This window comes from Lissotriton vulgaris, unplaced genomic scaffold, assembly GCF_964263255.1.
Source record: "Lissotriton vulgaris unplaced genomic scaffold, aLisVul1.2 SCAFFOLD_275, whole genome shotgun sequence".
In the NCBI taxonomy this organism is placed as follows: domain Eukaryota; kingdom Metazoa; phylum Chordata; class Amphibia; order Caudata; family Salamandridae; genus Lissotriton; species Lissotriton vulgaris.
In genome coordinates, this window is record NW_028252092.1 from 235,952 (window position 1) to 308,040 (window position 72,089).

The 72,089-nt window shown below is 48.4% G+C and overlaps 1 protein-coding gene across 1 annotated transcript; it reads right to left on the reverse strand.

Annotated features, from left to right (window-relative positions):
* Nucleotides 1-9,054: 9,054 nt before the first annotated feature.
* On the reverse strand, nucleotides 9,055-53,321 carry LOC147662667 (pepsin A-like). Its single transcript, XM_086950988.1, has 9 exons — nucleotides 53,202-53,321; nucleotides 36,703-36,859; nucleotides 35,161-35,278; nucleotides 30,338-30,456; nucleotides 25,392-25,588; nucleotides 22,176-22,292; nucleotides 17,903-18,047; nucleotides 10,898-10,996; nucleotides 9,055-9,371 (listed from the first exon to the last, which is right to left on the reverse strand). The coding sequence occupies exons 1-9, from the start codon at nucleotides 53,252-53,254 to the stop codon at nucleotides 9,243-9,245; spliced, it is 1,134 nt and encodes a 377-aa protein (XP_086807114.1). The 5' UTR covers nucleotides 53,255-53,321; the 3' UTR covers nucleotides 9,055-9,242.
* Between the last annotated feature and the right edge of the window lie 18,768 nt (nucleotides 53,322-72,089).

The following is a 72,089-nucleotide window of genomic DNA, read 5'->3' on the forward strand; positions in this document are numbered from 1 at the left end:
GAACTTCGGTCTTTCTCCAAGTCCCTCCTCCAGATCCCTCGCTTCACTCGCAAAAAGTGGGGCGGGGCCAATTTCTCCACCCTGGCTCCAACCTTTTGGAACTCACTTCCTGACCACCTCCGCTCTGCCACTCAGTATCTCCCCTTTCGCAGAGACCTGAAAACGTTCCTCTTCAGCCAGGCCTTCCCCACTTAAACTCCTTAAATTCCCCTTCACCTCTCCCTGGTCCTCCCCCCCTCAGTTGCTGATCCCCCCAGCGCCAAGAAACCGCAAGGTGTACGCTGCGCTCTAGAAGTATTTTAAATTAGAAATTAGAAATTAGAAATTAGTAGTGACAAACAACTCAATTGTTTTCACTACTTTGAGGCCTATTTCTCTCATAGGGTAACATTGGGAATACCTTAATACACTTTAAAGCTGTAATTGCTGATCGGAAAGGAGTATCAGCTTTATGTTTTATATCTTTGGTATGGTAATGTTAAATCCTCTCTACTGGTAAGATTGGATTTTACATTATCATATTAGATATGTTACTTTTAGAAAGTGTGAACTGGTAACAGGTCTTCACATGCAACTCAATATGATTGAGAAACAAAATAATTACAACAGCGAAATCCTGTGCTGAATTAATCAATATTGGAGAATCCTTAGTCTTGAAAAAAATCATTCTACTGAGAGAATCACAGCATGAAATTACTGAAAAAGGCAACCAGGATGTTAATCAATCCATCCATATTGATTTTATTTTCAAAAGACAATTAGAAATATGTACAAGTAACACACAGCCAAGTGAGTAGTGATAGACAGTTTTCCAACAGAATCCCAAAGTGAGACAGACCATAACCGAACAAAGTAAAGGAAGTTACAATGTGTAAATAAAAAGGCATATTGGTATAAGTCAAAAGACAGCCAATCGTATTGCATACATATGAGAATACCAGGGGAGATATATTGTTTATTTGTGATATCTTAGGTCTGTCTTTAGATGGTGTCGACGGCGCTTCAACCTAGTGCTGGATAAAAAGGTCTCTTCGGGACTAGACATGACCTAGTGAGCTGGTTGAAATGTGAGAAGGACCTTGAAGCAGAATGAGGGAGGCCGATCGGGTGGCTACATTGGATATGGCAGAGGGATGCCGGTGAAAAATACTTGGTATATATGAGCTGCACATAGTGAAAATCCAGAGTGCAATAATATGCATGGGTTGTGACTCATAGAGATTAGAGGTTGCAGATGCTGTGAGTGAGCAAGGGTGATGTTCGAGGTGGAAAACTCTCCAATATCTGGTATCGGTGGGTGCACAGATAGGAGTGTGCTCTAAATAGAGTTGATGAATCTGTATGAGGCAGCCAGGGTGGTGTTTGCATTAGCATTCTCCCGAATCGAGAGAGTAATTTCTCATAGAGAAAAGCTACAGAACGCCGTGTACCATGCCCCTAATATAAACCATCTCTCAGACCGCATGCTACAGACAAGGACACTACGCAGTTGTTGCGCCGTAGTTATCTTGAGGAACATACTACAGCGTTCTGTGGGTCTACCCATCAGAGCAATTATGTATATAGATGACTCGTGAGGCACCACTTTTATAATTAACTACAGGACATGTACCCTCTGTTTTGCACCAGCCCCAACAGGCCAAATTTTCGTACGGGGCACACTCCACAAATATATACCGTCTTGCATACAAGATACAAGCAATTTCTTGCGGAATGTAAATTATATTCTCTGGCTGGGTAGCTATATTATGGTAACTACGGATGTCTGCTCTCTATATACTTCTATCTCCCATGAATATGGCAGTGAGGCTTCTTAAGGTAGAGACCTTTGAATTTTGAACAACATACATTGATGCTTCTCAAGATGCTTTTGTTTTGTCTCACATATAATGCCTTTCTCTTTGACAAAAACGTGTACCTACAAAAACAAGGTATGGTGATGGGGCCAACCTTTGCCCCCAAATCTGCCAACATTTACATGGGTTGGTGCGAGAAGGGAATAGCATGGGCCGCTTGCATTGCGCACCACACAGAGAAGATTGTGATGTGGGTTCCCTTCATAGATAGTATTTTCATCCTATCGGATGGAAATGAGACATCACTGAATAAAAATGTAACATCTTTAAAAAAAAAGAATTCAATATACAATTGGCAGCAAAGTAGAGTCCATGTGAGATAGATTTTCTTGATATGAAGCTACAAGTCAGAGATAGGTCGATATGAACCACTAAATTTCGCAAGAAGACGGCATGTAACTCAATATCGCATGGCAATAGTGGACATCCACGCTCTTTGAAATGGAGCCTACCATATAGCCAGCTTTTGAGAGAATGCAGGATATGTTCAACTAATGAATTGTTTGAGGCTGAAGCCAGGTCCATGGTGCAAAGATTTATGGAGAGAGAATATCCGGAACAAGCTCTTAGTGAAGCGAAATGAAGAGTTTTGACCAAAGACAGGGTGCAGTTACTGTTTAAGAACATGCAAACAGCTACCACGGCAGAGAATATGAGCAAACAGGACCATGCAAGTCGGTTTTATAATGGGTACAACATGGAACAGAACATAGTACTATATGTTCCCTCATTAAACTGAATTTGCACATATTGGTACTTGATGAACATCTCAAGGGGATAGTGAGCCAATATCCGAGTATAACACATCGTAAAGGTCCATCATTGGGTGATATGCTAACAAGGTCAACGTTCTATCAGGAACCAAACTGGATCATTAACAGGAGTTTTTGCTTTAAATAATGCGCCACTTCTAAATCTTCTAAGTTTGGATGGAACTTCCTATGCAACTTATGAGGGAAGAATGTGCAAAATCAAGGAAAAGATTACTTGTGAAACTGAGTTTGTGGTCTTTGTATTGGAATATGGCATGTGATATGTAGGGAGTACTGTCAATGAAGTCAAACTCAGGATCTTACAGCATATCAGGACCATAAAGCAGCAGGATAGAGAACACCCAATGGCTAAACATTTTTGGGAAGTGCATCAGGGCAATTAGGCATCCTTGAAATATTATGGTATAAAACATGTGAGCATTCACCCATGGAGAGGGAACATAGAATATAATACGTCATTGTGAGTCAATGATGACTGTCCTGTTTGGCACTGAGAGGCCATGGGGGTCATAATCTCGATGCGGAACTGTATGTTCATCTTTGGCATCACATAGTATTGATCACTGCTAAATGGCCCTATCTGGAAAAATCCATTTGAACTTGCTCTGGTTTTTAGTGGACCTTGATTGTAATATTATTTAAAAATCAAATAAGGATGTTGCTGCACCTTCAAAGTATGAATTTGATGACTGGACAGTTTTTTTATTGAATTGTCTTATGAGGGATTTTTGCAAATACATATTTGCACCAGCACTTTACAATACAAATCTCACAGTGATGAAGAATATGTATCTAGGACAAGCTAGTGATATACCTCACTAAGAGACATAACATCATCGCATTATGCACTTTTTCTCATTTCAATATGGTACCCTGTTAAGAAATAATAAAAACTATATATCATGCATTTGAACTTTAACACCACATATAGAGTAATTTTCAGTAAATCAAAGTTAGAGCAAAGAACATAAGACCATTTTGGCACGGTGAGTAATTAATTATTCATATTAATATTGCTATCCTGTGAAGTGAGAATATGAATTGTATATTATGCATTTCCACTTTAAATCTAAGTACGGAGTTTTAAATAGCTTATTGAAATTGGGGATATGGAGGCTTTGACATATACGTAATGAGTATGAATATTTATAACTAAGCGCTTGCACTTAAGATACCTTTGTGAACTTTATGAATGCATAGATATTCAGCAAATTAGAGTTACAGCATAAGATATAGGATCATCTTGGCATTGCATATATTTGATTACATTGCCGTCTGTTCCCCAGCATATGTAAGGAGTTCATGAACTGGTGGGTGGCAGGCTCAGAGTCCTCCACTTGCCCTAAATCTCGGAGGATGCAACGTATAAGGCCATATATGAGAAACTGGCCTCCGTTAAGTTCAAATTGCTTCATAAGACCAAGAGTTAACTGCCCTGAGTTTGGTTGCCCAAAGAGGAAAGTCCGGCCCAGTTTCAAGGTCATAGATAGCTCTCAGTGAGGCAACCCTGCCTTTCTGGAAGGCCTAGCAGAGATATACAAGGGGTCTGGGGAGGAAGATTCCTGGTCTAGGTAGTCATTTCGGAGTCACCTGAAGCAGGCTGGGATGCCTCTCATAGGGTGAACAACGGATGGCGTCAAGGCCAAGCCACAGTTCTATTGAAGGATGACGAAGAAAACATGTGTCTTCCAGGAGATGCCCAGAGAGCAATGGGACAGCTATTGCAGCTTCGTTGCTGAATAGTTGACCCTATGTTATAGAGGATTTGTATCGAGCACTAATACTCTAGAATGTCCTGGCGCGAAAGTGGGCTGGGGTAGAGGTAGGAGTCAGTTAGACGGTCAGACTAAACAGATGTGTTTTCAGGAGTTTTTTAAAAAGTTGAAAATCTTGGATAAATTGAAGGTCCGCAGGGAGCGAATTACAGGCCGCTACAGCTTTGACAGAAAGCGACTGTCCTCCCATACGAACTCTGCCGAAGCGCGGGATAATCATCTGGCCGAAGGAAGCAGACCGCAGAAGTCTATTCGGCACATAGAAGGCAAAACGCTTCCTAAGAGAGATGGGACCGTGTCCATGGAGGGCCTGGTGAGCCAGGGTAATGGCTTTAAAGTGTACTCGTTGCGCCACCGTAGATATTGCCGAGCACTAGATCTCCTCAGGGCATTAAACAGGAGTCTAGCCGTGGCATTCTGTATACTTTGTAGTTTTTGCAGCAGGTAGCCAGGCATGTCTATGAACAGAGCATTGGCATAGTCTAGCCGAGAAAGGATCAGAGCACGAGCAACTGTCTCTTCGGCCACTCTTGGGAGCAGAGGGAAGATCCTTCTGAGTGCTTTGAGGGTGCCAAAGCAGACCCCAGTCAGTTTTTTAACATGGTCTGTAAACTGAAGGTCCTCACTAAACCACACCCCCACATTTTTTACAGGTCCGCCCTCAGAACGGGGGCTGGGGAAGTTTGGCGGACATAAACATTGTCTGAAATCCAGGGGAAACTGACGGTACAGGAGATCCTCAGATTTGTCCTTGTTGCACTTCAGAGAGGCCTGGGGCAGCCAGCAGAATACCGATGCTAGGCACGACTGGGCGGTGTTAGTGTCCAGATCCGAGCCCCTTCAAGTAAATAGCAGCTGAGTATCGTCAGCATAAGCTATCACTGGGAGCTCCCAGGGTTCCCTGACCAGAAGGAAGTTGCAATTTAGGTAGCCTCACTCAACAGCAACATTTGCGCAAGATGAGGTTGCCAAGTAATGTAGCTATGTCCCAAAAAATTTTCAATGGGGTATCACCGGGAGATTTACACAATGGCATAAGAGCATCACCATCTTAGAGACAGCAGTTTGGCCCATTACTGTTAATGTAAAGGATCTCCAAGATGTTACCCGAGCCTGGAGGGGTGCACCACAGAGGTAAGCTTACAGTCTAGAAGGTAGTGTTCTGTGTGGAATATCCGAATTCCTAAGTTTTGGAATGAAATGGCCTTCCACCTCACTTGGCCCACCCCTAGACATAATTGTGCTGTGGCTCGGACCTATTCCAGGTAGTTTGCAGACCCAAGAATCCAAAATGTGGTTAAGAGATGGGCGATGCTGGAAAGGTTGGCACGCAGATCTGTAATGTAAAACAGCACATAGTCTGCAGAAAGATACGTTGCGTGAATCCTGTCCAAGTAAGGGGATTCCCTAATCTCTCCCACAGAGGTGAGCATGGGCTGCTAGTGGTTCCATCGCTAACTCAAAAAGAACAGATGATAGAGGGCCACAAGCATATCATAGCACCTTATTGGACCACCATCATCAACTCCTTCTTGGCCACTGGGTGTGTCCCTGTTTTCCTCCAACATGGCGAAATCACTCCTATCCTCAAAAATTCTACTGCCGACCCCACCGACCTTATCAATCTGTGCCCCATCTCTAATCTTCCTCTTCTATCCAAGGCTCTCAAAAACTGCGCCTTGCTCCAACTGGACAAGCCATTGACTCTTTCTGCCTTTTGGACACATTACAGTCAGGCTTTAGAAAGGGCTGCAGTACTGACACTGCGATGCTCAACATTGTTGATGACATCCCTCGCTCATTCTCATTCTTCTTGACCTCTCTGCTGCTTTCGATTCTGGTAACCACTTCGCCTTACTCAACACCCTCAAAGATTGTTTTGGCTTCAATAGTCTAGTCTTAAAATGGTTCCCCTCCTTCTTTCAGTACAGAACCCAACAAATTAAAATCATCAGTTGCCCTTCTAAACCTATTCCTGTCCCCCTGGGTGTTACCCAAGGTTCTATTCAATTCTCTTTCCCTCTCTATTTAACCTCTTCATGGAACCCATTGCCCTCATTCTCAAGCAAGCAGGTATCAACTACCACCTCTACACCCAGCTTTACTACAAGATCAATTCCCAAGCTGACATTCTGCACATCAATGATGCCCTGACTAAGATTCAACACTGGTTCCAGCATATTCACCTTAAACGCAACCCTAAAAAATGGAAGTCATTCTCTTCACTCCTAAAAACAAACAGAACCCCATCCAACTCTGGACCGCTGACCTTAAAGCTCTCAACTGCACTTTGTCCACTTCTGACTCAGTTAAATCCCTTGGAATAAGCATTGACCAAAACCTCAGCATTTCTCCCCACATAAAAAATACGGCAAAAGGCGCTCTCTTCACCCTTCTCCACCTCAAGCAAGAATATTAAACCGTTCATTCCTGCTGATGACTCCCCAAAGATCTACGCTGCAACCCTCCTACCTCAGCTTCAAAAACGATCTCAAGCGGCACCTTTTAAACAAATTCTGGGGTCCTTAACCTTGCCACCAATCTGGTTTTGCAACCTGTCCATGATGGTTCTATATTCCCGCCACTTTAGACTTGACTTACTAACCCCACTCTTCAGTTCCTTTCTTATACTTCCACCTGCACCCTACTAGTTCTCTTATAATCACTGCCTATGCCATCATGCTTTAACCTCTCCCATCACCCGCCTCACTTCCTCCATACCCCCACACTCCCCCCTCAAATGTATTCCTTATTTTCATGTTAATTTAATTATGGTTCTTGACATATTGTTATTATTATCATTGGCTTGCATCTTCCCTCCTCGTAATAATGTTATACTGCAATTTGTTTCTCCCCCAACCCTTGTACTGCGCTCTGATACTTTTGGGTCTAGCCAGCGCTATATAAAACTGTTTAAATAAATAAATAAATAATATTTTGTGTCACTCTCCAATATAATTGCTGCAGAGATCAATCCCCCAGAGCAATCTTTGACAGTGGGATTTGAGTACAACAATTGAATCAGCTGAACAGTGCGAGAACCAAAGCCAAATTGAGTCAGAACGATTACAGGCAATCCCAACCTAGGGCGTCAAAGGCCGTCACCAAATCTAAAATGAACACGGCCAGTGAGCCTGTGCAGCTTCCATAATTTTATAGAACCATTGAATATTTAAAGAGTTATTGCAGCCAGGGAGGGACCCTTATTGGTCAGTGTGTGGTTCAGTTGAGAAAGTACTTGCTGGTGCGACGAGCTGAAATCTTACTCAAAATGTATAGTTTATATTCAAACTAGCAGCAGGGAGTTGGATGCTGGGTTTGTAAGACCCCGTTCTGGTTTTCATGAAGGAGATCAATGAGGCCTCAAGGAGAGTGGTAGGTAGGCATCTAGCATCAAGCGTAGCCGCGTATATTCTGTCAGAAGCCATCAGTTTCAGTCGTAGTCCCAGCAACCAGCTCAGAAATGACTTCCTTGACATCTTGGACAGTGATAGGCGCATCGATTTTCCCATGTTCCTATGAGGTCAATTTAGGAAGAGGGATGATGTCCAAGAAATCCTGGATATCATCTTTTTGCTCCCCCGGTAGTGGAAGATACATGGTCTTCTTAAAGGACACAAAATATTTGTGGGTGTCACACTATGTGTGAAGCATCAAGGTGGTGAAATGATGGAACTGGGGGCTATTGAGACTCCTTGCCAACCAACCAGGCCAGTAGGTGGCCAGATTTATTATCCCCTGATTGCGTTCAGATAGCGTAGGCTGAGTAAACCAGCAATAGTGTGCCAGGGCCATTGCACCATGGCTGTGAGGGAGAGGAGAGCGGCTAAGTGATGATATCAGGGAGAAGGACCGCAGGCCAGCAGCAGGTCCCCCCGCTCACCTATCCCACTGCTGACGCATTCCTGGTCAGATCTCAGGCCCACACTAGCCTGGGAAGTGGCCGTGCACCCACCCACACGTCCTGGAGGCCCTGCTCCTAAGGGACCACAACACAAGCGGACAGCCAGCGTGGAGCAGCCTCCCTCTGCCTCACAACACTCCTATGCTCCCACTGAGTGACTGTTACTGTGACAAGTAGGCCTCGGTGGTAAATTCCGTTCCGCTTGTGGAAATTTGGGTAATTTCGCGTTCCGCGGAGAACACAGAATTACCCAACATTCTGCGTTCTGCGGCTTCAATGAATGTTTGCTTGTTTGCATTTTCAAAATGTGTTCGTGAGATATTTCCCGCCGAGCATGCAAACAGAGTTCGCGAACAGGAAAGAAACATCATGAACAAGCATTTCTGCGTGTTTGCTGAATTTCTGGGTGCTCGCAGAGATTTTTTACCGTTTTGCATAGCGCGACTACGCAAATTCCGCCCACCCCTAGACTGACAAGCCCCTGATGCAGGAGGGCGGAGACGGTTCTGAGAGCAGCGGGCCGGAAGAGCTCGGCTCACACGTTCGCTTGTGGATGTCCAAGCCACTCCCCCTGCACCAACTTTTCATTAAATGTCTTTCTAACATCAGTCTTACCCCTATCACACACATTGTGTTGTTCAGCTCTCTAGTACACATTCCAAAGACAGACAACAGAACGATCTTTTCCCATTTGTTGTCATTGGCGCAGATGCTTCTCCACTACAAATGAAGGGAAGGGACATGTCTGGTTTCACAAAGATTCTTTATTCGCTGGTCCTATGCTCATACAGTGTCACATTAATCAAGCGTACTAGGAATGCTGAGCACAGCCCTGGAAAGGTACACTCCACCATTGGCATATGTCATTTACATCTAAAAATGTTGGAACAAAATCATGTGTTGATTAGAGGTAAATATTGTATACTGGTCAACTTCAGGCGATAGGCGCCAGGCCGAGTTGGTTGTTAGCTCTGTCGAAGACGACGTAATATTCCCGGATGAAGACGTCCCCCAGGATCCAGAGACCAGGGTCGGACTCCTGTAGGTTGCTGGTGCAGGAGCTCTATTGAAAGGTAAAAATAAAAGAAAGACTCAGCTTGATTCTAGGTGTATATTTTATTGACCTTTTAATTAGCCAAAAATAATGACTTTCAAGGTGGATTGCCACAGAAATCCAATGTCAGGTTGAGCAAACGTCAGGGTGCAAGCCCTTACCCGCCCGTGCTGCTCTGGCATGTTTCCCTCATGTCTGTAGTTGAAGTGAAGGCTAGCATAAGGTCACTGAGCACTTCTTTTAGAGTTTTGCAGACTAGTTACTTCATCATAACCTGATGGATATCATGTCCACCTTATTGCAGAGGCATTCTAATCCATCCCCAGGAGCGTAGCTACCACTGGTGCAGGAGCTGCAGTGGCCTTGAGGCCCAGCGCTCTAAGGGCCCACTGAACCCTGACAATGCTACATTTTACTACCCTATCGGCAGTCAAAGGGTCCCTTTTCCTTGCTTGCTCTAGGGTCCATGGCATACTTGCTATACTACTGTCAAGCCCTTTGTGATGGAGTACCTGTCTGCCAAACTCTAATGTAGGCCCCAGATCCTGCTTCCCAAAGCCTCGGCTATGAATATTTGAGCCCTACTACTGCCTTAAGAGTGAAGTGGACCTGATCTGAAAGTGAGAAGTTGTGTCATACTACATGCTTATCCACTGCCTACACATACCTGTCCAGGACCAAGACATGCTCACAGATTCACAAAGAAGTGTTTTCCTTGGGTAAGCATGTCTCGCTGCTGAAAGCTTATGAGCATGACACGTGAAGCTCGGAGTAATGCTGAGCTAAATACAGAAAATGGTTCACAAGGCATAAGCATTGTTCTTGGAAAACCTTATCTAATGCACATTGGTCAAGATAAGCTGAATTATTATTTGTACAAGGAGGTTACAAATATCTATCTGTGAGCTGTATTTATGAACAAGTCATTCTGAATGTCCTCTACACTAGCGCGAAAGGTCACAACATGCTCTCTTTTGGATTCTGGACCTGTTTATGATCTTGGCGGATGGGATACTCCATCCCAAGTGTGACGGATGCTCTTTCAGCTGTATTTCAAGTTCCAAATTATATCATGGAAATGTAATTTGACAGACGGGATATTCGCCATGTTTGTGACGGAGTAGCCCTGTCTGCCAAGATCAGACCAGGCCCTCTATCTTCAGCCGTGCAAGACATGCATACTTCGAGGAGGGTTCAACCCTTCCAGTTGCAAGCTTGACACAAAGTGCATCATTCACTGAAGGGTTCTTTCGCAAAGTCAAACCCCAGAGGGTCTGCGAGAGGCAGAGAGGTGCCTGGGGTCACTGTAGAGCCTCAAGTGGTGCCAGTTGCTCCCTACACCGTTGACTGTACAGGAGTTCTCATACTTACTAGAGTGACTCTGATCGCTTGAGTACTGTGTCCCTCCTCCCAAGACCTATCCCAGGCAAAATGACCCGGCCCATCTCCTTTTCTGGTCGGCATTCTGGGTCCATCTGCATGGATTTTGTGTGTGACTCTCTACAAACTACTAATGTGGAGACGGTGAATCTCACCTGGGCAATATAGGCCTTCTCAGAAAGCGGGTACTGCACCCCGTTGATGGTGAAGATGATCGCTGGCAGGGAGCCCATCGTGTTACAGTTCACTGCGTACTAGAAGGACAACAAGAGAGGGTGGTCAGAGCTGGCAGTGACCTTTGGCAACCAAGAGGCCACCTCAAAGAGCAGCTTTCCAACACATCATCTATTATAATAAACATTGCAAAACATTGAATCCACTATATTGTAGATGGTGTCAACCAACAGCATTCTCATGCCCTGTGGGAATGGGAATTTTAAGATCAAGAAAGCTGAATTTCCATCAGGGTTTTCTAGATTCTGAATATAAAATCAGTGCAATGAGTCTGAAGAAGAGCAGTCTGTAGCACATCTGGAAATTAAGGGTGCTAGTGAACCTCCTTTTCCAAACCAGACTCAAGGATCTGCCATTCTGTAGTCAATCCTCCATCACCCAAAAACAATCAAAAACCAGATGGTGGGGGCCGCATCAACTCACTCTGCTGATGGTGACTTACCTCGCTTTCCCAGCTGTACACATGCCACGGCTCCTGTCCACGAAGGCAGACGCCGCTGTGGTCCACGGGGAGCTGAGACAATAGTCACCTTCTCCCTCTGATGGGGGACATGAGGCAAACATTCAAGTTCACCAAAAGTCTGGAGAGTGCTGATATCTGCTGCCTCACTGAAACCCCTTTTCAGCCTCCCCCTTACGGGAAAGGACCACTAGCCTGGGCAGGGAGTGTGAAGCATGTGTGACTCCTGCTTTGCGTAAATGTTACCAAATGATCCCTTGCTTTGGTCCTTAGTACCCCACCCACATCTTCCCACTGTTCCTGGGTGGGTGTTTTGTACCTAGGAATGCCTTTTTTGATCTCATGAGTCAACCTCCTGACCCTCACAGGCGCAAGACATAAGTAATCCATTTTGTTGGTCTTGCCCCAGGCACATTACCTGAGCTCTCTGGTGCCCTCTTATGGCAACACTGGGCTGATGTTTGTTTGCTATGATGCCTTTCCTATCCGCACTATTCTGGTAGCAGGGCTGTGTCCATTTGTGCCCATCAGTAGGCTTCCCAGTGCACCACTCCTACAGCCTCTGCCATTTCAAACTCTGCTTCCCAGTTCACCGCCAGACCAATGTTTTGATGCAGTTGCCATTGGTCATGCTGTTTCGGGTACCTGACCATGCCAGGTACTGCCACCACTTCCCGTCTGCTCCCCTGCAGCCACCTCTTTCATTTCATCCCTGTATCCTAGCCTGCGTTAGTCCTCAATATGACCATCAACCCAATGTCCATTAAAGTTCTTCTGGTGAGTGGGAATTTAAGATCCCAGGGCAAGATGTACTAAGCATTTTAATCATCACAAACACTCCGATTCCTCATTCGTGAAAACTAAAATAAATTTTCTTATGCACTAATTCCATTTTAGGAGACAAAATATTTTTGATGCCTCTCAAAATGGGAATCCCAATGGATAAAGAGACCTAGATGTGGTCACAAAGCATTGAAAATTTACCAACACCGCAAAGGAGGTGGTAATGCAATGTAAAACGGTGACCTGCTGACCTTTGCAGACCAACCATCTCTGTGATTGTTGCCAATTCAATTAAGTTGCAATTTGAAAACTACCTTATGAATATTAATGAGGTTGCTCGGATTACTACTCAATCTGATTCTATTTTTTATGAATCAACCTAATGTTAAGTAAGTCAGTTCATAAAAATACTGATGGTCGCAAAATACTCCACAAATTGTGACCAGTTTCTTATGACCAGTAAATAATACCTTTGGGCCCTATTCACAACTTTTTTGACAACTTAAGTGCTATAACTTTAACGTCATAAGGGGCATTCAGGGAGGTGCAAATTACAATAGTATGTGAGATTTGCAACATTTGAAAGTTTATTATTAAAAGTGGATGTTGAGGGTGATGTGAAAGCGGCAAGTGTGAATTTCCAAAAACTCAAAACATTTTGGGTTTCTCTCACTTCTTCCAAGAAGTTTCCTACCCTGGAGAATACATTCAAAAGTGATCTTGTGAGAGGCAAAGGCGAGCACTTCTGGAGGTGCTGCGAAGGAGAACAGTGCGAGAGCAGCCACGAAGACGGGCCGACCAGCGATGCACATTGGACACATAAAAGAGCAGGTTGTTCCGGTCTCCTCTCTGTTGTCAGAATAGTTTTTAGCCAAAGATTTTCTAAGTCCCACAGTTTAGATATGGCTATTTGGGCACATTCAGCACCACCACACATTCAGCACACATTCAGCGCTCCGGCCTGGACCACCAAGGGTCCAGGCCTGGAGGGGCCCGATTGGGGGTTAGGATCCAGGTGCTGGTTCAAGATGGTTGGATACTTTTCTGTCCCTGAGGTCCTGATCAGGGGGCTAGTCAACAAGCCCTTGGAGTCCCTCTGGTAGTCCTAGGTTCATCAGTGAAACAGGGTACTCAAGCAGCAGAGCAGACCTCTAAGGGTTTAAGGCAGGCTTCTGGCAACAGAGCAGTCCTTCCAGGTGTAGCAAATCAGTCCACTGAAGTGCACGGCAGGCCACAGCAGCAGGCTGTTCTCTGAGATTCCTTCTGCATGTCCAGAATGGGAACTGAAAAGTGGGCCAGAGGGTCCAACATTTATACCTGGTGCCTCCTTTGATGCAGGAGAAGTTTCTAGAGAATTCAGATTGAAGTGCATGATGTTTCCTGCTCCCCCTACACTGGCACCTTGCTGGCTGCATGAACAAATGTAGGGGTGAAAAGTCCTTTGAGAGCACAGCCTATTGAGTTGTAATTGGGCCTGTGCCCACCTTCACACCTAGGCCTCGTCCTTTCAGTGATGACCCATTCAGGCACACCTAATCTCTGTCTCTGTGTGTCTGTCTGGGAGGAATAAACTAAGTCCAGCTGACAACTACACTCCATCATGTACCATTGGAACAAGCTTCAGACAGAAAATATTCTGGGCACGAAAATTATAACTGTCTAAAAGTGGCATTTTCCAAATTGTAACTTACAATCCAACTTTACCACTAAAGAGGAGTTTTTATGACAACTTCTCAGACACCAAACATGAAGCATTTACCCTTTCCCCATGAAAGGTTAGCACATATTAAAAGTAATAATGTAGCCCAGCTGAATGTTTACATTGCCAATATGTAAAACTTAAAAGTAAGTCTAACCTTTCAATTACAATGTACCATTCCCACTGGGCTAAGCAGAGCTCACCTTAGAGGTGACTTATATGCAATAAAAGGAGAGTTTTAGGATTGGCAAAGGGGTCATATTACCAAGTCGAATTTTCAGTGTAAAACTGCATGCAGGCTACAATCGCAGGCCAGAGACATGTTTTAAGTGGCTAGCAAAATAACTAGTAGCATTTAATTAACAGGCCATGGAAATATGGTATACCATTCCACTAGGGACTTATACGTAAATTAAATATGCCAATCAGGTGTAAGCTAATTATACCATGTTTTAAGGAGAAGGCACAAGCACTTTAGCACTGGTTAGCAGTGGTAAAGTGCACAGAGTCCTAAAGCCAACAAAAACAAATTCAGCAAAATAGGAGGGTGAAGGCATAAGGTCTGAGAGAAGACCACCATAGGGCCGACAGGTCTAACACAGGGGTGTGCTCTTGTGTCAGGGTTTCTGGTGTGCACTTGTTTCTGGGTTGCCAGGGTGGGATCTTTGGCTCTGCCTCACCAGAGCCATCTCATTCCCTGACAGTGTATTGGTGCATATATGAGGCCTTCTTCAGGACTGTGGTCATTGTCATAGTAATGGTAGGAGAATGTCGTCTTCAACCAGTCAGAGCTGAAACTTGTCAGTGGGAATGAATCCAAATTTGCTATATTTGTTAAATCTCTTCCACAGCGCTCATGGTTTCTTGTTAAGCTATCCTAATAAACCTGTGTACTGTGATTACAGGTTCTTTTGGTTCATGTATGTCAGTCTGGGATAGCTCTTTTTATGTATGGTGAATGTTATCATATGATTTTGACTAACAAAGCAATAAAGAATTGTTTTACTTTCAAGAGGACATCTTGGATCAATCAAACAGAATACACTGAGCCTAATGTATCCTGGGGCAGATCCACAGCCAGGACATACAGACTGCACAACCTGGGCTTCCGCCTGCCAACATGTGCAGTGTGACCGATGTGCTAGCTTTTATCCACAGGAGGTCCCAGAAGCTGCTGCCTCAAGGATCATAATGAGGCAGGAGGTGTTTCAAGGGGGCAGATCTCCATCCTTACATGGGTGTTAAGAGGGGGCCACACAGGGGGACACCTCAGATGTTACTTATCAATGATTTTCACCAACAACTGCCATCAAGAACCATTCATAAATTGCAGATTACATTTTGCAAACTACAAACATGTGTTTGGAAGCCAAATGTCCTGCATTTTTCCAAAGTGCAGGCTTTCAGATAGCAAAATATGTTTCTACTTCAGCCCCACATTTACTAAGAGACAACACACTCAAACAGTAGTATCTTCAGGCATAGTTTGACCGTAGGGTCCTCCCTTGTCAGCCTTCCTGGGAGCAGAGGTTTATTTCAGAGTCCTGTTGACTTCATAGAAAAAGTTCATCCACCCAACTGTGCCTCCTCCCCCAGGGCGCGGACAGCACACCCGCGTCAGACGATGGATGGACTGGGTAGGGAGAAGAAGGTCTAACCCTCATAGGGTCTCAGCTCGACGCACTGACACCTCCTCATCCTCTGGCAGGCATGAAGATTCCGTGCCATGGTGGATCTGTTGGAGGCTAAAGATTGCCTACCAGAAAGATCAATACCAGGTGGGATAAAACACCCTCTTCTGTACATTATAAAGATATTTCACGTCACAGAGGAGGTACGTCTCTGTATAGGATTCTCTTTTTTGCGAATAAAATATCAGTACAAGAAGCCCAACATTTCTCAAAATTCTCAGATCATCCAAACTCCCCCACCCATCACCAGTCCTTGTTTGTTTGCTCCGCCTGAGGTAGTATGTATGCAGGGATGTCGATTGCACATGTATTACATGCAAACAACTATGTGCAGAGAAGCAACGTTACCCTATAGTTTAAACATTTTAATGTAATTTCTTTAAAAAAAATAAAAAACAGCTGCAAGTCAGGGTGAGTGGCTACCTGTAAATCGAAATTAAGCAGTAGAAATAAACACACTGCTGTAAATGTCTCAGTGTCTACTAAAGGCTACTCACTGTCATTGAAAAGACTTCACAAGAGTCAGAAAGCTAGTGTTCTCTTTCTTTGTATAAGCAGCAGTTTTGGCTCAGCTCTGTCCCCTACCTTAACACTGTCACACTAGGATGCCACAAATCAACAGTAATACATTATTACAATTAAGAAGCTACTTCATTTTTTATAACAAATGACTAGTGATGCCACTACTAGATGGTAATCAGCAAGCTAGAGATGGATTTATACATGCGTAGTGCAGATCTGTCTGAAACATATGAGGCACATTAACAACAGAATGGCGCAGCGCAATGGTCCACCACCATTGGTAATGCTTGTACACTCAACAGGAGTAAACCCTTCAACCGCGTTGGGATTGGGGTAGGACGGATTCATTCCATACGAGGCCCACGCGGAATGGGATTGACTCCCGTATATACCGATCACCGGTGGGATCGAAGATACCCTCCTCGCACCGGATCCACTAACCGGCACTTCACAGTGCCTCCCGGATGACCCACCGGACCTGGCCTCCTCCAGGATCAGTCGATCTGACTTACTCATGGACCTGGCTCCTGACTCACGCTGCCATTGCATTGCATCTAACCCAAGTCCTGATGATAATCCCGATTTAAATGGGATCGAAACGCCGCCGACCGTCAAGCGCGAACATAGGCGCTCCAGACCAAATGGTTCCAGCATAAATACCTGCATAATCTCATTCAAGTCAATCTCAAACAAACGTGGAACCATATTGTTTGTATTCACTGTATATATTGATCACTAGTCACCTTGCGCCGACGTCGCAGTTTATTGTCACTTGTTTTGCTACCGTGCCTTCACTCTCTTGCACTAAGCACCAAGTACAATTTGGGTTACCTAAAAGCTTTTTATTTTGCTCCTTGCAGTGCTGATATACCTGCTTGATTACTTTGTTTTGCCCCTTTTTCCTCTCCTTGTACCCAATGAATAAATATGATGTTACCGGCACATATGTGAAAAACTAAAAGAGAGTCTCCTTATCTCCTTGTGATAATATTTTATACATATCTGAACTAACTGTCTCCAAATTATACCAGTTGGGATATCATTTGTTTCTTATATACCATTCGTAATGCTGCGCTCTGACATTCTGAAAAACGCAGGGATGCGCCGTATTTCCAATAATACGGTGCACCCTGGCGTTTCACCTAGTGCTGGTGCTAAACTTAGCTGCCTATGCGAAGGGGTCAAAAAAAGTGACATTCTGGTGGCGATATCTGCTTGTAATATGCCCCATTGTGTCCTAAATATTGGGTGTAGGGTGGTATTTTCGGAAGCAATATTTAGCACGTGATATTTGTGTTAGGCGATGCCCTAACCACGATGTTCGTGTCCCATACCACTGTATTAATCTCAATGATGTTATGACCATCCTTTCGCCAGTGAATATTCATGGACTGACTAAAGTTAGGGTGAACGGGGGCGTCTTCTTGGATGACGACTGTCAATATACTGGAGAAGGTGTCGGCCATGTCGTATGGATGGGCCTCGATGACCCTCGAGGTGGTCATTAGATGAGGTTATATGTCAGAATATTGTGAACAAAAACATCACCTGACAGAAATATTGTGTCCTAAATATGGTATACAAAAATATGACCCCGTTGGCAGTACATTTTATATAATGAACGCCATGGGGTAATATTTTTGTAAACTATATTTGAGATGCAGTCAGTCATTGTTTGCGTCATTGAGGCATAGAATGTTATTCACAATGTACAGTCGTTCACTCACTACTGTAATTCATAGCATCACACGGGGACGCTTAGTGCACATACCTCTCCATCAGCATTCAGGGTCGCTCCAATGTCTTTCTGGATGTTTGCGATGTCCGTGGAGGGTCCAGCAATCAGAGACGTCCCTGTGTCCACTATGGCTTGGCAGCCCCCATTGCAGGCAACAGCATTTCCATTGATGGTGATACTAAGGAAGAGAGAGAAGGGGGAGATGTCAGCCTCTTCCAGTATCTTCCATGATACAAGCATCCTGCAGACATGCGATGCAAGCATCTCTCAGCTTCAGTGAGACAGAGATCATGGGGAACCCGAGAGGCAAACATCGCTTCAGCTTTAGAAGCATCCTATGAGACCTGAGAGACAAGTATCTCTCAGCTTCACTTATACAAGCATCCGGCAGGACCTGCGATGCAAGCCCTTCCCAGCTTCAGCGAGGCACCTCCTGCAGGACATGCGATGCAAGCCTCTCTCTGCGATACAATCATGCTGCAGGACCTGCAATGCAAGCATCTCCCAGCTTCACTTATAAAAGCATCCTGCAGGACATGCGATGCAAGCCCTTCCCAGCTTCAGCGAGGCACCTCCTGCGGGACATGCGATGCAAGCATCTCTCTGCGATGCAATCATGCTGCAGGACCTGCAATGCAAGCATCTCCCAGCTTCACTTATAAAAGCATCCTGCAGGACATGCGATGCAAGCCCTTCCCAGCTTCAGCGAGGCACCTCCTGCGGGACATGCGATGCAAGCATCTCTCTGCGATGCAATCATGCTGCAGGACCTGCAATGCAAGCATCTCCCAGCTTCACTTATAAAAGCATCCTGCAGGACATGCGATGCAAGCCCTTCCCAGCTTCAGCGAGGCACCTCCTGCGGGACATGCGATGCAAGCATCTCTCTGCGATGCAATCATGCTGCAGGACCTGCAATGCAAGCATCTCCCAGCTTCACTTATAAAAGCATCCTGCAGGACATGCGATGCAAGCCCTTCCCAGCTTCAGCGAGGCACCTCCTGCGGGACATGCGATGCAAGCATCTCTCTGCGATACAATCATGCTGCAGGACCTGCAATGCAAGCATCTCCCAGCTTCACTTATAAAAGCATCCTGCAGGACATGCGATGCAAGCCCTTCCCAGCTTCAGCGAGGCACCTCCTGCGGGACATGCGATGCAAGCATCTCTCTGCGATGCAATCATGCTGCAGGACCTGCAATGCAAGCATCTCCCAGCTTCACTTATAAAAGCATCCTGCAGGACATGCGATGCAAGCCCTTCCCAGCTTCAGCGAGGCACCTCCTGCGGGACATGCGATGCAAGCCTCTCTCTGCGATACAATCATGCTGCAGGACCAGCTTCAGTGATACAAGCATCCCTCAGCACCTGGTCTCTAGTGTTCCCTTGTCAGCCAATGATGAGAGTCTGTCTCCTCTAGGACACTCATATCTGTATTGCATCTCCTTCCAGTGAGATGTTAAGGAGCCAAACAATAAGGATGCCTCCTCCATATGCGCAATACAAACTTTCACAATATGAGAAACAAGACTGTCACACCCTGGCAGAGCCCTCTGTTACCTTGACCTTTTTGAGCACAAGAGCGTTTCTCATAGGTGATGAGACTTAGCGCTCTGTAATAGTAGGAAAGTGCCCCTTTTTGCATGGGCACCTGCCACTTTTTGCCTGACACATGATGCACTTTGACTTGGTGTACCATGGGTCCCTGCCAATCAGGTTCCCAGGGCAGGTGTTTTTTCCCAAAGATGTACCTTTGTACCCCCAACTGACACATCTCTGGCCACAGGTAAGCCAAGGATACCAAGGGCACTGGTGCCAGTGTGTAATTTAATGTAAAATGCACTCAGAGGACATCTCAGAGGTGCCAACTTAAAAACAAACAGCCTTGGTGTTGTTCCTGAATGAATACCTGCCATTTGCCACCACCGGACAGGATTCTGGACCCCTAGGTAGATGGACTCCACTTCCTGGTTCCGAAACAAAGCCCATCCTAGGTAGAGGCGTCATGTCTCCTCCGTCAGGAAGGGGAAGCTTAAAAGGCCTGTCGCCTTCTTAAGCTGTCCCTGAATTTTGATGCCCCCAGCATCTTGCTCCCACCGGTTCTGCCCCCCACTTTGGATGTGAGAATTGGCAGGAAAACCAAGCTGGGAGGAGAGGTGCGCCCACCTTTCCCAACCTCACCACTCAAGTGGGGGAGGAGAGGTGAAACACACATCTCCGTCCCCTCCATCGCGAATATGAAGGGACCCAGACAAAGAGGAAGAGGCTCCTGACCTCTCCCACTGGTGGGTGGCACATTTGGGGGTGTGCCCTTCCCAAGGAAGGGACCAATTGGGCCCGACCTGCACACCCCTTTAAGGCCCAAATTGTAGTATTTGGTAGCAACCCTAAACATTGCCTTCTCATATTCGAGGAAGAAAGAAGAAGGACTGAAGAGCAGTGCTGACCCAGGAAGAAAAGGACCTCAAATACTTTGGTCCCAACCCTACCAGCCTCTCCTGACTCTGACCTGACTACAGTGAAACCCCGTTATTTACCACCAACTTGTAGTTGGTGGTAAATACCGAATCCTAACATGGGATAAGCACTCATTTAAGTGCGCCCTACATTAGGAATTCGGTAATTTATCGAATCGTTATTTAAGAAATCGGTAATTTACTGATTCCTTAAATTACCGATTCGGTAAATTACCGAATCCTTAATTTCGGCCCCCTACATCAGAAAATCCTATTACCCGTCGGTAATGGCCGAAATTGGTTAATTTCGGCCGTTACGGACCGGTAAAAGCCTTCCTACATCTGGCCCTTAGCTCCTCTGCCAGTATTGACTTGGTGGAAACACAATATCTGTCCAGGTAGACTTGTCAATGTGGGTCGATAGAAACACAATACCTGCCTAGGTTGTTCTGTGAGTATTGCTAGATGCAAACGCAATACCTGTCCTGATAGATCAGTCACCAACACAACTGTCCAGGTATATTTGTCAATTTGGGGGTGCCCAGGAGTGGACGCCTCACAGGGAAAGCCAGGATGGGTTCCACAGAGGTATTCGTACAAGTGCCTTGAGACCCTTGCGGGTGAGTAGTGAGCTATACAAGTATCAATTTACATTTACATTTTACAATAGAAATACAATACCTTTCCTGTTCATCAGTCATTAGCAGCTGGATGGACACACAGCACCTTTCCAGGTAGATTTGACAGTATGGGATGCTAGAAACACATCACCCGCCCAGGTAGATTTGACAGTATGGGATGATAGAAACACAGTACCTGCCCAGGTAGGTTTGACACTATGAGATGATAGAAACACAACACCTGCCCTGGTAGATTTGACAGTCTGAGATGATAGAAACACATCACCCACCCAAGTAGATTTGACAGTATGGGATGATAGAAACAAAACACGTGCCCAGGTAGATTTGATAGTATGGGATGATAGAAACACAACACTTGCCCTGGTAGATTTGATAGTACAGGATGATAGAAGCACAACACGTGCCCAGGTAGAACTGACAGTCTGGGATGATAGAAACACATCACCCGCCCAGGTAGATTTGACAGTATGGGATGATAGAGACATAACACCTGCCCAGGTAGATTTGATAGTACGGGATGATAGAAACACAGTACCTGCCCAGGTAGATTTGATAGTACGGATGACAGAAACACAACACATGCCCAGGTAGATTTGATTGTATGGGATGATAGAAACACAACACCTGCCCTGGTAGATTTGATAGTACGGGATAATAGAAACACAACACGTTCCCAGGTAGATTTGATAGTATGGGATGACAGAAACACAACACCCGCCCAGGTAGATTTGATAGTATGGGATGATAGAAGCACAACACGTGCCCAGGTAGAACTGACAGTCTGGGATGATAGAAACACATCACCCGCCCAGGTAGATTTGACAGTATGGGATGATAGAGACATAACACCTGCCCAGGTAGATTTGATAGTACGGGATGATAGAAACACAGTACCTGCCCAGGTAGATTTGATAGTACGGATGACAGAAACACAACACATGCCCAGGTAGATTTGATTGTATGGGATGATAGAAACACAACACCTGCCCTGGTAGATTTGATAGTACGGGATAATAGAAACACAACACGTTCCCAGGTAGATTTGATAGTATGGGATGACAGAAACACAACACCCGCCCAGGTAGATTTGATAGTATGGGATGATAGAAACACGACACCTGCCCAGGTAGATTGGACAGTATGGAATGTTAGAAACACGACACCTGCCCAGGTAGATTTTATAGTATGGGAAGATAGAAACACAATACCTGTCCAGGTTGATCTGCCAGTATCCTTCTGCCGAGACCGGGACCCAGTTCAGGCTTCCAGTGTAGTACGAAGGTTCGTATCCCCCGAATGTCACCACACTTCCTACAGCTGAATTCCTGAGTGAAGGAAAGAGATAGCATTACCTAGGCATGTCATGGCCAGTGGAGAGCTCACGGGTAGACAGACGTGCAAAGGGGCAGAATACAACACTGGATATCAACGGAGCGCTAACTCCCGGCACAGGTCATTGACCGAGTTCTAGAAAGCAACAATTAAAACAAATATCATCTAACAGGATTTTGGCCATATTCTCTTAGTTTCTGACATATGACTGCAAGTTGATCTTTGAGGGTGGGTCAGACATATGACAGTGGTCCCCATTGTTTCTAATCATCCATCTTTAGAATAACACTGCTGAGTCTCACTTGGTCATCTACTGGGAAGCGCAAGTCACTGAGCCTCCGCCAATGTACCATCATGTGTTAACACATCCTATGGATACCCAGCACTGGCACTAGACACTGATTAATTTCAACTATCCTTTAGTCACAGAGATTGTTCAGACTGATGTGAGGTGTGTCAGCAAAAGGATAGTCAATATTAAGCTGACCCCTCACACAAAAGCAGGACTTGCTTTAACTTACAATCCTAAAATCAGTTTTGGGAAAACATTAGTTGAGGATTAAAGTAATGTAACTCTCGGTGGAAGACAAGGAAGAACTGAATATTTCTGTAAATGTTAATATGCAACAGTCGCTGGAGCCTTGCTTAGATCTAGCCTTTTGAAATTCATACTCTGGGGAGAGCGCTCAAGATGTTCGATGCTCGAGTATAGGAGGAAAGTGTCTTTACTTCATGCTTGAAACGGCGAAGGTCTGGCAGGAAGGCATGTGAGTGCGACCAGCCCTCCTGAACTATATGGGCTCTCTCGATCATCCCGCATTGGACATTGAACCAATCCCTTAAGATGTGCAGTTCAGCAGCCATGTACTTCCTTTACTGGAAGATCTTGGCCAATCAAGGACGAGCTCAGTGCGTTGGACCACAACCTTAATTCAATGTATCTCAATTCTAAGGATACCTACTGGCCTCAGACAAAAATACCAGAGAGCTGGAGCACACCTGGGGCTTGCTAGAAGCACAATGATGTGAAAATAGATAAATTCAGTAAAAATGATTGGGAGGTGAACCAGAAATGTGCTTAAACTTTAGACCTTCAGTATCACTAATCAATGCTATTTGGGAGGTGATCAACACCTATAGGTAATTATCTAGCAGTAGTCTTGACCTGTAGTTGGATGTTGTGTCACATTGATCAGTTCTGGTCCACCAGTGTATCTTGTTGGCTTGTCCTGAGCATTTTTCACTTAAGATTAAACAGGAATCATTATTTCTGTTTGAATTGTCTTAAAGATTGATTGCTTACGATGCACAAGTGATCAGTACTTATTGATCAGCGCACTGAGCAGTGGTCTGTCAGGGCTCATGAGTAATTGATCCATCCGCTATAGCTGCCTTGCGTTGATCAGTTGTGGTCTACCAATAATTGAAACTTCTGGCTAGGATGTCTTGATCCCTGACTGGTTATGGGCCACTGATATTCACTACTGTTTTCTGAACATTGATTAGGCATGGTCTATCCAGAAGGCACCGCTGATGGACACCTGGTGCATATAATCCCATTAGTAAAGGGGCCACACTACAAGTTACATTCACAGTGGTGTAGACCTGTGCTGGCTGATATGTAATCAGCGAGTGATCAATAGTGGTGAACACTGGCAGCTTTTTTTCTGGAGAACAGAAAATAACGTCTTGGAAACTATAATCTTCACCTGTGCTTTCAGATGTATCTCTGGCCTCCTGCCTGGAGCAGGCATCTCACATCTATACGTCCTTACACAATTGTTCAGATGTGGTTTTGGGAACACTCAGTGGCTTGTTTACAAGAGGCCTGCACCACTGGAGCATCACTTGTTTGATGCTCCAGCAGTGCAGGCCTCTCAACCATGTCAACCATGTCTATGAGGCCATGCAAAGCCACCCTGCTTGGCTGTGAGAGGCCTCCTATATATGGAGTAAAACAAAGCAGCACAAGTCGCGGCCGTGCTTTACTCTGCGTCAAGGAGCCCTTCCATGGGTGTTGCAGTGGGTTTTTCCAAGCAACACCCATGGATTTTGAAGCTGCCCCTGATTTACAAAATAACGCAAACCTGGGACAGCACCAAAAGCTTACCCCTCCCCAGAAGAGGCGTAAAAAATATACATGTTTTTATTTCTCCCTGTTGTTTCCTCTCTCCATGTGTGCTGCATTCTGCAGAATGCATCGAACAAGGAATATGCCTCATGGATTGTTTTTAATAGGAAGGTGGCCATTACAGCACCAAAAAAATCCTGTCAACAACGCAAAACACATCCACCAAGGTGCAAGAGTGCCTGTGTTGGTTCCAGGCACCAAATTGTTAGCTTGCTGGCTGACTGAAAGGGCAGGAATGCATCACATTCCATAAATACGGTGCGTTCCTGCCCTTTCAAATTAGAGTACGGCAGCGCCGCAAACAGCCTTGCGGCGCTACCCTACGCCAATTGACAGGCCCTCAGTCTGTCACTTAATCTACTCCTGTCTATGCGCTTAAACACATTTACAAAATATTTTAACTTACACCTGTGGCTTACACCTGAGTGTTTGTCCTCTGTGCAGGTGCATTGTTCAGGGCCTCTTTCCATGAAGATGCATCATGTGGCTTTGAAACTCATTCTATAGCAACCCTTCAAGGTCACTCTAGGACTGCAGACAAACATACCATACATATGCGGCCTTCTACCTGCAACACCAGGCACCTGCGTGATGTTGTGGCAGGATCTTATTGAGTGGCTGTAGAAAGCTGGTAATTTCCCTTACATTCTGCTGAAATATTTGCTACTCACATTTTTCATAACTGTTCATACAGAGAATTTGGAAAAACATTGATGGGTTCTGGAGATTACAGGTCAGATCAGTGACATTGATCCAATGGAGAAACATGTCCCCAAAAAATTACAGAATTTAACATAACTAAACAAATTTAAGGTACACAACAGACCTTCAACTTTACAACTTCTCAGATGGTGAGGTCATGAGGATACATATTTCACACACATGAGGTCCAACAAGCACATTGCCGGCTCTCAATTTAACATCAATATGTTGATGTCACCGTTGAAGTAGACTGACTTACGAGCTGAGAAAGACAGAGAAGAGGTTCTGTGGTATCAGCTGCTCGTTCCACATGCTGTCGAACACCGGGGTGACTCCGTCCGAAGAAATGCTGGGGTATCCCAGACCTAAGATCCCGTCAAACTGCATGTAGTAGAAGAAGTCGGCTTCCGTCTCACTGAGGCCAAAGACCTGGTTAGTGACTGTGATCCCCTCAACCTGCAAGATGGAGGGAGATGAGATGTGGGCACAGTCCAGGCAACGTCACAGGGCTTGAGTCTTGAACAATGAAACTGGATCAGAGGTGATGTCAACAGGGAGAGTCTGAGTAGAGCTTTCAAAGGACTTCAAGTTTCAAGTCACCTTCAGGTTGCCCACAGAGGACTATCCATGCGAGAACGCTAAGAGTGCCCCCCAATGAGCTCAGATTTGTAGTTAAATCTGGAGGTGTTGGTAATAGCAGCCAACTTAAATACAAACAATCTCTTATAATAAATGTCACAAATGTTCGCCTACCTGGAGATCAATAATTCCATTGGTGAGCTATGGGTTTTCCTTACACTATATCAGGGATCTAGTACCGCCTGCAGTATAAAATGAGGACAGGGTCGGATTGGGATCACAATTCGGCCCGGGCACTGACGAAAAAAGTGGCCCACATTCAAGAGGCGTGGCCCATATTTAAGAGGCGTGGCCCACATTCAAGGGGCGTGCCCCTTCATGAAACACCATTTGCACAGACAAGGAATGAAAGTGGGAGGATACTGTTCTTGCACACAACACAGGGCCAAGGTGACAATGGCCTACATGCTGAGCAACTAAAAAAAATAGCAAGGCCCCTTTTTGTCACAAAATTATTCCAGCCCTCCAGCACAGGAGCACCTGAAAAGCAGCAAAGCCCCTGCTATTACTAACCTACTCAGCCCTCCCCAGACCTTCAGCTCAGGAGCACCTGAAAAGCAGCAAAGCCCCTGCTATTACTAACCTACTCAGCCCTCCCCAGACCTTCAGCTCAGGAGCACCTGAAAAGCAGCAAAGCCCCTGCTATTACTAACCTACTCAGCCCTCCCCAGACCTTCAGCTCAGGAGCACCTGAAAAGCAGCAAAGCCCCTGCTATTACTAACCTACTCAGCCCTCCCCAGACCTTCAGCTCAGGAGCACCTGAAAAGCAGCAAAGCCCCTGCTATTACTAACCTACTCAGCCCTCCCCAGACCTTCAGCTCAGGAGCACCTGAAAAGCAGCAAAGCCCCTGCTATTACTAACCTACTCAGCCCTCCCCAGACCTTCAGCTCAGGAGCACCTGAAAAGCAGCAAAGCCCCTGCTATTACTAACCTACTCAGCCCTCCCCAGACCTTCAGCTCAGGAGCACATGAACAGAGGGAAGGCCCCTGATATTAGTAAATTAATCAACCCTCCAGGCCTCGGGAAAATGTCCTGGCAGGGGAGCACAAAACACAGCTTTCTGGGTCATCCAAGGTAGCCAGGTAGCCAGGGGGGAGGCTCAGGTGAAGCTGGTGCATGGGAAGTGCCTTCCCAGTGTGTTCTGGCAGTTTGAGTGTTTACCATTTACTGTAGTATTACCCTTGTACCTGTGTATGGTACCCTTTTGTAACTTGCACAAGTCACTTTTCTCTTGTAACACACTGTTTGCTACCTCTCACTTTTGTTTGCTTTAGATACTTGCACAAGTGCCACCATTGCCTACGTAACGTTTGTTCTTGTGCTGGAGTGTCTGCCATTAATTGCAGTATTATACCTCTACTTTTATTTTGTACGCTTTTGTAACCTGCACACATATCTCTTTTTCCTCCTGTAAGGTATCGTTTGCTCCTCTTGTATTTTGGTTGCTCACTATTGTCACTTTTGATTCATGTAACTTAACGTTTGCTTTTGTAATTTGGCCACTTATAATTTTCTCCTCATGTCTGATTGCTGTTCCTAGTGTGAAGCGCTCGGACCCCTTCGGGTAAAGTCCGCGCTATATAAAATCGCATAAATAAATAAATAAAACAAAACAATTCCAAACATCACCAGGCCCCTACAGCAAGACCCATTCTTCCTCGCCCACTATGCCCTGAATGTGAAGGGCTGTGGGCGAGGTGCTAAGACTAACACCGTTTCTGGGCTGCGTGGGTGCCAGGGGGCCGAGGTGCAAATGGCTCAAAGGCCTGAGAAACACCTGGCCCCCAGGGAGGCCGAATATTGCAAACAATCACCCCTGCCCAGCCTCAGCTTGATTGCTTGGCAGGGCAGGGGTGAAGGAGAGGCCACAGCTGACAATCGCTGTCCGGCCGCACAGCGAGGCTGCTTTCATTTTCTGTGTCTCTGTCTCCGTGCACTCTGTGGGCCGGTTTTTTTTCTCCCCTTTCCTAGTCCACTCTCTGTGGACTGGGACAGGGGAGAAAAAAAACGGCCCACAGAGGGCACTGAGGCGCCGGCCCTTCGGCCCATTCCCGAATGCCCGCCTTGCCAATCCACCCCTGAATAAGGATATTCGATGTCACCAAGAACTCCAATAATCATGAACGAGAATGAGGCTGAAGGCCAAGTTCGATTTTTAAGATTATGGAACTCCGAGGTGACTTGCAACATCCTTATCATGTACAGCAGGAGCAGGACAGAAGTCCTAAAAAAGAAGTGGGGGGACGCTCCGAGGTAGGTGGTGTCACCGGAAGTGAAATCCCGTCAGAAAGTGACGTCACGAAAGGTAGTCAGTCTCCTCTCATTACAGGGAGTCCCGCTTCACTTTGGGCCAAGTCGTTAACCCACTGTGGAATGTAGCGTCATGTTAATAAATCAGTTTATACGGTTTTAACTGATTTATTAACATTTAAGCTTTAATGTATTACACGTGTCTCTTACGGATTACTTTTAGGTAAAGATTTAAAAATGTACTTTGAAAAGAGCAAATAACCAAAAGTGAGTTAATCTTTAAAGATAAAACAAAGGTACAATAAATTAAAGTACAAATGATGTGTCTAAATATTATCCCAACCTCACTTGCATTCGAACAGTACGCATGTTAACTTCGTCAATTTTTAACCTCTTTTCCTAGCTGCGTTTAGCTTCTTACCTCATTCATTTTTAGAGCTGCGCTGCAGATGTTTTTGGAAACATGCACATTTCAGTCATCAGCTGCGCGACTTCATCAGACACTAAACACATACAGGGCGGGTGCCAGAAATGCCAACGGCTCGATTTGGGTTATGTGAATGTATTAAATTGCATCAAAGGGCTGTGTTTTCGAGTTTCTTCTTAACAGCTTTTGGGCAGGGGGGATGGCATCCACCCACTAAAATAAGTGGAGGGATGCCGTCCACCCGCATGGTACCCCGACTCGAGCCCTGAGCAGGAGATACTTTATCTCATATAATTCGTGATCAAACCATCACCTTTCTCACAAACGACTTAAAACATTGGTGTGTAGATCTTTTCAGAAAAAGACAGCATGTTTGAAAGCTTGAGGGATGAAACAGAACCTTTTGTGCAAAAATGAATCACATCAAAAACCTATTAGATAGTTGTTGCAAAATGATCACGGCCAGATTATTTTTTTAAAGCTGCAGTAACTCAGATTGTGTAGAATCATGAAGAAAGATTCTAATATTTGTATAATTATCTATGGAATGCAAAAAAGCATGTTCTTTCTGCTAGTCACAGTAAACTAGACAAGAGTGAGAAGCAGAAAGAATGCAACACTGTGTTTTTGTTGCTTTAAAACAGCTGCTCCATGACCTGAGCTGCCTTTCTCCTCGGATGCTGGCTCTGGCGGCAGGAATTGAAACGTCAGAACTCAACTGCAATACCTTAACACAGTCGAGATCTGACATCTTTTCTTTATAATTGGTGACTGAGTGCATCACTAGTTGCAGATGATCAAGAAATTATAGAAGTGCATTTATGCAGAGATTGCAGAGGCCTTCGGCTTCGTTCCTTTATGTGGCTATGGAACTCCTCAGTGACTTGCAATATCCTTATAATGTAAGGCAAGGCATGCTTTATTCCTTATATGTATATATATATCACTCACCCAGAAAACAGTCCTTGTAAACAATAGACACAAATGGTAAGCACATCTGTGCTTAGGCAGAACGGGGCGAACAAGCCACGTGTAAACCCTTGTGGGGCCTTTTGGATCTAGAAAGTCACTTTCTGTACTCCAAACACTGACACTTTAGAATAGTTTCTGCTTTTGTTCAAAATCCCAGAGTCCTCCTTGCCAGACTCAGAGGAACATTAATCTGAGAAATTATTCCAAAAACAGAGAAACAACGTTTACCACGATGGCCGAACCAAGCACTGCAGTTACTACACAGTGTTACAATGAATGCGTCCTTACCAAACACTCCTTCACCACACATGACGTTACAACGACATGCCTAAGAGAAAGTGGCATTGGACTTTAAAGTTCCACACTTTCCCCACTGTTGCACAGACTGGAGTAGGAACAGTAAATTATCCCGGTCTAAAGTCCAGCGTTTCCCTAAGGCACGAAGTTGGAATGATACGGGGGGTTCAGGAATGCTTGGTAAAGACACATTTGCTGTAAAGACTGCAGAGTAACTACATGCGTGGTAAAGGCATGCGTTGTTCCAACATACAACCCAAAAGCAACCTTCATCGCTACCGAATGCGTTTACATCTGTGTGTGGATTTCAGGAAGAGATTGAAGACATTGGTTTTTTGCAAACCTGTTGGGCTTGATGAATGCCTCCACCCGCGCTTTCAGTCTTAAGCAGGAAACCCGTTTTATTGATCGATACTTCCTACAACACACAAGACAAACACCATCTCAACAGTATGGTGATTGTAAGCAGGGAATCATAGATCATGTGAAGTTAAATTTTGGCTGATTACTAGACCTGGGTCTTCTCCGGTGTCTACCTTGGAGGATGGTGACCCACCTTGACTTCCATCGGGCACCCCCCCACCCTGGGACAGGCAGACGACTCCTCGCCCTCTTACCTGGACGGTGTCGGAGGCCAGGACCCCAGTCATGCTCCCGGTGCCGTAGGCAATGGAGAGGCTCTCGTTGATTGCATTGAAGGTGGAAGATGCCGCGGGGTTGAACACGTTGTGATTTGCTGTGGGGACAAAACATTTCCTCTTGAGGATGGGCACTAAACAAGTTACATCATTCAAGGAATACAACTCTGTGTCCCCTCTGACGCTGGGGCACAGGGCTTTTGATTTGCATTCCTGAGTCCAAGGGAGAGGCGTCTACTGCTCATCTTGAATTCTGTCAGATCTTGTCGGCCCCTCTCCACAGAGGTCCTTCATTCTGCAGTGAGTGTCTGGAGTGTGGCTGTATGACATGAGGCATGTATGAGGCCTGCGGTGTGTGAGTAGGGTCACTCCAAGGACTTTCTGTTTTACCTGTCTTTTGAGCAATTTTCTATTCTGTGCACAGAATCCTGTTTCTGGCTGTAATATACATTCAATCTGTATATCTGCCCAGTAAACACAACTGTATTAAAGTGGGTTGGCGGCCTGCCTGCATCCCTACTCTGCCCAGCAACATTTTCCCCTTATTGGGAAGTGTGACCTGTGATTTTTAAATGATTTGATTTGAATGTTATAAAGCGCTCGATTGCCAAGGCGTCTTGGTACTGCTTCTGAGGTGAGAGTACGAAAGGTGAAAAGGAGCGGCGTTCCTACTGAAAAGTCAAGTTTTTAAAGCCTTCCTGAGGGACCATAGATCCGGACAGTCCTTTTGCGTGATCAGAAGTGAGTTCCACAATGTGGCTTTCCTGCAATTAAATCTTTTCCGCCCCAGTGGGCTCTTTTAGTTCTGGGGCCACCAAGAGCTTGGCAGTAGTAGGGCCCAGATTCCTGGGTTGGGTGTACCAGGTAAGGCGATGTCGTAAATGGCCAGGACCCACATTGAGCAGCGCTTTGAAATCAATGCATAGCGATTTAAATTGAATCCGTTCCTCAACTGGAAGCCAGTGCAGTCTGACCAGACCTTGGGACACCGATTGATGTTTAGGAATGCCCAAGAGCACACGAGGCATTTTGCAACATTTGTAGTTTCTGCAGCAGTTTTTTTTTCAATGTTTAGGAACAGAGGATCAGCATAATCAAGCTTTGATAGGGCCAAGGCAGTCACAAATTTCTTCTGAAGGTCGGATGGAATGAAAGAACAAATCCTTCTAATCACCTTTAGGATGAAAAAGACTGATGAAACAAAGGCGTTGATCTGGTCATTAGAGGTCAGCCTAATTTCAAAGATAATTCCTTCATTTCATAGCTTATTTACTAGTGAGGGAAGAGGACCTACGTCTGAAGGTCACCAGATATATGAACAAAGAAGAGGCATCATGTCCTAAGAGTAGAACCCCTGTCTTCCTGGACTTTGATTTTAGATACTTAAGCTTCATCCAATTGCTGATCGGAGTCATACAGATGTTAAAGCGATCAACCGTTTCCTGAGAATTGCTAGTGTCGTCAGCATAGGAAACGGGTGAAAGGCCGCAAGATCTGACACGCCTTGCAAGTGGGGTACCGTACAGGTGAACAGGGTACGCGCAGTGAGGAGCCCTGCGAAACCCAAAAAGGTAACATAAAACTGATACAGGTGAATTCGCCTAATGCTGCATGATGATCCCTATCTGATAAAAAAGATTTCAGGACTTTTAGGGCGGTACCTCTACTTCCAAGCTTAGAGAGCCGATTAGTTAGTACGCAATGATTGACCATATCGAAGGCCGCCGAGAGGTCCAATAGAATCAGAGCTGCCTCCCCACCCCTGTCCAAGAGTGACCTCAGATCTGCAGCTGCCGCAGTCAGGGCGGTTTCCGTGCTGTGAGCCTCCCTTAAGCCAAACTGAGTCGGATCAGTAGTTGGTTAGAATTAATGAAGGAAGGAAGTTCCATCTTCAGTTTCCTTTCAAGGACTTTTGATGGGAAAGGGATTCTGGAGATATGCCTATAGCTACTAGGGATTTCATTAAACAGCTCCATCAGTAACTCACTAACAACGTCTTGTGCGAGATGCACAATCCTCAGTGATCAGCCTGACTTGTTTGCCAATACAAGTTTTAATACCTCTTCTGTGTCTAAAGGGGACCAGTTCTCCAGAAGGCTGTTGGTATGAGAGGTTTTTGGAATCATAGACCACTCTGTGACGTGTTGCTTGTCCATATTAAATGTGTTGTAGACTTCTTCCAGTTTGGACTGGAGTTAGAGAAGTCAGGGCTGCAGTTGTTACGCGATGGTTTGGGTGTAAAGTCACCAGATTTCACCAATGGCGTTCTTTGATTGTAATATTTTATCTGGGAAGTCTTTAGTCTCCGCCTCCTGGATTAGGGCTCTGCACTCTGTTGTAGCTCATGCAGTTCTCTGTGAGTGTTACTGCTTTTGCCTGTAATGTAGACATCCAGGGAGGAATTATGCAACAATGCTCCCTTTGCTGGCTGTCTTGCGGACGCAAGCTTCTGATTGGGCCAGTGCACTCAGTTTTTATGAATACTGCCCCCGGACCGGCACCTTCACTCGCTTGAGAGTCACTTGGAAAGATTGGCAAGATAACTAAGAGACTTAGGGGCATATTTATGAATTTTGAGGCGCAGTGGAGCGAGTCACCTTGCTTCGCTGCCCTGCATCACAGGCGAAGGGTAGGATGGACTGTATTTATCCAATAAGGTGCATTCCTGTCCTTTCTTAAAATAAATAATAAATCCCTATTTGTAAAGTGCAAACTACTCACCCTTATGAGTCTCAAGGCGCTGGGGGCCACTGTGGAAATTAAGTGAGCTATTGCCTAGAGTGACATGGTGGTGAGCTGAACTGCCGCCAGCGCCAGGGATCGAACCGTGAACCCTGTGCTCTGAAGGCAGCTGCCCTGGCCGCTGCGCCACACCTCTTCCTGTGCTGGCGCTGTTTTGGCAGACTAGCACCAATGCAGGCACCCTTGCACCATGCAGCAAGGATGCCTATCATGTAGGCAGGATTACATTTTATGCAGGAAGGGGCAACTTCCTGCACAAAAACAATCCTGGTAGGCTTTTTCTTTTTTCCTGCATGTGCTACAGGATGAAGCACACACAGAAGGAGGGAGCAACAAGGAGAAATAAAGATACTGTCAGATTCCCAGGTTTACAAGGTCTGGTGAACCTGGGAATGCACCAAAAACCATGGGAGTTGCACGGGAACACCCCACAATGCCCATGGAACGCCCACCTGGGGCAGCGTAACACAACGCAGTGATTCGTGCTGCGTTGACTAACTCCAGATGTTGGAGCCACTCACGGTCGTGCAAAGTGGCTTTGTTTGGCTTCAAAAATCTGACTTAAGGTTTGCATCTATTGCACTATGTTACGTGGTGCAAGGGCCCCACAAACTGGGTCATAAATATGGCCCTAAGTTTACAAGACCATTGCTCAATAATGTTCTTCTCTACCTGGCTGGCACTGAGATTGTGTGGGAACGGCTGGAGCTGTGGCTCCTCCTTACAGGGCGAGGAACCGGTCTCCCTTGTGAGACAGGATCTGCCCTTGGCTGGGAGTGACACAGCCAGGTCCCCTGAGCCCCAGGTGCAGGGATGACCTAAAGGAGGACTGCCCAGGAGCCAAGATTGCCTCCAGTCTAGACCACATCTCATGCACCATTGCATCCGGATGTTTCGAGGATGTGTCCAAGACTGGAGGTTTACGCCTCCTCTGTCCCTTTACGCTGCCCCTGTGCACCTGTCCAACATTCTGTCTGTGATCGGTCACGTCCCAGGTCCAAGGATGCTCTATTCTCTTGGCTGTCTTTGCAGTCCTTATAGTAACTGCCCTCAATTTCCTTCTATACATACATTTTGTTCCAAAAGATGGAGTGTTGGTGTGTGTGGGTGTGTGTGTGTGCGTGTGTGTGGCTGTGTGCCTCCTGTATTAGTCAGTTCTTGCTACAACGGATGCTCTGACTTTTTCGCCCATACATGTGGTTGGTTGTCACTCAGCCAGAGAGTGGAGCCTTGAACTAAGCCTGTTCAGTCGACGCAGAGTTCTAAGGAGGCGCCTCTCTGAAGGAGTCACTCACTCTCAGTCACTCACACTCACTCTGCGCTGTTTTGGACAGTCTTCAGTCTTTTTCTTGACTTCCTGAAGTGCACACTGGGATTTGAAGGAGGCCCTAACTTCGAGCCTCATTTATGGCCTTTTGACGTAGGGCAGCGCATAAAGCCACCTTGCTGATCCACCTTGCTGCGCCACCTTGCTGAGCCACCTTGCTGCGCCACCTTGCTGCGCCACCTTGCTGCGCCACCTTGCTGAGCCACCTTGCTGCGCCACCTTGCTGAGCCTCCTTGCTGAACAACCTTGCTGCGCCACCTTGCTGCCCCATCTTGCTGAGCCACCTTGCTGCGCCACCTTGCTGCGCCACCTTGCTGAGCCACCTTGCTGAGCCACCTTGCTGCGCCACCTTGCTGCGCTATGTCCTACGCTGAAGTGAAAGAGCAAGAATGCACCGTATCCATTACAGTCACTTCCTATCCTTTCTGCCTGTGCTGGAGCATTTTTGGTAGCCTACAGCAATTGCAGGCACCCTTGCACCGTACCCCATAGTACAAGGGCGCCTGTGTTGTCGGCAGGGTTGTTTTTGTGCAGGAAGAGGTAATTTCCTGCACAAGCACAATCCTACGAGGCGTTTTCCTCTTTCCATGTGTTCTGCAGAATTGAGAATGTGGCATTACACATCACTTTACATCCCACGGTAATGCTGCTGTTTACCAGATTGTGCAGATATTGAATACTAGTACAGGTCTGATGATCGATATGGTACTTACGGCATGGGTAAGGTACTTACAGCATGAATCGCTGGTGCACTTGTTCGACGGGACCCAGAGGTTGGAGGACCCTGTGTCAAAGATGACGTTGAATTGCTGGGCGGGGGTCCCAATAGAGATGGCTCCGTAGTAGGACGACTATGGAGGGGGGGAGACAGGGACACACGGTTGTACTCAGCTACTTGTTCGAGTGAAATAAGATGACATCTACGCACGCACTCAGAGGACCCCTTAGGCTCCACCCTCATACACCTAGGAGGAATACAGCACGTTACAACGCGTGCTTTCCCCATGCGATAGGTAACAACGCGGTCGTTACAACGACCGCATTGTTACCACACGCAAGTCGTTTCAACAACTTGTGCTAGATGACACGCTGGACTTAGGAATAGTATAAATTACAATTCCTACTCTAGTTAGCGCAACAGCAGGGAAGGTGTTGGATTTAAAATCCAACCCATTTGCTGGTGTTGCACGCCACCTAGCGCAAGTTGTTGAAACGTCTTGCGATGTAAGGGCACGCGTGGTAACAACACGGTCATTGTAACGACTGCATTGTTATGTACCTGTGTGGTATTGCCAGTCTTGTAAACTCTGTCTCCCCTGGGAGGGATGCAGTGTGTGTTGCCTCGCTGAGGGTGGGACTGGAACCACAGATATCTCAGGGTCGGAGCTAGAAGGGTGGACTGCCCTGGTCATTCTGGGTCTGTCCGTTGAGAAAGTGCTCTGGGGCTGAAGGGGGCGTGAGGCGTCTGTTACCAGTGTCTTAAAATAAACCATCTTAAAGGCGATCCCTGCGGCGACCCCCCTTTACACAAGGCTTCTGTCCAGCTGTAGCCAGCGCAGGGGCAAGGGCAAGGAGGGGGGAACATGTTGCTTCAGTGGAGGGGTTTAATTGCCTTATGCAGACACACTAGATCAGGGGTCTTCAAACTGGGGGGGCGGGCTCAAGTGATGAGGGGTAGGAGGGGTGCCAGGCTCTGGTCAAAAGAAGCATTATGCTGATAGCAGAGCTGTAAGTGGGGGGTGGGGAGCAGCAGTAAGTGTCCAAGCCAGTAAATAACTATAGGAACTGAGCAATAGTAAGCCCCGGCACAAATTAAGGACTGTCAGGAAGGCTTCAACTGTCCTGGGGTTTAGACTTCCCTGACATAGGATCTGCAAGCAAGTTTCTGAAGCAAAGACCCGGGGGAGGGAGGGTGGATGGGTGGAGGGGAGGAGGGTATGGGGACTTAGGGCTGAAGCTGCCTGTTTGTCTACGGTTTGCTAACCACATAGTCAGTGTGTCTGAGGTTAACTCCAACTGGTTCCATGAGGCCTTTTGGTAGGCCTGCTCCTAATATATTAAATAAGTCACTAGATTTAACAACTTCTTCCGCCAATAAAGCTTCAGCACTTCGATCTGAGGCCCCCGTACCCCACCTCACTGGCCCTGACACCCACAAGGAGCCCCCCTGACTGAAGAGCCCTTCTCGGCGCTCACTCGCACCCTGCCCTCCACTGAGAACATACACCAATCCCCACCATGCTTTGCAGCCCGGGGTCTGCTGGGGGATACTCACGTCCATGTAGTTTGTCATGGGCTCGCTGGACACCAGCGCGGCTAGCACAGGGGAGTACTTGCTGGCCGGGTTGATCTTGTGCTTCTTCAGGAAGTCGCCCAGCTTGCCCTGCTCCCGCAGGTTCTCCCTCAGAGACTTCTTTTTCTGGAGAGGAACCCTGAAGAGAGCGGAAAAGAGAAAGGTAAGAAGCAAGAGAGAAAGAGTACAGATGGGGGGGAAACTGCACACAACATAGACCCCACACAGCTCTCGACCCCACGCAGCTCTCGACCCCACGCAGATCTCGACCCCACGCAGCTCTCGACCCCACGCAGCTCTCGACCCCACGCAGCTCTCGACCCCACGCAGCTCTCGACCCCACACAGCTCTCGACCCCACGCAGCTCTCGAGAGGCAAGAGAGAAAGAGTACAGATGGGGGTGGGGGAACAGCACACGACATAGACCCCACGCAGCTCTCGACCCCACGCAGCTCTCGACCCCACGCAGCTCTCGACCCCACGCAGTTCTCGACCCCACGCAGCTCTCGACCCCACGCTGCTCTCGTCCCCACGCAGCTCTCGACCCCACACAGCTCTCGACCCCACGCAGCTCTCGACCCCACGCAGCTCTCAACCCCACGCAGGTTGGGTTTCATGCAGGACGTAGCACGAAGCTGTCCCTCATCAAGGCCACGGAGAAGGTTAGAGCTGCGGTTGATCAGGGAGGGGTGGCTGTCCTGATTCCACTGGATCTGTCAGCAACCTTCGATACGGTCCATCACTGGGTGCTGATGGACCGTCTGTCGAAGGCGGGGGTGGAAGGGAGGGCCTGGAGCCTCCTGAAATCCTTCTTGGCCTACAGAATCCAAACAGTCGACCTGGGGCAAGACAAATCCAAACCGATGCCCTCCCTTGCAGGGTGCCGCAGGGGTCCTCCCTGAGCCCCACGCTTTTTAATATTTATGTCAGCCCACTGGCAGCCTTGATAAGATCCTTCGGTCTGCAACTTACATCCTACGCAGATGATACACAAATTGTGTTGTCCATACAGAAAGGGACCCAAGATGATATAGCCTTGAGATGTCATGACTGTCTGAAGGACATCTCGGGCTGGATGGCCTCCAATTCCCTCAAACTGAATGCAGGCAAGACCGAGGTGATTATATTTGGGAACAACCCCGACATCTGGACCCCTGACATGTGGCCTGAAGATATGGGAAAGTTACCAGTGCCCTCAGGTAAAGCTAAAAATCTGGGTGTGATCATGGATGAGACCAGGTCGGGACCAGGTTAGCGGAGTTGTATCTACCTGCTTCTATATCCTTAGGATATTGAGAAAAATCTACTTTTTCTTCCAGCCGATGGCTTCAGGACAGCAGTCTCAGCCCTCATTATGTCGCGCTTAAACTACTGCAACAGTTTGTACTTGAATTTGAAAAAAATACATGTGTACAGACTACAGCTTGTACGAAATGCAGCAGCGAGACTGCTAATAGGCATACCAAGGTTTGCCTCTGCACAAGACGGACTCCGGCAACTGCATTGGCTGCCAGTAACAAGACGAGCACAATTCAAAGCTCTATGCACGGTCTTCAAAGCACTGAGGGGCAGTGGACCAGAGTTTTTGAGCAGGTGCTTTGAAAGGTAGAGCGTTGTGCTCCGCCGAAGGCCGATTAGTAGCCGTGCCCCGAATAAAAAAGGCTAGTTGGAAGGCAACAGCTTTTCCTACTGTGCGGCGAAAGCCTGGAATAGCCTGCCGACGCATCTCAGGAATAATAATAATGAGAAATATGAGTGAGGGAGAGAAAGACAAAAGAGTGGGATGGAAAGTAGAAGAGAGAACACACGGAGCAGAGTCAGAGAGACCTGAACAAACAGAAAGAAAACAGAAAAAAACAGACAGAAAGGCGAGCGCATGCAAAGGGCTATGGTATTTAGAGAGAGAATAATTGAATTTGTAATAGAAAGAAAAGAGAGAGCAAGAAACGAGAAATAGGTAAGTCATGAGAGAGGCAGATATAGGAAGAACTATTAGAGCTATGGAAAATACAAACAGAAAGCCTGGACTAGAGCAAGAGAATGTGTGTGTTTGAAAAAGAGACAGGCAATAAGAGACAGTGACGGGCAGAAAGACTCAAGAGATGGGCACACAGGGAGTAGAGCACAACATGACGTGTATTTGTAAAGCGCACGTTCACCCAGCAGGGTATCCAGGCGCTGAGTAAAAGATGTTTATTGTTACCCACCGGACTCATTTTATCGACCTCAGAAGGATAAGTGGACTGGCTGGGATTTAAACATGAGGTTAAACACAGGCGCCTACAGGGGGAGCATTAAGCCACCGGGCCCGACTGAGCAGAGAGAGGCATAGAGACGGAAAGAACAAGCATTGGAAATGCAATAGGTCTCGCACCATTAGAGTTAGTGCTTTTAGAATTGTTTATGGTTTTTTTTGTAAATGTTTAGCATTTTTGTTTCCTGTAGCCAATGCTAAAGAATTACAAATAAAAAAAGCCATAAACATTTCTTAAAGCTCTAACTGAAATGGTCTGAGACCTATTGCACTGTGTGAGGGTGAGGGGTTGAGGGGGAGTGAGGGTGAGGGTGGGTGAGGGTGAGGGGTTGAGGGTGAGTGAGGGTGAGTGAGGGTGAGGGGTTGAGGGTGAGTGAGAGTGAGGGTGAGTGAGGGTGAGGGTGAGTGAGGGTGAGGGGTTGAGGTTGAGGGTGAGGTGTTGAGGGTGAGTGAGGGTGAGGGTGAGTGAGGTGTTGAGGGTGAGTGAGGGTGAGGGTGAGTGAGGTGTTGAGGGTGAGTGAGGGTGAGTGAGGTGTTGAGGGTGAGTGAGGGTGAGTGAGGGTGAGGGTGAGTGAGGGTGAGTGAGGGTGAGTGAGGGTGAGTGAGGGTGAGTGAGGGTGAGGGGTTGAGGGTGAGTGAGGGTGAGGGTGGGTGAGGGTGGGTGAGCGGTTGAGGGTGAGTGAGGGTGAGGGGTTGAGGGTGAGTGAGGGTGAGGGTGAGTGAGGGATTGAGGGTGAGCGGTTGAGGGTGAGTGAGGGTGAGGGTGAGGGTGAGTGAGGGTGAGTGAGGGTGAGGGTGAGGGGTTGAGGGTGAGTGAGGGTGAGTGAGGATGAGGTGTTGAGGGTGGGTGAGGGTGAGTGAGGGTGAGGGTGAGTGAGTGTGAGTGAGTGTGAGTGAGGGTGAGGGGTTGAGGGTGAGTGAGGGTGAGGGTGAGTGAGGGTGAGGGGTTGAGGGTGAGTGAGGGTGAGTGAGGGTGAGTGAGAGTGAGTGAGGGTGAGTGAGGGTGAAATTTGTAACTGACATTGGTTTTCCCAAAGGAAACATTCTCTGCACTCATCCCTGAAACCATTGAACAGAAATACGCCAAATTCTAATGGCACAGCAGTCTTTTCGTCATCCAATGCCTCTTTTTGATGCAATTAATTCTTTTTCAGCTGTTTTGGAGATGGAAGCGAAAATGTGACTATTAGGAGTACATGTGCCAATTAGATGTGTGTAAAATATATATATATACTGCCACGACTTCCTTCGTTTTTTGCAAAAGAGTCAAGCACTCCAAGGGGGTAGCGTAGTGGATCTTTATTTAGCAAACAACTCCACCAAACAGACGCGTTTCAGAAAATCCTTCGTCAGTGTCAACTATGATCACTGCGAGGAAGCTATTTAAACTAATTGACGTCACCCGAGTAACAAACTCGATGACGGTAGGGAACACTCTCACAATGCATCGATAATGGTGGCCATCTTAGCATGGTACTTTTCATTGCATCACAATGCTTACTCTTTAAATAACATAATCCTTCTGTTAGAAAACAGTCCTTAAATGTGCAGTTATGGCAGTATCATGCCCCTACATACAATTTCATGTGCCGGTTACATTTGTGTAAAACATTCTCATAATTATTTATAATTCACAACAATCAATGCCGTGTATCAGCTTTCCTGGGGTTAGCGCGGGACGATCTCCCGGGTCCCAAAACAAGCTGAATGCTGGTATTATGGGGCCAGCCGTCTTATCGGGTGGTACTGGATGTTGTTTGGGAGCTGCAGTAGGCGGTGTGAGGATACTGGATGGAAGAGAGGGGAGGGAAGAGAGGGGAGGGGGAGGGAAGAGAGGGGAGGGGGGAGGAGAAATGCGACACGGCGGGAAGGGGAGGGGGCGGAGCGGGTGGTGCTGGATGTTGTTTGGGAGCTGCAGTAGGCGGTGTGAGGATACTGGATGGAAGCAAACAACTCCACCAAACAGACGCGTTTCGGAAAATCCTTCGTCAGTGTCAACTATGATCACTGTGAGGAAGCTATTTAAACTAATTGACGTCACCCGAGTAACAAACTCGATGACGGTAGGGAACACTCTCACAATGCATCGATAATGGTGGCCATCTTAGCATGGTACTTTTCATTGCATCACAATGCTTACTCTTTAAATAACATAATCCTTCTGTTAGAAAACAGTCCTTAAATGTGCAGTTATGGCAGTATCATGCCCCTACATACAATTTCATGTGCCGGTTACATTTGTGTAAAACATTCTCATAATTATTTATAATTCACAACAATCAATGCCGTGTATCAGCTTTCCTGGGGTTAGCGCGGGACGATCTCCCGGGTCCCAAAACAAGCTGAATGCTGGTATTATGGGGCCAGCCGTCTTATCGGGTGGTACTGGATGTTGTTTGGGAGCTGCAGTAGGCGGTGTGAGGATACTGGATGGAAGAGAGGGGAGGGAAGAGAGGGGAGGGGGGAGGGAAAAGAGGGGAGGGGGGAGGAGAAATACGACACGGCGGGAAGGGGAGGGGGCGGAGCGGGTGGTGCTGGATGTTGTTTGGGAGCTGCAGTAGGCGGTGTGAGGATACTGGATGGAAGAGAGGGGAGGGCGAGAGGGGAGGGGGGAGGGAAGAGAGGGGAGGGGGGAGGGAAGAGAGGGGAGGGGGGAGGAGAAATGCGACACGGCGGGAAGGGGAGGGGGCGGAGCGGGTAAAACAAGACGGATGTGCACGCGCTTTTAAGCTCAATGCGCATGCGCATTGAGCTTAAAAGTCACCGGCACTGCAAGGAATCGCCACGATTCCTTGCAGTGGATAAAGAGTGGATAAGCCCCCATAGTCTCGCTTGCTCGATGCGCATGCGCATCGGCAGGCGAGACCTAAAAAGAGAGAGAAAAGAGAGCAGTCATATCCAGGCAGTGGTGCTGGAACCATGTTCCCAGAAGGGGGTGGGGCTGCCATCAGTGGCAAGTCACAGAAGTCACTGGTCAAACTGAGAACAAGTGCAACAAATGACCACCCCCATTCCCCAGGAGAGTGGGCAGGGTGTGGGGTGCAGCTGGCGGGACCCCCACGCACACTACTACTTCCAGCACCTATGTCATCAGGCAACACAAGTGGGAGTAAGTTACAGACAGAGAGCAGTAGATCTGCTAAGAATTCTAGATTTGACAAACCATCTTGTGACAATGGCTGCTCCTTTGCACACATTGGACATTTTTCCAGCTCAGCGGCCCAGGGCCAACCACAGATTCTGTTACTAAAGTGTGGGACCCTCCAACACCAACATGGCCACCATCTGTTCATTCCTCCATACCAAAAAAAACAAGCCAGGCCTGTTACTGGTGGAGCAGATGCACCTGACAGGAGACTCTCTTCCTTGGTTTGAGTGACACATTGGGGACTCTGAACAGAGACTCTCATCCTGGATTTGATTGTCTTTTGGGGGACTCTGTCGGGCAACGTTTGGTGATATGGAATATTGTAACCGTTTAACAGCTTACGAGCATAAAATTGCATATGGTGATATTATTAGAAAGATATTTGTGTTCCCTGATGAAGTCCTTGTTGGGGGCGAAACGCGTTGGCTGGGCTGAATGTTCAATATGTGAAGAATTACTTTTTTGAAAATTCACCTCAAAGTCTATTCATGAGTTTATAAACTAAATGGAAGACTCTCTGTAGACTCTCTGAAGACCGTCCTGCTTTCAGCAGCAGCGGCCTGCTATTGCATATTGTATTTGCGCCTCCGCCTCTAACATCGCGCTCACCTCCATTGTGCCCCAGTGTTGTGTTAAGTTCGCCTGCTTGCTGCTGCCATTTTGTTTGTTGTTGTCCTGCCTCCTTCCCCTGATCTCCGCCCCGCCTCCCTGCTGACCCTCCCTCCCACTGATAGTGACCTCGCTGCTGCTCCACGATCGAGCTGTGACCGTCCTGCTTTCAGCAGCAGCGGCCGCTCCACGCTGCCAGCCCCCTAGTTCTGGTATCGTTAACTCTAAGCTCATAGCTCTCACTCTGCTTGAACCTGCATTGCTTAAGAAGCGCCTAGACTGTGCGTAGCGCTAGACTGCCCCGACCGCCGAGCATTTTTGCAGTAATCCGCCAAGGCCTTTAACATCTTCAAGCATCCAAAGTGCGCTTGTGCGTTAGCAGCTCCTGCACCGTGCTGCCTGAAATAATTATTTGTGCCTGCTATTGCATATTGTATTTGCGCCTCCGCCTCTAACATCGCGCTCACCTCCATTGTGCCCCAGTGTTGTGTTAAGTTCGCCTGCTTGCTGCTGCCATTTTGTTTGTTGTTGCCCTGCCTCCTTCCCCTGATCTCCACCCCGCCTCCCTGCTGACCCTCCCTCGCCCCTCCCCCTCCACTATCCACATATGACAGATGCTTTTGCATGCAGCGTCCACGCGCAGCGGACGCGCCCCAGTCGCGCCGAGGTGCGCCAAAGGAAAGCCCGTCTACGCCCGTCCGCGCCTGTACCGCACCCAGCGCCAGACCCCCTGGTCCCCACCCTACCCAGCCCATTAGATTCACATATGATGCCACAACTCTCCTCGCCCTCAACCCCGGACGCGCACCACAATGCTGCGAAGCCACCCCAGGACGTACCCACGGCCCATTCGCCTGCCTCTCCTGCAAGTTCAACTGCCACAGGACCCTCACCAAATCCACTTCCTCCACACACAGCTCCAACTCCAACCACCTGAAGTGCATCCTGCTCAACACCCGCTCGGTCCACAGACACGCAACAGAACTCTGGGACCTACTTAACACTGCATCACCGGACATCGCCTTCCTTACTGAAACATGGATGAACACATCATCAGCACCCGACATCGCCATAGCCATACCGGACGCTTACAAGATTACCCATAAAGACCACACCAATCAAACAGGAGGAGGCATCGCCATCATCCATAAGAACACCATCAAAATCACAACCAGCTCCGATGATAAACTTGCGACTGCCGAACATCTCCACTTTCAGATCCACACCGACCCTAGGACCACACTTAGAGGCACCCTCATCTACAGGCCTCCAGGAACCCGCACTCAATTCAGCGATGACATCACCGACTTCATCAGCCCACATGCCCTCGCCTCCGAGAACTACATTCTTCTAGGAGACTTCAACTACCACCTTGAAAACAAGCACAACAGCAACACCACCACCCTTCTGGACAACCTGGCCAATCTCGGACTCAAACAACTCGTTGACACCCCCACCCATGTAGCCAGACACACGCTCGACCCTATCTTCACCTCCTGCAAGCACATCTCCTTCGACCGCACCACAGCCCTCCACTGGACGGACCACAGCTGCGTTCACTTCAGCTACAAAACCACCCTGACCCACAACCTCCCACAACCTATTCCACGGAGAAACTGGAACAAAATTACCTCCGACCAACTCCTCACATCACTCAACCAAAACCCTCCCACTCTCTCATTGGACCCAAACCAAGCGGCCACCAATCTCAAGCAATGGATCACCCACAGTGCTGACGAATTAGCACCCACGAAAAAACAACAGATCAAATCAGCCAGCAAAAAGGCTCCCTGGTTCAATGACGACCTTAAAAAATCCAAGAAGCTATGCCGCACCCTGGAGAAAACATGGAGAAAAAACCCAACCACCGACAACATGTCAACCCTCAAAGCAGCCACCCGTAAACACCACCAACTGATTCGGTTCACCAAGAAATCAGCTTTCAAGGATCGTCTCGACAACAACACTCACAACAGCAAGGAACTTTTCAACATCGTCAAAGAATTCACCAACCCCACCGCAGCATCTAACGACATCACTCCCTCCCAAGACCTTTGCGACGCATTATCCTCCTTCTTCTACAACAAAATTGCCGACATCCACAACAGCTTTGAGAATACTCCCGGTGGTCAACCCTCCCCACCCCCCTCAGATCCCACTCCGCCAACCAACAACCTCACCGCCTGGAACCCAATCACCACTGAAGACACCATCTGCCTAATGAACTCCATCCACTCCGGCTCGCCAACTGACCCCTGCCCTCACCACATCTTCAACAAAGCGGACTCCATCATCGCACCCCATCTCCGTGATGCCATCAACTGCTCGTTCAACTCTGCCACCTTTCCAGATAGCTGGAAACACGCCGAACTCATCGCCCTTCTGAAGAAACCCACAGCAGACCCCTCTGAACTTAAAAACTACCGACCCATATCCCTCCTCCCATTCCCGGCCAAAGTCATAGAGAAAGCCGTCAACATCCAGCTCGCCGCCTTCCTTGAATCCAACAACTACCTCGATCCATCGCAATCCGGGTTTTGAGCCAAACACAGCACCGAACCCGCCCTCATTGCAGCAACCGACGACATCCGTACACTACTAGACAACGGGGAAACAGTGGCCCTCATTCTGCTCGACCTCTCCGCCGCTTTCGACACAGTCTGCCACAGCACCCTTATACAACGCCTCAACAACATCGGAATTCAAGGAACACCCCTGGACTGGATCACCTCATTCCTCGCTGGGAGAACTCAAAGAGTTCATCTTCCCCAATTCAACTCTAAGGCCACGGAAGTCATTTGTGGCGTACCACAAGGGTCGTCACTCAGTCCCACCCTCTTCAATGTTTATCTGAGTCCACTCGCCTCCATCGCGCGTCAACATAACCTTAACATCATCTCCTACGCCGACAACACCCAGCTAATCCTCTCCCTCACCAAAGACCCTAACACCGCCAAAACCAATCTTCACGAAGGCATGAAAGAAGTAGCCGAATGGATGAAACATAGCCTCCTAAAACTCAACTCAGACAAAACGGAGGTGCTCATCCTTGGATCTTCCCCCTCCGCCTGGGACGACTCTTGGTGGCCTTCCGCTCTGGGCACAGCACCCACACCCACAGATCATGCACGTAACCTTGGCTTCATCCTAGACTCCTCTCTCTCGATGTCCAGACAAGTCAACGCAGTCTCATCCTCCTGCTTCAACGTACTTCGCACTCTCAAAAAGATCTTCCGTTGGATCCCCCTCAAGACAAGAAAGACTGTCACCCACGCACTGGTCACGAGTTGACTGGATTATGGTAACACACTATACGCCGGAATCACAGCAAAATTACAGAAAAAACTCCAACACATCCAAAACGCATCAGCGAGACTCATATTAGACATCCCTCGCCAAGATCACATCACCAGACACCTAAAAGACCTCCACTGGCTTCCCGTCAACAAAAGAATTACATTCCGCCTTCGCACCCACGCACACAAGGCCCTCTACAACGTAGGACCCCAATGCCTCAACACTCGACTGTCCTTCTACGAACCCACCCGCCAACTAAGATCGTCCAATCAAGCCCTCGCCGCTGTCCCGCGCATCTGAAAATCCACCATGGGTGGTAGATCCTTCTCCTTCCTCGCTGCCAAGACCTGGAACTCACTCCCCACTCACCTCCGCCTCACGCAAAACCACATCTCCTTCAGAAAAGAACTTAAAACCTGGCTTTTCGACAAATAACGAACCCCCTACCCAAGCGCCTTGAGACCCTCTGGGTGAGCAGTGCGCTATACAAATTCCCGAACTTGAACTTGAACTCTGTACCCATCAGGATGGACTTTGATCTGATTAAATTCTCTTGTTGTCCCTAATATTGGTACTATTCCAATGCCCCAGTGGTTATTTGGAGAGGACACCCTTTTCTGTTCTTAAAGCTTTTATACAGTCTCCACATACGCACCTCCTCTCCTAGGATAATGAATCTCTTATAGGACCCTTACCTCAACGGATATCCCAAAACCTCGAGGAGAGAATCAACACCTCTTTTGAGTCCCGCGAATTCTTGAAGTGAGCACTAGCCACTCCGTGGGGCTCGGGGTCCCAGAACAACAGAGATGTGTACCTAAGGGTGGAGCAGGAGGAGTGGTGGGGATCAGTGTATGCAGTGTTGAAGATGAGAGCAGACCCCGGGATCCCAGTTAGAGGGGGGGCGCTACAGAGTTCAACCACAAGAGGGGACCTCGATGGAAGAGCTGGGGCCACATCGTGGACTGCGGTAGAGACCTTGACATATGGGTTCATGCCTGAAGTCAAGATGAAAGATGGCTCACTGAGTAGAGGCAAGATGGAAGATGGCTCACTGGGGAAGGAGACAAGATGGAATATGGCTCACTGAGGGAGGAGACAAGATGGAAGATGGCTCAAAATGGGGGAGAGACAAGGTAGAAGATGGCAAACTGGGGAAGGAGACAAGATGGAAGATGGCACGTTGGGGAAGGAGACAAGATGGAAGATGGCTCACTGAGGGAGGAGACAAGATAGAAGATGGCACACTGGGGGAGGAGACAAGATGGAAGATGGCTAACTGGGGGAGGAAACAAGATGGAAAATGGCACGCTGGGAGAGGAGACAAGATGGAAGATGGCATGCTGGGGGAGGAGACACGACGGAATATGGCTCACTGGGGGAGGAGACAAGATGGAAGATGGGTCACTGAGGGAGGAGACAAGATAGAAGATGGCTCACTGGGGGAGGAAACAAGATGGAAAATGGCACGCTGGGAGAGGAGACAAGATGGAAGATGGGTCACTGGGGGAGGAAACAAGATGGAAGATGGCAAACTGGGGGAGGAGACAAGATAGAAGATGGCAAACTGGGGGAGGAGACACGACGGAATATGGCTCACTGGGGGAGGAGACAAGATGGAAGATGGGTCACTAGGCGGGGAGACAAGATAGAAGATGGCAAACTGGGGGAGGAGACAAGATGGAAGATGGCACGCTGGGGAAGGAGACAAGATGGAAGATGGCACGTTGGGGAAGGAGACAAGATGGAAGATGGCTCACTGAGGGAGGAGACAAGATAGAAGATGGCACACTGGGGGAGGAAAGAAGATGGAAGATGGCTAACTGGGGGAGGAAACAAGATGGAAAATGGCACACTGGGAGAGGAGACAAGATGGAAGATGGCATGCTGGGGGAGGAGACACGACGGAATATGGCTCACTGGGGGAGGAGACAAGATGGAAGATGGCACACTGGGGGAGGAGACAAGATGGAAGATGGCTAACTGGGGGAGGAAACAAGATGGAAAATGGCACACTGGGAGAGGAGACAAGATGGAAGATGGCATGCTGGGGGAGGAGACAAGATGGAAGATGGCATGCTGGGGGAGGAGACACGACGGAATATGGCTCACTGGGGGAGGAGACAAGATGGAAGATGGGTCACTAGGCGGGGAGACAAGATAGAAGATGGCAAACTGGGGAAGGAGACAAGATGGAAGATGGCACGCTGGGGAAGGAGACAAGATGGAAGATGGCATGCTGGGGGAGGAGACACGACGGAATATGGCTCACTGGGGGAGGAGACAAGATGGAAGATGGCACACTGGGGGAGGAGACAAGATGGAAGATGGCATGCTGGGGGAGGAGACAAGATGGAAGATGGCATGCTGGGGGAGGAGACACGACGGAATATGGCTCACTGGGGGAGGAGACAAGATGGAAGATGGCACACTGGGGGAGGAGACACAATGGAAGATGGCACACTGGGGGAGGAGACAAGATGGAAGATGGCATGCTGGGGGAGGAGACACGACGGAATATGGCTCACTGGGGGAGGAGACAAGATGGAAGATGGCACACTGGGGGAGGAGACAAGATGGAAGATGGCTAACTGGGGGAGGAAACAAGATGGAAAATGGCACACTGGGAGAGGAGACAAGATGGAAGATGGCACACTGGGGGAGGAGACAAGGTGGAAGATGGCATGCTGGGGGAGGAGACACGACGGAATATGGCTCACTGGGGGAGGAGACAAGATGGAAGATGGGTCACTAGGCGGGGAGACAAGATAGAAGATGGCAAACTGGGGAAGGAGACAAGATGGAAGATGGCATGCTGGGGGAGGAGACAAGATGGAAAATGGCACACTGGGAGAGGAGACAAGATGGAAGATGGCATGCTGGGGGAGGAGACAAGATGGAAGATGGGTCACTAGGCGGGGAGACAAGATAGAAGATGGCAAACTGGGGAAGGAGACAAGATGGAAGATGGCACGCTGGGGAAGGAGACAAGATGGAAGATGGCATGCTGGGGGAGGAGACACGACGGAATATGGCTCACTGGGGGAGGAGACAAGATGGAAGATGGCACACTGGGGGAGGAGACAAGATGGAAGATGGCTAACTGGGGGAGGAAACAAGATGGAAAATGGCACACTGGGAGAGGAGACAAGATGGAAGATGGCATGCTGGGGGAGGAGACAAGATGGAATATGGCTCACTGGGGGAGGAGACAAGATGGAAGATGGCACACTGGGGGAGGAGACAAGATGGAAAATGGCACACTGGGAGAGGAGACAAGATGGAAGATGGCATGCTGGGGGAGGAGACACGACGGAATATGGCTCACTGGGGGAGGAGACAAGATGGAAGATGGCACACTGGGGGAGGAGACACAATGGAAGATGGCACACTGGGGGAGGAGACAAGATGGAAGATGGCTCACTGGGGGAGGAGACAAGATGGAAGATGGCACACTGGGGGAGGAGACAAGATGGAAGATGGCTAACTGGGGGAGGAAACAAGATGGAAAATGGCACACTGGGAGAGGAGACAAGATGGAAGATGGCATGCTGGGGGAGGAGACAAGATGGAAGATGGCATGCTGGGGGAGGAGACAAGATGGAAGATGGCATGCTGGGGGAGGAGACACGACGGAATATGGCTCACTGGGGGAGGAGACAAGATGGAAGATGGGTCACTAGGCGGGGAGACAAGATAGAAGATGGCAAACTGGGGAAGGAGACAAGATGGAAGATGGCTCACTGGGGGAGGAAACAAGATGGAAGATGGCACACATGGGAGATGGCAAACTCGAATATGGCTCACTGGAGGGGGGGACAAGAGGGAAGATGGCTCACTGGGGTAGGAGTAGAGATGGAATATGGCTCACTGTGGGAGGAGGAGAGATGGACTATGGCTCACCGGGGTGGGGGAGAGATGGAATAAGGCTCACCGGGGTGGGGGAGAGATGGAATAAGGCTCATTGGGGAGAAGGCAAGTGGGAAGATGACTCAGTTGGGGAGGAGTAGAGATGGAATATGGCTCACTGTGGGAGAAGGAGAGATGGACTATGGCTCACTAGGGAAGGAGTGATGGAATATAGCTCACTGGGGGAGGAGGGGAGATGGAATATGGCTCACTGGGGGAGGAGGAGAGATGGACTATGGCTCACTAGGGAAGGAGTGATGGAATATAGCTCACTGGGGGAGGAGGGGAGATGGAATATGGGTCACTGGGGGAGGAGGGGAGATGGAATTTGGCACACAGGGCGCGGAGGAGAGATGGAATATGACTCACTGGGGTTGAGGAGAGATGGAACATGGCTCACTGTGGAGGAGGGGAGATGGAATATGGGTCACTGGGGGAGGAAGGGAGATGGAATTTGGCTCACTGGGGGAGATGGGGAGATGGAATATGGGTCACTGGGGGAGGAAGGGAGATGGAATTTGGCTCACTGGGGGAGGAGGGGAGATGGAATTTGGCTCACTGGGGCAGATGGGGAGATGGAATATGGGTCACTGGAGGAGGAAGGGAGATGGAATTTGACTCACTGGGGTCGAGGAGAGATGGAATATGGCTCACTGGAGGAGGTGGAGAGATGGAATTTGGCTCACTGGGGTCGAGGAGAGATGGAATATGGCTCACTGGGGGGAGGGGAGAAGGAATATGGCTCACTGGGGCGGAGGGGAGATGGAATGTGGCTCACTGGGGGAGGTGGAGAGATGGAATTTGGCTCACTGGGGTCGAGGAGAGATGGAATTTGGCTCACTGGGGTCGAGGAGAGAAGGAATATGGCTCACTGGGGGGGAGGGGAGAAGGAATATGGATTACTGGGGGAGGAGGAGAGATGGAATATGGCTTACTGGGGGGGAGGGGCGATGGAATGATGTGGCTCACTGGGGTCGAGGAGAGATGGAATTTGGCTCACTGGGGGAGGAGGGGAGATGGAATTTGGCTCACTGGGGGAGAAGACAAGCAGGTAGGCAGCTCACTGGCCTGGGAGACTGTTTTATTTTTGCGAGATCAGAGGTTATCTCTTTGAAGTGCTTAGAAGGGGGGGGGGTCAGCTGAAGCGCCTCCTCTGTTCACTCTCCCCCTGAGTTCATTGGAGAGCGCGCCTGTGTTTACTTTAGCAGCAGCTTCAAATGCGCTTGTGTGTCACACGAGGGGTGGGTTCAAACCGTCTGAGTGTGAATAAACGCCACACTGGGTTGAGGACCAGTTGACACCAGGATCAAGTTTAAAAGCCTTGTGTACAGGCACAAGTTCATTCAGAGGCTAGTGGCAGCACACAGGCCAGGAACCAGGGAGAGAGAGGAGGGGGGAGAGGGAGAGAGAGAGAAAGACGGAGAGAAAGGAAGAGGAGAGCGAGAAAGTGGGAATGAGAATGAGAGGTGAACATGCAGAGAGAGCAGAAGAGGGTGAGAGAAAGAGTGGATGAGAGAGACAGAGAGAGAGGAAGGAGGAGAGAGAGAGAGAAGGAGAAAGAAGGAAATGGAGAGAGATAAAGGAAGATAAAGACAGAGATAGAGACAGAAGGAGAGGGAGCAAGCGCAGAAGAGGGTGAGAGAGAGAAAGAGAGAGAACGTAAGAGGAAGAGCAGCAGACAGAGAGAGCGTAAAAGATGGTGAAGGACAGTGGGAGAGAGAGAAAGTGAGAGTGAGAGTGGCAGACAGAGAGAGCACAGAAGAGGAGGAGACAGAGTGGGGAGGGAGACAGAGAGAGAGAGAGAGAGAGAGAGAGCGGCATTGGGATAGAGTAGATGAGCGACAGAGAGAGGAGCTGGGACCCGTGCTGTGGTGTGCTGTGGGGTGCTGTGGTGTGCTGTGGTGTGCTGTGGGGTGCTGTGGTGTGCTGTGTGCGTTGCATGTGAGGGACACTAAACGGGTTTGTGTAAAGAAGAATGAATTGTCCTCAGCTCTGCTGTGTTGATATTTTAAACGTGTTTAGGTGCAGAAGAATGACCCAGGGGTCCCCGCTGCATGTGTGTGAGTGCGTCAAAGGCCTCTGTCTCTGCTTGAGTGAGTGACGGTGCCTCAGCCCTCAGCAGAGATGCATGGACGCTCAGTGGGTTGTGTGCTGTCCCCGCCACCACGAGAGGCCTGACATATACCTGGTTCTATCTCATGGAAGTCTAGCCTTCAAGAGGGTCCCTCATCCTGGCATGAGCCGTGCAGAGCTCGAGAAGGTAGGGGGGCAGTCGAACTAGCGATTGAAGCCCCCCTATGTAGAAGGTTTTCGAGACCCTTGGATGGAACAGAGTCGGCGCCTAGGACCCTGGGTCCTGGCAGAGGACACCTCAAAGGCAACATTTCAAGTCTGGAAGTGTGAATATCAGGGCCACATTTAGTGGATTTTGGCGCAGGGCAGCGCCGTCCTACGCCAGAGTGAGAGGGCAGGGATTTTTATTTATTTTTGGCATTTATACAGCGCTCTGTTACCCGTAGGTGTCCTGACGCTAAGTATTACTCCTGAGATAGAGGCAGGTTAGGGTATCAGATGGTAAACAGCCATGTCTTTAAAGCTCTTCTAAACGCCATAAGGTCCGTCAGTTTTCTGAGGGCGTGGGGCAAGGCATTCCAAGCTTTGGCTGTGCCCAGCACAAAGCTTCTGCCCCCCCAGCGCGCTCTCCTAATACGAGGCACCGTGATCAACCCCATGTCAGCTGATCTAAGATTTCTAATCGAACGGTACCAGTAAAAGTACCACCGAAAGAATAAAGGCCCCTTGCCTTTACAAGATGCACCGTATTTATGCAATAGAGGGATTTTCTGTCCTTCCCCCCTGTGCTGGCGCAGTTTCGGCACCCCTGCACCATGATGCCAGGGTGCCTCCACTGCATGCTGGGTTTTGCAGGGGCGCCTTCCCCCGCAAAAACAATCCCAGAAGGCGATTTCCTCTTTCTATGTGCGCTGCAGAATCCAGCACACACGGAAAGGAAAGAAAACAAGGAGAAAACGAAGAGAAAAAAATATATTTTTCCTCGTTGCCCCTCATCTCGGGAGGCGCAAGTATTCGCCACTTACTCAGGTTACATCACTCAACATCACGCATGGGGGCTTAGCGTAGCTTCATAAATCGGATTGAGAGCCCTGTGTCACGCATGTACCACATTATGTGGTGCAAAAGTGAGGCAGGGTTCTCATAAATTGGCCCCTAGGATTTCAGTCACAGAGCATGGTTAATACTCACTTTAGCAGGCACTCGGCCACCGCCAGCAGCGAAAGAAGGAGCAACCACTTCATGGCTCTTGTCGTTGGTTCAAGGTACACAAAATGAAGGAAGGCGACTCCTGCTGCATGATCCCCAGAGTCAGGGGCTCCTTATATACCTCAGAGCCCTGACTCCTGCTCACAACACTTACAAAGCCCAAAGAGAACAGTAAATAGGAGAAGCAAACATCCCACCCAGCGCTTTGTCATGGTCCACACCTAGACTCTTATCATTTCTAAGTTTTTGTGATGTTGAGAAACGCACACTTTCCATTATAGGCATAACTCCACGCGCGTGACCTTTGACATAGGGTGTGCTTGAATGCACGAGATCCATCACCTAATGCTGTATGTGCACACGGCCAAACCAAACATGCCTATGGCCTGCGGCGAGCGGGCTTTGTGGCGGCACGTCATTTATTCTCAAAATTAGGTTCCACTAAAACTCAGTGGGTGTCTTCTTAAGCTCAGGAAGGTTTACCTCTGCTGGGTTCATTGTATCTTGTGTTGCTTTGATGTTGGGTTATTTGTCTCATACAAATCCACGTCACTCTCAGAGAACACTAGCCCGGAATGAACCACACTCCTTCCATTCAGGTACATCTTTGTGTGAAGTGTTTGTATTGACCATTCCAGGACAAAGCCTCTGTGAAAGGTCTTTCATGACCAATCACATTTCATCCTCCTCTGAGAAACTACCACTTTCAGAAACCAGCACTTCACAGCGGACTCACGTACCTCCTCAAACAAGCCAGGGTGCCTAAGGCGTGTCCTGGCCGTGCGAACCAGTCCATGGGCAGACCAGACAGTCAGAATGCCAGAACACAAGTCCTTTGGCAAAGCACCAGGCCAACTATGGGTCAATGTTTGACAATCCCGGTGAACCCACGTACAGGGTGAAAGTCAATGATGCCGTCAATAAGGTGTTAAAAATGTACTTATGTTCAGAGACTGGTTCCACGTCATCCCTCCAGGTCTGGGTTCTGAGACTGTTTCTCCGCCATCTCCAAGGTTCTGGTTTTTGAGACTGTTTACATGCCATCTCTCTGGGTTTGGGTTCTGAGATTAAATCCAAGCCACCTCACAGGTTCTGGGTTCTGAGAGTGGTCCCACATCATCTCTCCATGTTTGGATTCTGAGGCTGGTTCCACGTCATCTCTCAGGTTCTGGGTCTAAGTCTCACCCCACATCATCTCTCAGATTCTAAGACGGGTTCCATATCATCTTTCCTGGTGTGGATTCTCAGACTGGTTCTCCGTCATCTCTCCGGGTCTGGATTTTGAGATCCGTTCCACATCGTCTCTCAAGTTCTGGGTTCTGATACTGGTCCCATATTATCTCCCAGCTTCTGAGGTCTGAGATTGGTTCCACGTCATCTCTGTGTGTCTGGGTTCATTGCACCTGGATGTCATCAGCCTTCCTGAAGCAGTACTCAGGGACAGACCAAAGGGCGGGCCTTGACTAGAAACCGTACCACATTTTTGAGTCAGCTTAACAAGGAGAGATATTTTATTTCTCCTAGTTTTTCTCTTTGCAAGTCACATACAAAGAGGACATTCCCTTAAAACAACGGGGCAGATTTACAATAACTGACGCATCCCTGCCTATCAGCAGGGATGCGCCAGTTATTGTGCGTCACGGTTCCGCCACCGTGGATGCGCCGCATTTACAATGCGGCGCACCATGGGGCAAAAACGGCACAGATGCGTCACGCATCTGTGCTGTAAAGCGCGACGCAGCTCCAGCAATGCTCTGGGGGCCCTATGTGTACAATGCTGCATCAGTCCTTATGCCTGCTTCAAGCAGGCGCAGGGTTTTGACACAGCATGGGTCCCAAAGTGACTGAGTGAAATCTTGTAGATTGCACTCAGCCACTTTTAGGAGGCGTTCCTGCGCCGGAACGCCCCCCCCCCCCCCCCTTGCGCAGAAACGCCTACATGTGGCGCAGGGCATTACAACATGACGCATCTCCCAGATGCGCCACGTTGTACTTACCCCGCACCATAGTGCAGGTTTTGCGCCGCTGCTGCGTCACAAAAGTTCACCATAAGCGTGGAAGGGTATACTCAGACGTGAGTCCCTTGCTCATTGCACCATCAGGATTCAAGCAAGCCGGGCTCTCTCTTCCCAGTATAAGAATTGGCTTGGTAGTTTGGTCTGCCCTGTTCCCATGATGCACTGGGCCAGGGTCAGACTAATTTGCATGTAGCCAGGTTCCGAGCTGGGATGGTGCAGTGAGCTAAAAAACGGTGATGGATCAAGCCCTGATATTTGGACTGGGTACGAGTGGTCTGCTTAATTCAGACACTCTGTTCATCACCACCCCCTTTTCTGAATCGTTTTTGTCCACCATAAGCGTGGAAGGGTATACTCAGATGTGAGTCCCTTGCTCATTGCACCATCAGGATTCAAGCAAGCCGGGCCGAAGACGGCTGAAATGCCAGAAACCGGTCCCCGGAAGCTTGTTTCCTTCCCAGTATAAGAATTGGCTTGGTAGTTTGGTCTGCCCTGTTCCCATGATGCACTGGGCCAGGGTCAGACTAATTTACATGTAGCCAGGTTCTGAGCTGGGATGGTGCAGTGAGCTAAAAAACGGTGATGGATCAAGCCCTGATCTTTGGACTGGGTAAGAGTGGTCTGCTTAATTCAGACACTCTGTTCATGCCCAACCCCTTTTCTGAATCGTTTTTGTCCACCATAAGCGTGGAAGGGTATACTCAGATGTGAGTCCCTTGCTCATTGCACCATCAGGATTCAAGCAAGCCGGGCCAAAGACGGCTGAAATGCCAGAAACCGGTCCCCGGAAGCTTGTTTCCTTCCCAGTATAAGAATTGGCTTGGTAGTTTGGTCTGCCCTGTTCCCATGATGCACTGGGCCAGGGTCAGACTAATTTGCATGTAGCCAGGTTCTGAGCTGGGATGGTGCAGTGAGCTAAAAAAACGGTGATGGATCAAGCCCTGATCTTTGGACTGGGTAAGAGTGGTCTGCTTAATTCAGAGACTCTGTTCATCACCACCCCCTTTTCTGAATCGTTTTTGTCCACCATAAGCGTGGAAGGGTATACTCAGATGTGAGTCCCTTGCTCATTGCACCATCAGGATTCAAGCAAGCCGGGCCGAAGACGGCTGAAATGCCAGAAACCGGTCCCCGGAAGCTTGTTTCCTTCCCAGTATAAGAATTGGCTTGGTAGTTTGGTCTGCCCTGTTCCCATGACGCACTGGGCCAGCGTCAGACTAATTTGCATGTAGCCAGGTTCGGAGCTGGGATGGTGCAGTGAGCTAAAAAACGGTGATGGATCAAGCCCTGATGTTTGGACTGGGTAAGAGTGGTCTGCTTAATTCAGACACTCTGTTCATCACCACCCCCTTTTCTGAAGCGTCACAAAAGTGACGCAACTGCGGCGTAAATGAGGCACAAGGGGCTTGTAAATCTACCCCATAGTTATTGCATAGGAAATGGACCACTTTCTTCAGGAAAGGACCCTGTCCTGCACCAAAACTATGTTAACCTCAATGGTGACACCCTTGCAGTATGGCACAAGGATGTCTGAGTGTGCCCTCGGTTGCCAACACTGCACCAGAGCTGGAGAGGAGAACTGCGCCATTGCTTAGTAGATGTGGTGCAGTTCTGCTCACTCCCATTAACTCGACACAGCACAGCAACTTTCCTTGCTGCCCTACAGAGTGGATTTCCTACTCGAACAGCAGCGAAACCAACCCGAATGGCCAAGTGCTCTTGCTCAACGCATGGTGCAGTTCGCAGTGACTTTCAGCGGTGCTCGTGCTGCATGCCATAAATTGTAGCACGAGTTGCATGATTGCGGTCCCTTGGCGGAATTTGGCTGGATCTCACTGAGTTCCACCCACGTCTAGTCATCCCTGTATACCATGCAAGGGACATTTATGTCCCGATACAATATTCTACAAAATATCTAGTTTTTTTCATCCATGCCCCCTTATATCCACAGCGTGCCATTGAATATCAACATAGCGTCAAGGCAAGTAGTGATGGAGTGTGAATGGTAAAGGTTTACCACTAAATGAAGGCCCACCTTGACCATACGCTGGAAGCCAAAGTTTTGGAGTCACTATAAATGTAATTATGCACTCAAGAGGTCGCACTGTACAGTGTAAAGAGCTGCATGGTAGGGAGAAGACATGGACTGGAGGAAGCTCCTTGGAGATGCCAACGATGGAGGCCAGTGGCGGGTGTCAAGCGGCGGTGCAGCCTGGCTAAGGAAGCCGGTAGGCAACACTCAGGCTCCTCCTCCAATCACCTCCTGTTTCAGTGTCAGGGAAGCTCTTTATTGTCAGCACCAGTTATTGACCAGCTGAGATCAAGTGACCCAGATACATCTCATGGGCTGCACCCACGACAATGTATGAGCTGGAATGCGCGGCCAGCGTGTGACTGCCCCGTGCCGTGCAATTTATGGCAACTACAGATCATTCCAGGGTGGAGCAAACGCTTCTCTGTTAAAGATAAAGGTTCAGTCTGTGGTCAGCACTCCCAAGGACTTTAATGACAGTGGTAAGCGCTGCACAGGACGTCTCTCAAGAAAACCATCCTCCTGTATGTAGCAAGAGTCAGTAACCTGGGACTTTCATGTTGTACATTCAGGTGGCAATGCCTTGAATTTACAGTGTCACTGCACCAGGGCCCTACTGCTCTCATGGTGGTACCTGGGTGAAGAGTATCCATGTGGACTCAGTGCTGTTGACTCTCCATCAGTTACAAGAGCAGTCATTGTACAGACCCTTTGAAGTCTGTGAGCTTGAGTCAATCCAAGGATCCTGAGTTTACCTTCTTTACAAAAAAGTTCACAGCACTGGGTGAGAGTCCTTCATCTGAAGTGTGGGTGCTGCGGAGAGCTGGCCCCTGAACCACCGCCACGCCCTCCGTCACAGCATCACCTGTAAGAGTGGATATGTTGCCAAATCACTGCAGCAACCTTAGACCTCTTGTTTGGGCAGAGGACTCATTATTGAGGCTGAATATAACTAATTTCACAGCTGACCAAAGATTCTGGAGAGCAGACGCTGCCAAAAGAAAGCCAATGGGTCTGGCATGTTTATGGTATATGGGGACAGATGTACACACCACGGGTCACAAAATATTGGTCGCAATTTTCAACCAGTATTTGTGCAACCTTTGTGGTAATTTGCGAACCGACCTATGTACTAATAGGTCGATATTCAAATGACAGATTCCTAGTGGGTCACAATTCGACCTACCTCATGAATGTTCATGAGGTAGGCAACAAATTGGGATACACTAGGAAAAGCAGCCATCAATGGAATGGAAGCCTGTTGGGGTCAGAAGACCCCATGTCTGTGACTCCTTTTAAATAAAGCATTATATAGATATATATGTATGGTTGTCTGCTCGAGTAAGAGTTATGCCTGAGCCCCAGACAGAAGGAGTGACTCCCAGAGTCCTTTGACTGACTCCCTGTTACAGTCTCAGGGCCACCAAAGCTAAAGAAGCCGGCCTTGGTGGCACCGATTACTTAACTTTGCAGCCCAGGAGACCAATTTGTTTCCTAAAAATTGTGCCTGAGTCTGCTGCACCCAGGAGAGTTGTCGGAGTGCTATTTGGTTGCCCAAGACAGACACTAGCCTCGGTTAAAGGGAGCTGCTGGTTTTGCTGTGACCAGAGACCAGTAAACCAGTGGCAACTGTTTTTTAGTTGGACTTTACCCGGGCTTCAAAGAAGATCGACACTGATGCCAAAGTCACCCCACTGTGACCGAGGAGTAATCCCACAAAGATGCTGATACTGGATCAGCCTCCTCAGCATTCTTCGGCATCTGCAGCATCCTTCATCCCCGGCATCAACACCACTCATTGGAGTCTACGGCGCTTTGACCATAGGACCTGAAACTGGACTGGAGACTGTTTTGACAGCAAATTACCTGTCCCATCAAGCCTTATTGCCCCCAGTGACTTGCTTCCTGCCGGAGTTGGTTTCCCAAAATGGGCCTGGAATACTTGAGCACAACTAGTAGAAAGTTTTCAAAATATTTTGAAGTAATCATTGACTGTGGTAGTTGCCACTGCTTGTTTGCGATTTGAGTGAAAAGCAGTTATTTATGGGTTGCTTAATAATTTATACCTCAGGAACCCTTTAGTGCATTTTGTTCATTTTGGTGACTAAAAATTAGTAAAAATTAGGTCTTGGGTATGAAATGAAATGAAATGAAATGAAAACCATATTTAATAAAGCGCACTGCTGCCAAGCGGCTTCCTGGCGCTGGGGGACCTGGGTCAGAACTCACAGAGGGGGACACAAGGGGACCTAAGAAGGGAAAGCCAAAGAAAAAAGAAAAGTTTTTAAGGCTTTACGGAAGTGGCTAAAAATAGGAATGGAGCGAAGATGAAGTGGGAGACTATTCCAGAACTGGGGAGCCAAGACGGAAAGACGAGTGCCCCCGGATCTGGATTTGCGGAAGCGGGGAATGTGAAGAAGGGAGAGAGAGGAAGAGCGGAGGGTGCGACTGGGAACATAGGAAGAAATGAGGGAAGTGATGTAGGCAGGGGCAGAGCGAGAGTGGGCACGAAAGGCAAAGCAAGCTAGTTTGAAAAGGGATCTGAAGCGGATGGGGAGCCAGTGAAGGGATTTCAAAGCCGGGGTGATGTGAGAGGATTTGGGGAGGGAGAGAATGAGACGGGCAGCCTGGTTTTGAATGGCCTGTAAACATCGGGATTCGTGGGAGGGGATGCCCACGTACAGGCCATTGCCATAGTCGAGGCGTGAGATGACTAAAGCCAAGACTATGGGTTTAAACGCGTCGATGGTGAAAAAGCGAGATATTTTCCGAATAAGACGGAGGGAGAGGAAACATGAAGACACAACAGAGCTGATCTGGCTGTGCATGGTTAAGTCAGAGCTGACTTTAATGCCAAGGGTGCGAACAGAGGAAGAGGGCGTGGGGGGGGCCAAAAGAAGGGGCCAATGTGCAGGGGACCAAGGGTTAGAAGGGCCACCCGTGAGGACAAGTTCCGTCTTATCGGGGTTGAGCTTAAGATGGTTGGCGCTCATCCACTCAGAGATAAAGATAAGGGTGGAACTGAACTTGGGAATAGAATCGGGAGAAGAAGACAGATCAAAGACAAGCTGGAGGTCATCTGCGTAATTATATACAGAGACCCCCAGCTTGAGAAGAGAAGAAACAAGGGGACAGATGTACAGATTAAAGAGGAGAGGGGATAGAGAGGAGCCCTGAGGAACACCACAAGTGACCGAACAGGAAGGGGCAGAGAAACCAGAGAGATGAACAGCCTGATGCCTATCCTGAAGAAAGGATGCTAGCCAGGAGAAGGCCGCGCCCCGAATGCCCGCTGCGCAGACACGGTCGAGAAGAATGGAATGGTCGACCGTGTCAAACGCAGCGGACAAGTCGAGAAGCACCAAGGCTTGGGGAAGGTTAACATCTGCCTTGCCCTTGAGTTCATCCAAGACCGCTAGAACCACCGCTTCTGTAGAATGGCCAGGGCGGAAGCCCGCCTGGTGGGAAGCTAAAAGGCTTTCTTTGGTCACATGTTTTTTTCCTCTTCAGCTGTTTCGGTACTTCTAAAGGTGTTGCCCTTGTGTCTTCGTTAAAGCCGGACTGCGGAAGCCACAGGTCCTGAGGGTTGAGCTAAGGCTTCACAGACGAGCCTGGTTGACCAAAGATGGATTTGTGAGTTTATTACACTGTGCGGTCTCACAAACACACCATATAATAAACCCCTTTCCTCACAGTCCTTATTAAATACTGGACGTGACGGAATACACTTTTTTCTGATTGAAGGTGGGATGCTCTTGATGACGTGTTTTGTAAGACGGACACCCTTCAATGGATTAGGGATCTGTAAATGGCCTGGACACACGAGTGGTGGAATATGGTCACCGACAAAAAAAATAGAAAAGCCACCTGCATGGAGGCTGTTTACATGTGAAGGCCATGAGGATAAACTCTTACACCTATGAATCTCACCTTCCTGCTGATATCTCCGATGATGTTACAGTTGACATGGGTGCCCCATTTTAAAGGCGGGGCTTGCAGGTGGGCATGTGGCGGTGTGCTATATTGGAGCAGCGCAGGTTGATGCCGCGACTAGCCAGGAGGTTGGAGTAGAAGAAGAGTTGGGTGATTCTAGAATCTTTCATCTCATTGGCTACTGCTGAAGCTTCAGAGGTGAAACATCACTCAGCCCAGATGCTGAGGACATCAGGGAGGATCTAGTCCTTGGCATAGCCGGAAGGTATTTGGCCAAGTGCAGGATATAAGGGTGGATTATGGGTGCGAATGGGAGGTCAATGATGAAGTGAAAGCGGTGTCCAAAGAATGGCCGGATAGTCGAAGGGATCATGGTGCAGGTGGCGGCCTCATGGTCTGTAATCGCTACTCGACCACCAAGCATAGTTCTTCAGCAAAGCAGTGCTCTGAATCTGTTTAGGACACCTGTGAGAGGGTGGGATGCGGTACATTGAAAGGTATGGAACTTTGCAAGGGTTGCAACAAACTTCACCCTGACACATCATGCCACCCTTCTTCCCAAACAGTGATCACTGGGCAGGATGCCTGAGGGTACACATCTGGATGTGGGTGAGCCAAGCTTGAGGAAAGGACAGGAAGCAGAAGGAACCCTTGGGCATGACAGTGAGGGTCTTGTTTGGCATCCAGAAAAAAGACCTGGTATTCAGCAGGGTATCTCGGAAGCGGGTGGGTCTGGTAGAAAAGGTGGGGGGTAGCGAGTAGACAGTGGTGTGCTGGGGTGAGGTGGCACACTAGATGTAGTTAGGATGAGTGCCAGGGCATGAAGGTAACTGGTGAGCAGGGAGAGAGCATCAGGGCAGCTATCACCAGGATGGTGACAGACTGCAGCAGGTGTCCATCTCCTCAGGGATGGTGGGAGCTCAGGAGTTCCTCCAACCCAACCCTCCCCCCACACTCCCAGTAGGATAGATGCAACACTAAAAACTTGGGGGCATATTATCAAGAACAGCATTAAAAAGTATTGCCAGTTTCACGGCAGAAAACTGCCCCCAAAAGGGCGATAATTGGCTTGATAATATGCCCTGGAGAATTCCAATAGAAGCCCATGTTCACACCAGAACAGGGCTTCTATTGGAACAGGGCCGGCCTTAGGCATGTGCAAGCTGTGCACCTGCACAGGGCCACCAAACCCCAGGGGCCACCACGCAAATATATATCCTTAATATAATAATCCTCTGAGGATGGATACATATTTGAGTGGCGGCCCCAGCAGGGATTTGGCGGCCTCCGGCTCTGATCCACTTCCAAACACCCTGACCCCCCCTCTTCACTGGCCTCCACGCTCCGCCCCGCCCGGAACCCCTCTTCCGGGGCCCCCTACCTACGCTCCCTGCACAGGGCTGCCATGAGCCTAGAGCCGCCCCTGATTGGAATTCTCAAGGTCGTATTATCAAGCCCATTATCACTGCTTTAGCAGCAGTTTTTTGCCGCTACACCAGCGATAATATGCCCTTTGTAATGCTGAGGGTTTGTTTTTGTCGTGGGGGAGGCTGCCATCAAAGGTGTGTTATTTAATTTTATCCACCTAATAGTTTTGAACAGTTGAACATTTTGCAGGGAATAGATTTCTTATAGACCCAGCATCAGACACAAGACCTCTGTGCATAGAACAGCATTTGCTTGAAGTCCAGGCAGTGTCAGATTACTGGAACAAGGATGTGATAGGAAGCAGGATGTGACCATGGAATTAAGACAGGACTGTTCAGCATGCTTATTATGTTTTAATCTCATGCTCAGTTATAGATTACACATACTTACACTGCATGACACGTGTTAAGATTGGAGGCGCCTGGAGGTAAAGAGATTGGCGCAGGATCACAAGGGTCGTGGTCCACTGCCAAAGTCGACGTTACTACTCAGGCTTCTGGGTTGAAAGGAGGCAACTAAACCAGTAGAGCATAGGAACAGCGAAGCATGTTTTTACATGACAAACCTTTGTGACTCACCCAGTTTTAATGCACCTGGGGAGAGCGGTTTTCGAATGTAACGAAAGCATTGTGTGGTAGCGCACTGCCATTGACAGACAGCGCAGAGGGGCATATTACCAAGCAATAGCGATAATTATTGCTATTGCTTGGTTAGAGACAAAAATGTACCGCTGAGCTGCGGCGATTTTTATCGCAGATAAACCTTGGTATTACCAAGGTTTATCGCAAATGCGATAAAAATCGCGCCAATGCATGAATATCGCTGAAAAGTCAACGATATTCATGCATTACCGAGCTAATGCTCTTAGCCATGTTATCCACCTCCCATTGGATAACATGGCTAAGAACTGCTCAGGGGCAGGTGTTAGCTTTTGGAGATATTTGCCCTTAGCGCGAATATCTCCAAAAGTTGGTAATAGGAGATAGCGATGTTAGCGACTGTTTCCAGTCGCTAACATCTTGGCACGCCCACTTTGCATGTCATTAGTGATAAATATCACTGACATGCAAAGTGGGGCCCAAGATGGTCGCTATCTCCTACTAGCTGTCGCTAACTGGTGTTAAGCGGAGATAAACCCCCTTGATAATATGGCCCTTGATTTTTACTTTTCTAACTGCGAATGTGTACAGGTTATTTACAGGTATTTACATTCGTATTACAAAAAATGACATCTTCTGACTTTTCCTTTCACACTCCCTGTACCCCAGCAAGATTGTCAAATAATGCACTTCACTTTTCTTTCTCTAACTGCAAAGTGAGAGGGGCATATTAGCAGGACAGGCGATTTGAAATTATCGCCACTTTTGCGGCTGTTTTCAGACGAAAAGCGCCAATAATTTCATCGCCCTATCAGCAAAGACACGCTATCGCGTGTTCTGCTGATTTTGCACCCTTTTCAACAACGCCCAGCTCTGCATCTCTAATGAGATGCAAAGTGGGCGTTCCAGAGCAAAATACCAGGAGAAATGTCGCTAAGCGACATTTCTCCTATTATCAAGATGCTCGCTAATAAGCAGAGTGTTAGGAAAAGTAGCGCTAACCACAGTTAACGCTACTTTCCTAACGCCTGCTTTTGACCTGTACTTAGCCATGTAATCCAATGGGAGGTGGATTACATGGCTAAGATTTCCCTGCCCTATCAGCAAGGTTATCGCCATTTTCAATGGAATATCGCTGGAAAACCAGGGATATTCCATTGAAAACGGATATAATCCGCGCTACCGCTGGGATTTTTATCTCCATGGTGTTCAGCGTTGTTAATACAACACTAACATGGAGATTATCGCCAGCGATAGCGGGCGATAGAATTCCTCACGCTAGCAGCGGTCAGCGATAATTATCGCTGCGGCTTGCTAATATGCCCCAGAGTTTGTAAACACCAATCCCCATGTTAGAAAAGCAGCAATTTCTTAGAACACATAGCCTGAGATTTGACCTCTCTCTTCGAAATACAGCAAATGTGACCAGATAAATGCAGAATTTAAGTCATCTTCATTTATTGCTTGGACTTTCCTGACCTACCCGAAATCGGCTTCAAACCCACAATTAGGAAAATGCTTAACTAGAGCGATTCTGCCCAAGTGCAGAGCATGGAGAGACCCGGATAGAGGGCATAAATTAGCATCACAACTCCTGTCATTTTTTGGGGGGTGGTTTGGAGGTCGTTATGAGATTGTGCTGAGACCCAGAGTACACAAAACACTTCCTGTTGAGAGTGTTGATATGATTGGGGGATAGGAAGCCATGTTTGGGCTGGCATCTCTCGGGGTCGGCGCGACTGCAGAGCTGTACCGGTCCCCCATGTCCCATGTAACAATTCAGACATATCCAGCTTTTCACTCAAAAGCACTTTCCATGATTGGACTTTGGAGCCCATACTCACAATGTGAAAACTACAACCACAAGTTCCAGGATGCTTCGAAGGAAGGTTTCTAGGTGTCAGACATGACATGAGGCTTGCCCCATGGCTTTATAATTAATGATAAAGTTATTGGTAGCTCGGTGTCCCTTTTCATTGCTGGACTGACTTTTCCTCTTGCTTTCTTGTATATATATTGTCACCTTCTTTTTTTCTCTCCCTTCTTTTATCTCAGCTTAAACTGTTTTAAGCCAATCTATAGCATTAGTGTTCTTTATCATCACTTCTAATTACTTTTCTCTACTCGACTACTCCATTTCCAGGTGAGCTCCTTCTAAGGCCTAGATTACACGTTGCATGGTACAACAACCCCCACACACCAAATTGCTGATTTAAAAACTGTGAGGCATATTCTCAAGGACTTATCGACAAGTTAACTGCACTTTATCTCAGCCAAAGTATTGATACATTTATCGCCCCATTCACAAGCTGGTGTTAACAGCCCATATCACCAGTTTACCTGCGATAGCAGCTGCAAACAACATCTCCACAGATGACACCAGCAACTAACGCTAATGAGATGCAGAGTAGGCGTTCCCGTGCCAAAAGGCGTGACACAACCACTCCGCAACATTCTCAACGACCAGACAGATAGGCAATAACAGTGAAAAAATGTGATACGGCACGTTAGCAGCAGGGAATCAACAGGGAGTCGGACAGCAGCCTGCACCACAAAAGGGATGCCAGGCCAGAGCCACACCAGAAGAACAACAGATGTCATGGAGCCAACGAACATGCAGCTCCTAGCCACATCAGGCCCACAACACCCACCACCACAACCCCAAGAAACCCCCCCCCCCCCAGACCAACCCTGAGGCAGCGCAGACAAATACGCAACCCTCAGAAAATGCACCAACCTCACAGACCAAACACCAGAGGATGTAATTGTCCACTACAGACTCAAAAGGACAACCATCCTCCGCATCCTGAACATCATTGCCCACAGGCTGACGGTACCAACACAGCGGACAACCAACATCCCACCTCAGACAAAGCTGCTGCCCGTGCAGCACGTGTTGGCCCCCTAGTACCCTCAAGCCTGAGTCGGAGGAGTGATACAGCCAGCCCAATCCAAGTCCCTCACAACGGCCATGGATGACACCATTAGCTTGGTACCCACTAACTACACATCCCCCACACTGCGCAGGAACAGCCGGAGACCAAGCAAGGCGTTGACATCACAGCTGGCTTCCTACACTTGTCTTGGGGAAATTGACTGCACACATGTCTTACTCGTGCCCCCTGGCAAAACTGCACACAATAACCGCAACACAAAGCTCATGTATTCCATCAATGTGCAGGCAATAGCAGACCACTGGGACTCTCCACCAATGTTGTCACCAACTACCCAGGTATTGTGCATGATTTCCACATCTACCGAGAGGCCATCACCAACCAGCGGTTCCAGGATGGCACCGATGGAAATGCACTTCTCGTTGGCTGGAACCAAATGAACACACCACACACCCCAAGTCCACAATCATGCAACTCACAACTCCGGGAATGCACACCTTCTAAACTCACATACAGCAAACAAACAACCTGCCCACCCACCAGACACTACAGCACAACTTACTTTGTGAACCTGGGGCAGCCATGTACATGAGCCATCAACGGCATGGCACAGCAGCCACACAATAGTAGATTGTGGGGAGAGGCGGGAACCAGGCATGTGCGAAGGAGGCAACCAACCCATGAATGAGGCTGTACACAATGCCAAGTGTGGCATTGATGTGCTGGACAGACTGCAGTATGCAGACCACACACATACCCATGTCGACATATACTGCTGGTGTTTGGAGTGTACTGGACAGTGGATGCAACCATGTCACCTCAGCTAGTGGGGAAGCTCGTGGAAATGTAGATTGCGACGTCCCTTCCATAAGCGTGAGCGGAGTGGGCTGGCCCGGTGTACGCCAGGCCAGCGTAGGAGTGTGAATAAAAGGCACATAACTCTGGGAGTGGTTCTCTTCTGGAATGCCCAACATCTCTGCCAGGGTGGCACCTCTCACTAGGGGAGAGGTGACTTCGGGGCACAGGGTTCACGGTTCAATTCCCGCCTCCGGTGGCAGCTCTGCTCAGCTCAGCACCATGTGACTCTGGGCAATAGCTAATTTAATTTCCACAACGGCCCTCAGTGCCTTGGGACCCGTAAAGGTGAGTAGTTCGAGCTTCACAAATACGGATTTACATTTACATTTTACCCCGCCACAAGGCTGTCGCAGTGGGGCCTGCAATACTGTGCGCCTGCTGCACCCCAGGCCGCTGGTCGCCGGACCTATCCTGCCTGCCCCTACGCATCCAAGGCCTCACTGCTTACCTGCTGACACCACCCCCTTTTGTAACTCGTTTTTGGCCACTATAGGTGTGGCAGGGTATACTCAGACATGAGTCCCTTTCTCACTGCTCCATCAGGATTCAAGCAAGCCGGGCCGAAGAAGGCTGAAATGCCAGAAACCGGTCCCCGGTAGCTTGTCTCCTTTCTGGTGAAGAATTGGCTTGGTAGTTTAGTCTGCCCTGTTCCCATGATGCACTGGGCCAGGGACAGACTGATTTGCATATAGCCAGGTTCTGAGCTGGGATGGGGCAGTGAGATAAATAACGGTGATGGATCAAGCCCTGATCTTTGGACTGGGTAAGAGTGGTCTGTTTAACTCAGACACTCTGTTCATCACCACCCCCTTTTGTAAATCGTTTTTGGCCACTACAGGTGTGGCAGGGTATACTCAGACATGAGTCCCTTTCTCACTGCTCCATCAGGATTCAAGCAAGCCGGGCCGAAGAAGGCTGAAATGCCAGAAACCGGTCCCCGGTAGCTTGTCTCCTTTCTGGTGAAGAATTGGCTTGGTAGTTTAGTCTGCCCTGTTCCCATGATGCACTGGGCCAGGGACAGACTGATTTGCATATAGCCAGGTTCTGAGCTGGGATGGGGCAGTGAGATAAATAACGGTGATGGATCAAGCCCTGATCTTTGGACTGGGTAAGAGTGGTCTGTTTAACTCAGACACTCTGTTCATCACCACCCCCTTTTGTAAATCGTTTTTGGCCACTATAGGTGTGGCAGGGTATACTCAGACATGAGTCCCTTTCTCACTGCTCCATCAGGATTCAAGCAAGCCGGGCCGAAGAAGGCTGAAATGCCAGAAACCGGTCCCCGGTAGCTTGTCTCCTTTCTGGTGAAGAATTGGCTTGGTAGTTTAGTCTGCCCTGTTCCCATGATGCACTGGGCCAGGGACAGACTGATTTGCATATAGCCAGGTTCTGAGCTGGGATGGGGCAGTGAGATAAATAACGGTGATGGATCAAGCCCTGATCTTTGGACTGGGTAAGAGTGGTCTGTTTAACTCAGACACTCTGTTCATCACCACCCCCTTTTGTAAATCGTTTTTGGCCACTATAGGTGTGGCAGGGTATACTCAGACATGAGTCCCTTTCTCACTGCTCCATCAGGATTCAAGCAAGCCGGGCCGAAGAAGGCTGAAATGCCAGAAACCGGTCCCCGGTAGCTTGTCTCCTTTCTGGTGAAGAATTGGCTTGGTAGTTTAGTCTGCCCTGTTCCCATGATGCACTGGGCCAGGGACAGACTGATTTGCATATAGCCAGGTTCTGAGCTGGGATGGGGCAGTGAGATAAATAACGGTGATGGATCAAGCCCTGATCTTTGGACTGGGTAAGAGTGGTCTGTTTAACTCAGACACTCTGTTCATCACCACCCCCTTTTGTAAGTCGTTTTTGGCCACTATAGGTGTGGCAGGGTATACTCAGACATGAGTCCCTTTCTCACTGCTCCATCAGGATTCAAGCAAGCCGGGCCGAAGAAGGCTGAAATGCCAGAAACCGGTCCCCGGTAGCTTGTCTCCTTTCTGGTGAAGAATTGGCTTGGTAGTTTAGTCTGCCCTGTTCCCATGATGCACTGGGCCAGGGACAGACTGATTTGCATACAGCCAGGTTCTGAGCTGGGATGGGGCAGTGAGATAAATAACGGTGATGGATCAAGCCCTGATCTTTGGACTGGGTAAGAGTGGTCTGTTTAACTCAGACACTCTGTTCATCACCACCCCCTTTTGTAAATCGTTTTTGGCCACTATAGGTGTGGCAGGGTATACTCAGACATGAGTCCCTTTCTCACTGCTCCATCAGGATTCAAGCAAGCCGGGCCGAAGAAGGCTGAAATGCCAGAAACCGGTCCCCGGTAGCTTGTCTCCTTTCTGGTGAAGAATTGGCTTGGTAGTTTAGTCTGCCCTGTTCCCATGATGCACTGGGCCAGGGACAGACTGATTTGCATATAGCCAGGTTCTGAGCTGGGATGGGACAGTGAGATAAATAACGGTGATGGATCAAGCCCTGATCTTTGGACTGGGTAAGAGTGGTCTGTTTAACTCAGACACTCTGTTCATCACCACCCCCTTTTGTAAATCGTTTTTGGCCACTATAGGTGTGGCAGGGTATACTCAGACATGAGTCCCTTTCTCACTGCTCCATCAGGATTCAAGCAAGCCGGGCCGAAGAAGGCTGAAATGCCAGAAACCGGTCCCCGGTAGCTTGTCTCCTTTCTGGTGAAGAATTGGCTTGGTAGTTTAGTCTGCCCTGTTCCCATGATGCACTGGGCCAGGGACAGACTGATTTGCATATAGCCAGGTTCTGAGCTGGGATGGGGCAGTGAGATAAATAACGGTGATGGATCAAGCCCTGATCTTTGGACTGGGTAAGAGTGGTCTGTTTAACTCAGACACTCTGTTCATCACCACCCCCTTTTGTAAATCGTTTTTGGCCACTATAGGTGTGGCAGGGTATACTCAGACATGAGTCCCTTTCTCACTGCTCCATCAGGATTCAAGCAAGCCGGGCCGAAGAAGGCTGAAATGCCAGAAACCGGTCCCCGGTAGCTTGTCTCCTTTCTGGTGAAGAATTGGCTTGGTAGTTTAGTCTGCCCTGTTCCCATGATGCACTGGGCCAGGGACAGACTGATTTGCATATAGCCAGGTTCTGAGCTGGGATGGGGCAGTGAGATAAATAACGGTGATGGATCAAGCCCTGATCTTTGGACTGGGTAAGAGTGGTCTGTTTAACTCAGACACTCTGTTCATCACCACCCCCTTTTGTAAATCGTTTTTGGCCACTATAGGTGTGGCAGGGTATACTCAGACATGAGTCCCTTTCTCACTGCTCCATCAGGATTCAAGCAAGCCGGGCCGAAGAAGGCTGAAATGCCAGAAACCGGTCCCCGGTAGCTTGTCTCCTTTCTGGTGAAGAATTGGCTTGGTAGTTTAGTCTGCCCTGTTCCCATGATGCACTGGGCCAGGGACAGACTGATTTGCATATAGCCAGGTTCTGAGCTGGGATGGGGCAGTGAGATAAATAACGGTGATGGATCAAGCCCTGATCTTTGGACTGGGTAAGAGTGGTCTGTTTAACTCAGACACTCTGTTCATCACCACCCCCTTTTGTAAATCGTTTTTGGCCACTATAGGTGTGGCAGGGTATACTCAGACATGAGTCCCTTTCTCACTGCTCCATCAGGATTCAAGCAAGCCGGGCCGAAGAAGGCTGAAATGCCAGAAACCGGTCCCCGGTAGCTTGTCTCCTTTCTGGTGAAGAATTGGCTTGGTAGTTTAGTCTGCCCTGTTCCCATGATGCACTGGGCCAGGGACAGACTGATTTGCATATAGCCAGGTTCTGAGCTGGGATGGGGCAGTGAGATAAATAACGGTGATGGATCAAGCCCTGATCTTTGGACTGGGTAAGAGTGGTCTGTTTAACTCAGACACTCTGTTCATCACCACCCCCTTTTGTAAATCGTTTTTGGCCACTATAGGTGTGGCAGGGTATACTCAGACATGAGTCCCTTTCTCACTGCTCCATCAGGATTCAAGCAAGCCGGGCCGAAGAAGGCTGAAATGCCAGAAACCGGTCCCCGGTAGCTTGTCTCCTTTCTGGTGAAGAATTGGCTTGGTAGTTTAGTCTGCCCTGTTCCCATGATGCACTGGGCCAGGGACAGACTGATTTGCATATAGCCAGGTTCTGAGCTGGGATGGGGCAGTGAGATAAATAACGGTGATGGACCAAGCCCTGATCTTTGGACTGGGTAAGAGTGGTCTGTTTAACTCAGACACTCTGTTCATCACCACCCCCTTTTGTAAATCGTTTTTGGCCACTATAGGTGTGGCAGGGTATACTCAGACATGAGTCCCTTTCTCACTGCTCCATCAGGATTCAAGCAAGCCGGGCCGAAGAAGGCTGAAATGCCAGAAACCGGTCCCCGGTAGCTTGTCTCCTTTCTGGTGAAGAATTGGCTTGGTAATTTAGTCTGCCCTGTTCCCATGATGCACTGGGCCAGGGACAGACTGATTTGCATATAGCCAGGTTCTGAGCTGGGATGGGGCAGTGAGATAAATAACGGTGATGGATCAAGCCCTGATCTTTGGACTGGGTAAGAGTGGTCTGTTTAACTCAGACACTCTGTTCATCACCACCCCCTTTTGTAAATCGTTTTTGGCCACTATAGGTGTGGCAGGGTATACTCAGACATGAGTCCCTTTCTCACTGCTCCATCAGGATTCAAGCAAGCCGGGCCGAAGAAGGCTGAAATGCCAGAAACCGGTCCCCGGTAGCTTGTCTCCTTTCTGGTGAAGAATTGGCTTGGTAGTTTAGTCTGCCCTGTTCCCATGATGCACTGGGCCAGGGACAGACTGATTTGCATATAGCCAGGTTCTGAGCTGGGATGGGGCAGTGAGATAAATAACGGTGATGGATCAAGCCCTGATCTTTGGACTGGGTAAGAGTGGTCTGTTTAACTCAGACACTCTGTTCATCACCACCCCCTTTTGTAAATCGTACCTGCTGACACCGGCGTGTGTCAAAGTGGGCCCACCACATGCCGTTGCAAGCTCCAAGCCCTAGGCCCACAACCGTGGCAGCCTCCTCAGACCATCACGGCCGTGGCGACACAGACCCGCAGTACTCCTTTCTCGTTTACGTAC

What these genes read in the sequence shown, in the direction of transcription:
- LOC147662667 (XM_086950988.1), bottom strand. Translation starts at nt 53,254, where the DNA reads ATGAAGTGGTTGCTCCTTCTTTCGCTGCTGGCGGTGGCCGAGTGCCTG. An exon ending in CCATGACAAACTACATGGAC is followed by an intron (nt 35,279 to 36,702) that starts GTGAGTATCCCC and finishes CCCCCTCCATAG; the next exon opens with TCGTCCTACTACGGAGCCAT. An exon ending in GTGCACCAGCGATTCATGCT is followed by an intron (nt 30,457 to 35,160) that starts GTAAGTACCTTA and finishes TTGTCCCCACAG; the next exon opens with CAAATCACAACGTGTTCAAC.